This window comes from Helianthus annuus, chromosome 13 (assembly GCF_002127325.2).
Source record: "Helianthus annuus cultivar XRQ/B chromosome 13, HanXRQr2.0-SUNRISE, whole genome shotgun sequence".
In the NCBI taxonomy this organism is placed as follows: domain Eukaryota; kingdom Viridiplantae; phylum Streptophyta; class Magnoliopsida; order Asterales; family Asteraceae; genus Helianthus; species Helianthus annuus.
This window is the reverse complement of record NC_035445.2, coordinates 168,523,312-168,595,400: the sequence shown is the minus strand read 5'-3', so window position 1 is coordinate 168,595,400 and position 72,089 is coordinate 168,523,312. Positions and strand designations below refer to the sequence as shown.

The 72,089-nt window shown below is 37.3% G+C and overlaps 4 protein-coding genes and 1 pseudogene across 10 annotated transcripts; 2 read left to right on the top strand and 3 right to left on the bottom strand.

Annotated features, from left to right (window-relative positions):
- Positions 1–23,433: 23,433 nt before the first annotated feature.
- On the bottom strand, positions 23,434–27,460 carry LOC110913241 (putative disease resistance RPP13-like protein 1). Its single transcript, XM_022158087.2, has 2 exons — positions 24,163–27,460; positions 23,434–24,096 (listed from the first exon to the last, which is right to left on the bottom strand). The coding sequence occupies exons 1-2, from the start codon at positions 27,440–27,442 to the stop codon at positions 23,441–23,443; spliced, it is 3,936 nt and encodes a 1,311-aa protein (XP_022013779.2). The 5' UTR covers positions 27,443–27,460; the 3' UTR covers positions 23,434–23,440.
- An 11,517-nt stretch (positions 27,461–38,977) lies between these two features.
- LOC110910489 lies at positions 38,978–46,929 on the top strand (annotated as a pseudogene).
- Positions 46,930–50,235: 3,306 nt separating this feature from the next.
- Positions 50,236–51,978, bottom strand: LOC110913239 (putative disease resistance protein At3g14460). Its single transcript, XM_022158086.1, has one exon. It carries the CDS (start codon positions 51,976–51,978, stop codon positions 50,236–50,238), a length of 1,743 nt encoding a protein of 580 aa, XP_022013778.1.
- A 410-nt stretch (positions 51,979–52,388) lies between these two features.
- On the bottom strand, positions 52,389–54,385 carry LOC110913238 (putative disease resistance RPP13-like protein 1). The gene has a single exon (XM_022158085.2). The coding sequence runs from the start codon at positions 54,301–54,303 to the stop codon at positions 52,390–52,392; it is 1,914 nt and encodes a 637-aa protein (XP_022013777.2). The 5' UTR covers positions 54,304–54,385; the 3' UTR covers position 52,389.
- Positions 54,386–59,556: 5,171 nt separating this feature from the next.
- Positions 59,557–63,331, top strand: LOC110910486. Of its 7 annotated transcripts, XR_004876589.1 has the most exons (7): positions 59,557–59,925; positions 60,204–60,315; positions 61,560–61,659; positions 61,804–61,832; positions 61,907–61,969; positions 62,745–62,880; positions 62,960–63,331. XR_004876589.1 is itself a non-coding variant. In XM_035981747.1 (5 exons), exons 1-4 carry the CDS (start codon positions 59,718–59,720, stop codon positions 62,784–62,786), a joined length of 342 nt encoding a protein of 113 aa, XP_035837640.1. In that variant the 5' UTR covers positions 59,557–59,717; the 3' UTR covers positions 62,787–62,880; positions 62,960–63,331. The 7 variants fall into 7 exon arrangements, 1 of the variants encoding a protein (XP_035837640.1); XR_002576204.2 differs by having other exon boundaries at positions 60,233–60,315; positions 61,804–61,969; XR_004876590.1 differs by lacking the exon at positions 61,560–61,659.
- Positions 63,332–72,089: the final 8,758 nt, after the last annotated feature.

Genomic DNA, 72,089 nt, shown 5'->3' with positions numbered 1-72,089 from the left:
AAGTGCAAGAAAGACGATAAGGGTGTCGTTGTCAGAAACAAAGCACGGTTGGTTGTTCAAGGCTTCAATCAGGAAGAAGGGATTGATTATACTGAAGTTTATGCACCAGTGGCAAGACTGGAAGCTATTCGTTTGTTTCTAGCCTTTGCTGCACACATGCGTATCAAAGTCTATCAGTTGGATGTGAAAAGCGCCTTCCTTTACGGGAAATTGCATGAAACTGTGTATGTGTCCCAACCGCCGGGTTTCGAAGCTCCAGGGTTAGACAACAAGGTCTATTTGTTGGACAAGGCTCTCTATGGTCTCCATCAGGCCCCTCGAGCTTGGTACGAGACGTTGTCAAAGCATCTTTTGGAGCATGGGTTCTCGCGTGGTGCAATCGACTCCACACTGTTCATTTTGAAGAAAGGGGGAGATTTTCTGATCGTGCAAATTTACGTTGATGACATAATCTTTGGTTCTTCAAATGAAGAGTTGTGTCGTGAGTTTGAGAAGGTGATGAAGTCAAAGTTTGAAATGAGTGCGATGGGCGAGTTATCATTCTTTCTAGGTCTTCAAGTGAGTCAAGAAAAAACCGGGACGTACGTGCATCAGACAAAGTATGTCCACGAGATTCTCAAGAGATTTGGATTGGAAGATAGCTTACCCTATGACACGCCTCTACCCACAAATCTCAAGCTTTCACCCGATGATGAGAAAGATCCTGAAGTGGATACGACTCTATATCGAGCAATGATAGGTTCATTGATGTATCTTACTGCCTCACGACCAGATATTATGTTCTCTGTTTGTTTGTGTGCTAGGTACCAATCAACTCCGAAGGAGTCGCACTTGAAAGCTGTCAAGCGTATTTTCAGATATCTGAAAGGAACGCCTAAGCTTGGATTGTGGTATCCAGCTGAAGGTGGTCTGGATTTGATGGCGTATGCTGACGCAGATTTCGGAGGGTGCCGGATGAACAGAAAGTCAACCTCTGGTGGCGCACAACTTCTTGGAAACCGTCTTGTCTCTTGGCAATGCAAAAAGCAAGTTGCCGTTTCTCTATCCACGTGCGAGGCCGAGTACATTGCTGCTTCAAGCTGTTGTGCTCAGGTTTTGTGGATTCAGCAGCAAATGAGGGACTACGGTTTGAATTTTACTCGAACTCCTATCCTTGTTGATAATAACTCTGCCATTTCCATAACAAACAATCCGGTAAATCACTCACGCACTAAGCACATAGATGTTAGGCATCACTTTATCCGCGACTGTGCTGAGAAGGGGTTGATAGAAGTGGTTAGGGTAGACACCTTGGATAATCTTGCCGACCTGTTTACGAAAACATTCGATCGGGCTAGATTTGAAAATCTGGTCCGAATGATTGGCATGATCAACCCAGAGTAAAATGCTTTCAAAACTCGCATAGAAACTTTATTTTATCTTTTCTGTATAGTTCTTACCGCTTTCGAAAAATTGAAAAACTCCAAAATATTTTACTTAGTTGTAGGATAAATTTCAGAAAAATACAAAAACATTTGAAAAATCTAAAATGAAGTCGTTTTGAGATATAAGGGAAATGATAGTACATCGGTTAGTCGTATCTGGTGCAGGACTATGGCTATATACATATGAGATTAACTGTTAAATGTGACAGCTTCATTATACGTTGCATCGGTAGGTTTTACGCGTAAATAAGAACCTGTTTTTGGTATATAAACATAATGAACTGCGTAACTCGTGTGGCGCATCTCTCGGATATATGGTCTTGGTACCGTAATTTCGTTTGATAGATTGCCGAGGTTCTGAGATACGTGGTCTTTATGCTGTTTATCATCTGGGTATCATGGTTGCTTCTTTTACCGGAAAATAACGGGGACGCAAGTCTAGATCTTCCATGATACCATACATACGTGTAAATATCTTCAAAACATGATGCATCCGACCCAAATAAGTGATAAACAATCACATGTCCCTCAAAATCTTGCGGGGGTCAAGTCTATCCTCAATAAGTGATTCTATCACAAATGACTTGCTCCTGTGCCCTTTGCATCTGAAATTCAAATAAGTGAGTATCTCACATTAGCTTATACGTCAAAAACAGATGATAAATGGTATACTCACCAGTAAGATGATCTCTCGCGCATACCTTGATACGGGAGTATATTCTGAGGTGGGTAAACACAGTTAATGTCAGCTTAATACACTTAATTCCATATCTCGAAAACAGTGTTCGAAATCGTGCTAAAACTTAAGTGGACCACAATACCGTTGAACGTCTTGAACTGTTAACATCATTCTAAAACATTAAAGTTAAATGCCATGGTTTTGTGTTGGATACTGACAGTAAAACCGATATGATTCCTTTGCTCCCATTTCGCAAAAAGATAATTAGTGTACGTATGTTCGTAGGTTTAATTTCCATTTCAGTCAAAAATTGAAAAACCTCAAAAAGATTTTGCTTTCTTGTTTCTATGTGCGAGTTATCATTCTGAAAAATACTCTAGGGTTGTGAAAATTGTTTAAATAAGTTATTACATGTTGGTTGTTTAATATTTCAATTGTTTATTCTGGGGTATTGGAATTTATTTTTGGGATCCAGGTTTGGGCCGATGTCTCCGGGGTCAAGTTTCTTAATCCTGGGTTAAGTGTTTCAGGTCTGGATCGTTCATCTCAAGATGGAAGATTTGGAGAAGCTGTGTGCATCTGGATCGTTCATCTCAAGATGGAAGATTTGGAGAAGCTGTGTGCGTCTGGATCGTGCATCTCAAGACTGGGGAAACAGTGATTTCTGAAAAGAAAGTGGCGGTTGAGATTGCTAAAGTGCTGGATCTGATTTGGCTTGCCAACTTATGGGAAGCACATCTGAAGCAGCTTCGGCGCCTGCCTCTAAAATACATTGAAAAAGATCGTGTTCTAGCTGACCATTTCATCAAGGTGGTTCAGTTCTGTGTGAAGAACAAGGTCTGGGCAGGAAGCAGTTCTCGAAGAAAGGATGAAGATCTCAAGCCCAATGAAGACCATGCACTCTTCAAGGGGGAGTTTGTTAATTCACCTTAGGTGATAAGTGCATGACTCCCATGTTACCAATGAAAATTTGAAGATCTCAAGTTCAATGAAGACCATGCACTGTTCAAGGGGGAGTTTGTTAATTCACCTTAGGTGATAAGTGCATGACTCCCATGTTACCAATGAAAATTTGAAGATCTCAAGTTCAATGAAGACCATGCACTGATCAAGGGGGAGTTTGTTAATGCACTTTTGGGTGATAAGTGCAAGGCTTCCAACATTTAGGGTCTTTATTGAACAATGTCCAAACTTAGTCCCTAAGAAGTTCCTAGGGAGAGTTTGTCCCTAAGAAGTTCCTAGGGACAACTTGTCCAAGGTTTGGAAGAGTTTTTGTTAGTCAGAGTTTTGTATAGTTTAGACTTTGTCTGAGTTTTGTGGCAAAAACTCTGTGTTTGCTTTGTGCTCTATGTTTTGTCCGGGCATTCTAGTTAGTCTTGAAAGTCCGGGTTTCACCTTGTATATATACTTTAATATGGAATAGACAAGGTAACGATTTCTGTGTGAATTTCTGTGCCCTAATCATTGTGCTTTTTGTCTGGCGGCGCTTTGTGTGAGTGACGTCATTCATCTTCATCAAGAATACTCTGTGTATTCTTGATTTCTCTCTCAAATCCTTGCATTCTTGTGTTTCATCTACAGTGGTTGATCATCAGGTGGATTCCGCACACCTTTTGGTTGCTTTGGCTGAGTGAGATCTTGGATTAGGAGGCCTTACAATATATATTATGTGATCATATCGGGCAAAAGTATTGTAAGCTAGAATGCACTAGTAGATGTAGAGATGCACAAAATAATCAGTAAAATGAGTTAAAGTATTGTAAACTAGAAAGCAGTATTGTAAGCTAGAAAGCACCGGTAGAAGTGCACAAAATAAAGGTAAAATAACTGAAACCGTTCATTAACTGAAATTGTAATTGGTTAATAACTGATTAGTGTTTTTTAGCCATAGGTTCGTAACCGATTTGAGAATTTTTAAAAGAAACCGGTCTTAATTGATTTACCAATTAACCAAAAAAATAAGAAAAAACTGGCCAAAGGAATAACCAAAAAAATGTGAAAAAAAAAAACGGTTAAAGAAAAAAATGAGATAAGCCTGCTTGTTCGATTAACCGAACCGACTAGAGAAAAAACCATTTTAACCGAACCAGCTAGAGAAGAAACCATTTTGTGCACCTTTGCACCTCTAGACACTAGGCTTGCGGCGATTTATTGGGCATCCTCCCGGCCCATTGAGGGATGAAACACACCCTTTATAAATCTTAAAGTAAATATTGATACAAATTCTTTTCTTTATCAAAAAACACATTAATTACTTCACTTAATTAATATAAAATTTTTATTATAATTTACTTTTTTTTTCTTTTAGATGTATTTTGTTTTTGTCGATTTACTTAAATTACCATTATTTATTTTCGTTACGTAATTCATCAATTCAATTTATCAATGAGTAAATTGTCAAAATCGTACCTAAGGTTTAGGTACGTTTGTCAGTTTCATCCAAAACAACTTTTCTGTACTATATTGTCCTTCACTTTTGAGACTTTTTGTCATTTTCATCCAAACATTTAATTTGCTTTGTTTGAAAATGGCAAAAAATCCCAAAACACAAGGACGATTTTGGCAAAAAAAAGTTAGACGTTTGGATGAAAATGGCAAAAAGTCTCAAAAGTGAAGGGCAATATGGTCCAAAAAAGTTGTTTTGGATGAATCTGACAAAAATGCCCAAACCTCATAGACGATTTTGGCAATTTGTATGATTAAATTAGATGGGAATCATTGTTGTACAGAAGATCCCGTTTGTACGAAGTGTATAAGGTTTTCAAAGACAAGGGCATTATAGATTTGTAAATCCACTTTCAAACAGATATAACTTTTTTCATATGATAATAACTTTAAAAAAAATTACACCATATTAACAAGCATTTCATTATTTTTAATTTGAATAGATTATAATAGTGTATAAACTATAACTCATGTAGGTAATTTTACCATTTCATATACACTAGGTTGTTGCAATAGGCCGTGCGTTGTGGTGGCAACTCCTTAGTTGTTAATAGTTGGCAGCACGTTATGTGATGTGTTAACAATATGAAAACAAATGTTTCAACGTATCCAATCTAATTGGGTGTAACATATATGAGCATTGTGGTTACATTGTACGATGATGACATTAGTTTGTGGTACCCGCACGCGACATTACACGTTGTATACTTTTTACACACGTTATGTGCGTAACATTAACATCATTAACACAAAAAAGAGTGTGTGTCGGTCATTGCGGGGTAAAGTCATAAAAATATTTTAGACAGGGATAAAAGAAAGTATAGTCATGTGTTATCAAGGAGAGGGTTAAAGTTGTTAATTATCAAAAGCTAAAAGCAAGGTTGGAGAACTCGCTAGTCGCTAGTCGGCCGGTGAGGTGGGGACTAGCGATTACTCGGGATTATTCGGGATTAATCGGATCGAAAATTTATATTTAAATTTTATTATTTTTATAAAGATGTATATATATACTCACACATCCATATCAATATAATACTTAAAAAGGTAAAAGTAGTTCAAAATACAAACTAAACTTACATATAAGTCATAACATAGCAAGTCTCCATACTTAAAATTCAAACATTAACAAATAGCTCAAAAGTAATCGTCATCCCGGTAGTGTTCAATGATTTCGACACCATCCGACCCGTATTCACTCTCCTCGTCTACTTCATCCTCTTTCCCCGACTCAAATTCTTGGTCAAATTAGGGTAAAGGATAAGGAAAATGGGCTAAAGTTGTAATCTTGGGCCTGTTTTGTAATGATTTCAAATGGGCCGACTTGGGCCGACTAGGGCGGCTTGGACCGGCTTTGACCGACTAGCGATTTTTTGACTGATTAGTGAAAAATTACTCAGTAGAATGCCGACTAGCGACTAGTCGGCGATTAATCGCCGAGTAATCGCTATTTTTGCAACACTGGCTAAAAGTGAATATGTAACTTGCTTAAAGACGACGAGACGAGAGAGTGAAGTAAAAGTTTGGTGGTATTAATTTATTGTGAAAGTTTGGGGGAGTTTTGTTTATATGTTAAAAAATGTTTGAAGGTGTTTATGTCCTATGTCAAAAGTTAGGGGGGGTGTCTTGGTCGGTGACCTACCGTCTTCTTTTCCCTTCCCTGTTCCATTCCAGGTGAGTTTAGTACTAATTAGTATAGATGAGAAAAACCCTGCTGGAATGGAGGAGAGATTCAGTTGATTCGTCCTTCTAATCTGCTGCAAATGTTCTTCACATTAGGTGCATGCGTGCGTTCGAACCAACACTTTTCCCCATAATCACGCTCCCAAAAAGTAAACTATACCTCTGTTCTAGTTCTAGTTCTAGTTGCTGTTTTAATTTCAATCGTTGCCCCCTTTGTGGGTTTGCTTTTGATCGTAAATTTCTGCTATTTCTTGTTCGTGTTTTTTTTTTCGATTGATTTATGAACTAGAGGGTGTTTTGTGTTCAGTTCGTAGGGTTTTTTTTCCGCATATGTGAAATTGGGGACGTTTGTTGCGCTGTTGTACATTTATTAGTTTTGTTTTCGCTTGTTTTGGAAGAGATTTTTAGCTATTGAGTTACATGCACACCAGGTGTTTGGTTTAATGCCTCAATGAAAGATGTGTCTTTTTTCATTCATGTGTATTCCCTAGCTTCTTTTAGGGTTCTTGAACCTAAAAGACGAGGTTTTTGATTTAATTGATTCAAAGAAAAAAAAGTTTGTAAATAACAGGTTATATGGATGTTAATATATACCTAGACTCATATTTATATATGGATAAATTTCACATACCCTTGAACGAGTGACCCACTGACCCGTTTCTTTTTCAGGAAAGTTTATGAGCTTTTATCAACTAATTATGTTATTTGTTCATAAAAGTAGAACTTTAGTTTGATGGTTGTGTATAGAATTGTATGTTGCATCATATCTACTATGCAGATTGCTTTTGGAAATGGTCACTTAATCTGTTAATTGGACTATATCTATGTGATTCATTTGGATCTTTTAGGCTGCTAATGTTCACTTTGAAAGTAGATTGTTTTATTAATATACAACACCTTAATTATTTTTGTGTCCTAGGTTACCTTTCTAATACTGCTATCTTTTACATGACCACTCACTCTCTGTTCGATTAGGTTAAACTGAGAGTTGTGTGTGTGTATAGGGATACCGATGGGAGTAACGGTCAAGTCATCAGTCAACATCGGATTGAAAACAGGGTACTCTGTTTTGGTCACCGTAGCAGCCGGTTACGTCGGAATCCACATCAGCGCCGCCTTGAGATGCCGTGGTGACTACGTTTTAGGGTTAGACAATTTTAACAGTTATTACGATCCTACCCTCAAAAGGGCTCATCAACATGTATGGAAAAAAGTGGGCTTTTCATTGTGGAATGTGTAGGTCCCTCTCGGAGGATGAGGTTCAACCTTAACCTTGTTATACTAACCCACTAGCAAGTGCGGAATCCAAGCTAGTGAGCAAACCGGAATGAAACAAGCACAAACACAAACACACAAAGATTCACCGATTAACACCACTTGTATTAATGCGTATGAAAGGTTTCGGTTACAAGCACAATGTTTACAAATCAGTTTTGCAAACTCTCAAAGTGTGTGTGTTCTTATCTTGACAGAATGCTCTCTAAGTCTCTCTATCTCTCGGTGTGCATCTATCTGTCTAACACACTGCATGGGTATATATATACCCAGCCCAACAGATCTGGTCGAAGGATCATGCAGATTGACCGAAAGATCATCTGTCGATCACTAAGCCATCGAAGGATCCACATATACTTCGAAGGATTGCATATCCTTCGAAGTCCAACAGTATCCTTCGTGGCCTATCTTTCGAGGTCATCGAAGGATGAAAGCTATCCTTCGATTGTCCAACCTTCAACACAGAACATTAACAACCATAATACAACTGTTTGTCCAAGTCAAACATGGAGGACGGTTGACTTGGTCAAACTTTCATGACTAACAAGGACACCGTTTACATCGTGACTGAATACAGACAAAGTACAGACACAAGTGCACCAACAAACTCCCCCTTGGCTGTAGCTTTGTCTCGATCTTCGATGGGTGCAGATTTGTCTTGATCTTGATCATCATTGATCTTCATGTCTTCAAGACTCTGATGTCCTTTCAAGTCTTCAATGTCGGAGGATCTTCAAAGTCTTCACGTCTTGAAAGCAGAGAGTGTATCAACAAACTACCCGTATCATGTAGGAAGTGTGTTGACAAACTTCCCCTTAACATAAGCTCCCCCTTGAGTTATGCTCGTGAAATACTTGATCTTTATGAAGTGAGATCCTTGTGGTGTTGATGATGGTCAGCGGCAACTCGAACATCTTCATCATCTGAGTGCCTTCACGTCATGTTTTTATTCCAAAGCTTTGTCATCGACCATGTTCTCCTAGCCTTTAGAATCTGCACATGCAAGAAATCTAAACGCGTAATGAGAACAACAGCTTGGAATATAGTTAGCATAAACAAATGACACACGAATGACCATGTCACAATCAAACACCGTCCGACAGTTTGAAAGTTTAATAAATTTGTCAATTTTAAATTCTAACTTTCAAAATTTGCAAATTTCGACCGTTTATGAAGATTTAGTCAATTCGGTTTTCGTTCAGGTATCAGGTAACGAAGACTAGAGTTCCAACATCGTACGATCGAAAATAAAGTAGAAATAAAATCTTTTTGGTATTTTTGAATTTTTTAAATGTAAAGACTGAAAGCAGTAAATAAATATATACAGACATTCTTTTTGCGAGTTTCGAGGGTAAGAGAATCATATCAGTGTACGGTCAAGACAAAACACTCTTGGTGTTCAATTAGTTAACATTAAGATAAGCATCCTATAACAATTATCGGTATTGTTGTCCACTTAAGCTCAACTTATCAGATGTAATCATGGCGAGGGGATACGTTAAGGTATGATTTATACTTACCGACCGGTGTTCATCCACATCACGACACATTCCCGTATCAAGGTATGCACGAGGGTTCATCTTACCGGTGAGTATACCGATTATCATCTGTTTGACCGTATATGATGTGAGATTCTCACTTATTTTGATTTGAAAACAAGCCCTATGTGATATAATCACTTATTGATGAGGAACTTGATTTTCATATGCATGAGGGCACAGGAGCAAGTCCGTGAACAGGTCAGTACTTCCGTACAGCAGAGAGACGAACTTGACTCCCGGATAAATGTGATATTTTATCACTTATTTGATTTGGACATGTGATTGTTTATCACTTATTGAGGTCGAATGCAGTATGTAATATGTACACGTATGTATAGTATCATGGAAGATCTAGACTTGCGTCCCCGTTATTTTTCGGTAAAAGATACAACCATGATACCCAGATGATAAGCAGCATAAAGACCGAATATCTCAGAACCTCGGCAATCTATCAAACGAAATTTCGGTACTAAGACCATATGCCAATGAATGGTTCCCGCCTGGTCTTCAGTCGATTTAAGATTTATATCACCCTGCACACTTTAAAATGATTGTGAGCCTACCGATACATCTTATATAGAGCTGCTTATCGTTTTTCATTTAAGGTTTAAAGAGGTTTGGATAGACCACTGATTATCATTTTCTCTTTTGCTCGCCAGGAAACTCATTTTTGTTTTTCTATTGTTTTTGTGTTTTTGAAATTTTTCGATGTTTTTGGATTTTCAGATTTTGGATTTACTCCCCCTAAAATCAATAAACTAAGATAAATTTAAAACACAAAGATATTTACAAAAATGATTTTCCGATGTTGGTTTTACTCTTGCTTGACCTTAATGCCGTTTACCAATAATAAAAAGTCAAATCTTGATTTGTCAAATGCTTTGGTAAATAAGTCGGCACGTTGGTCATCGGTGTGGACCTTAACAACATCGATTAGCCTTTTCTCAAAGCAATCACGTATGAAGTGATATTTGATTTCGATGTGTTTGGTCTTTGAGTGCTGCACAGGATTTCTAGTGATATCTAAAGCAGCAGAATTATCAACGTAAATAGGAGTAGTTAGGAATTCAAAACCATAGTCCCGCAATTGTTGTTGGATCCAAAGAACTTGGGAGCAACAACTTGAGGCAGCAATGTATTCAGCTTCGCATGTTGATGTAGCGACGCATGTCTGCTTCTTGCACTGCCATGTGACTAGGCGATTTCCTAAAAACTGACATCCAGCTGTTGTGGATTTGCCGTCGATTTTGCATCCGCCAAAATCAGAATCACTGAAAGCGACCAATTCAAAGTTATTATCCCTAGGGTACCACAGACCGGTGTCAGGGTAAGCCTTCAAATAACGAAAAATCCTTTTAACAGCTGCAAGATGTGAGGCCTTTGGATTGACTTGATATCTGGCAAGCAGGCACGTTGGGTACATTATGTCTGGCCTTGATGCTGTGAGGTACATAAGAGATCCGATCATTGCGCGATAGTTTGAGGGGCTAACAGCTTCACCCTTCAGGTCTGGAGTAATTCCGTGATTAGTTGGCAATGGGGTACCAATGGGCGTTGCATCAGACATCTGGAACCGGCTCAAGATGTCGCCAACATATTTAGTCTGATGGATGAATATCCCAGACTCAGTTTGTTTCACTTGAAGGCCCAAGAAGAAGGTCATTTCCCCCATAGCACTCATCTCGAATTTATCCTGCATTATGCGCTCGAAATTCCTACACAAGACATCATTAGTAGAACCAAAAATAATATCATCAACGTATACCTGTACCAGAAGAAGATCTCCATCTTGTTCTTTGATGAAAAGAGTACAGTCGATAAGACCTCTTCGAAAACCGTTCTCCAGCAGATAGTGAGATAAGGTTGCATACCAAGCTCGCGGTGCCTGATGTAGACCATAGAGAGCTTTGTTGAGCAACCAAACCCGATCGGGATGGATAGGATCTTCAAAACCTGGAGGCTGTTCGACGTATACCTCTTCTTCAACCACACCATGTAAAAATGCACTTTTGACGTCCATCTGGTAAACTTTGAATCCTTTGAATGAGGCATAAGCCAGAAAGATTCGAATAGCTTCCAGACGTGCAACAGGTGCATAGACTTCGTTGTAGTCGATCCCTTCAATCTGACGAAAACCTTGAACGACTAAACGAGCTTTGTTCCGGATAACAACTCCGCGGTCATCCTTTTTGCATTTGAAAACCCAACAGGTACCAATCTTCTTGTATCCAGCAGGTTTCTCTACGAGTTTCTAGACACCCAGCTTCTGGAATTGTTGCAGTTCTTCCTGCATTGCTTCAACCCAAGAATTATCTTTCAAGGCTTCTTTCCAAGTTCTTGGCTCTTCCTGTGAAACATAACACGCGAAGGACCAATCGTTTTGTTGCCCGGATTCTCGAATAGCCGCATACAAGCCTGCATTGTTGTTGTTTCGCAACATGTTTCTTGTTTGAATGCCACTTTGCATATTTCCTATGATGTTTTGTTGAGGATGGGTATTATGAATCCTTGTTTCAGGATTTTCTCGAACTGGAATATTTATACCCAGGTTGTTAAGATTAAGATCAACAACCAAATCAAGGCCCGGAATTGACGAAGAGGATGATGCAGTAGCCTCAGCTGTTCTATGGGCATCCACTGGAGGAGTACCCTCTGAAGTGCCATGAACTGCTGTTGTTGGGGCTTCTTGATCTGCATCTAGAAATTCATCATCCTCTGAAGATTCGTTCAATTCGTTTGCATCATGAAAATCCTCATTGTTGAGAGTATTATTGTTCACCGAAGAAGATGGTTCTTGATTAACAAGAATTGGACGAACCACCGGTGAAACTGTTGCATTGTCACTCTCGAAAAACATCCTAGCCGCAGCACTTTCTTCAACGGCTTCAACATTGATCGAATTGAAGAAGTCATCGTACTCAAACATCCAAGGTTGACCCGGACATTTGACTGGCAAGGTGTGCCTTTGTACTCTGACCTCAGACCATTCCTCGACCCTTTTAGTCTCTAGATTCCAGACTCGTAAGTTAGGGGTGGCATACCCAAGAAAGTAGCCGTCAATTGCTTTTGCCCCAAACTTTCCATTAGGATCGATGATTGTACAAGGAGCTCCAAACGGTTCAAGATAAGACAAATCTGGTTTCCGTTTTTGAAGAAGCTCAAAGCAGGTCTTGTTGTGCCTTTTGACTGTAAGGACTCGGTTCAATGTGTAACATGCAGAGGCCACAGCTTCAGTCCAGAATGGAATGGGCAACTGCGACTCTACCAACATTGTCCTAGCAGCCTCGATCAATGTGCGGTTCTTACGTTCAGCGACGCCATTTTGTTGAGGAGTATAAGCTGCACTAAACTCATGAAGAATACCCTTTGAAGTGCAAAACTCCGTCATGGCATGATTTTTAAATTCAGTACCATTGTCGCTACGTATCCGCCTAACCTTCAATTTATACAAATTCTCAATCTGAATGATCAAGTTTTTGATAATACCAAAGGTTTCACTCTTGTGTGCCATGAACGCCACCCAAGAAAATATTGAATAATCATCAGTTATCACGAGGCAGTATTGATCACCCCGAATACTCTTGTGCTTGACAGGACCGAACAAATCCATGTGCAAACGTTCAAGAGGAACTGCCACCATGTTGATCTTCTTTGTTGGGTGCTTCTTCTTAGTTTGTTTTCCTTTCTGGCACGAAACACAGACGTCTTGAAGATGGAAATTTTTGAGGGGAACACCATTCACCAATTCATTTGAAACCAAATGATTCATTTTGCATAAGTGAATGTGACCCATTCGTCTGTGCCAAGAGATAGTGTCTTTTTCTGTGGCTTTGGAAACGAAACAAGTTGCTTGTGCAGACGTAGTAATAGCTTGGCTCATATCAAGGACGTACAAATCATTTATCCTTGGAGCTGACAAGAGAATCCATTCTTTTGGAATTTTGAAGCCGGGTTTCAGCACATAACATCCATTAGCATCAAAGTGTACTGAGAATTGCTTGTCACAAATTTGAGAAACACTAAGAAGATTGTGATCAAGTTGTTGCACAAAGTTGATCTTGTCAAAGCTGACAATCCCGTTGGATATCATTCCTTCACCCGTGATATAACCACCTTTATCTCCAGCAAAAGCAACATAACCTCCTCTAATAGATTTGACGTCGTAGAGAAGCTTCATGTCGCCTGTCATGTGCCTGGATGCCCCACTATCAACAATCCAATGACTACTGATAGTTCCTCCTGGAACACCCTGCACATGAACTCAATTGATTAGTTGGAGATGGGGACCCAAGCCATTGTGGTCTTGGGTCTTCCATTTTCATCAATGACAATAACTTCTTGTCTTTGATGGTTGGTGAATTGTGATGTTCCCCCTGATTCAGTAACCGTTTTACGTTTCCATATCTGTTTTGTTTTACCAGTGTCTTTCTTTAAAATTTTAACTTCATGGTTGTCTGAAGTTTTTAAATTCTCTGGTTTGACAGAAACAGATGATTTGTTAACCACATCGGTTTTAATTGCCTTTTCAATTTTCTTGACCTGTTGGCGTTTTTGTTTCTTTTCCCTTTCTTTTACAAGGCGGGGATCTTGCATTACAGAAACAGATTGCTTACGGCCAGTTTGGTCACGGGGAGCATCAACCTTTTCTTTTTGCTTATGGAGATATGGACAATTTCTAATTATATGTCCAATTGTTCCACACTCAAAACATGATCTTCGTTCAACAAACCCCGAAGTATCATGTGATTGTTTAGCCGATGATGTTGAACTTTGTGAACCCGAGGTACTAGGCTTTGAACTGTTTTGTTCATTTCTTTTCAAAACAGTAGCTTTCTTGACAAAATCTAAGTTAGATTTATTTTCAAACGTTTCAATTTTGTCCGTTCCCGTCGATTTCACAAAGTTTACATTCTTGTTTTTCTTCTGATTCGGCTTCTTTTGAGTTTGAGCCGGTGATTTTGCTTTTGGCTTGGTGTGATTTTGCTGTTTCTGCCCTACTGGTAATTTCTTGTTGCCAAATTGTTTTCGAATTTCGGCCTTTGGAATAGGAGGACACTGTGTAACTGTAACACGTGGTCCTGACTTTCCCAAAAACTTACTAGTCGAATTCTCAAAGACTTTGCTGATTAAGGATTGATTAACATTCTTAATAGGAAAATCTTTGTCTGAATAAATCTTATCATCACCAACAAGAGTGTACAGCAAGTTCACACTCTCCGACTCTGTTGCAGATGAGGACTTGATTGCAACAGTCTTAGCAGGTTTTGCAGGAGGATCACATATATGATTCTCAAGAGGTATGTCCTCATTTTTAACTACCGCATCAGACTTTGCTGAATCAGTATCATCAGATTCATCATCAGAAGAATCAGCATCCTCAATCACAACTGGAGGATCCTGATTCTGTTCAGCAGTTACAAATGTATTTGCTGACACATCTGAATCTGAGGATACTTCTTTCTGGTATCCGAGTCCTGCTGCAAACTCTTTCACATCTAGAGGCACAGATGGTTCAAAGAACACTCTGTCCTCCTCACCCGGCATGGCATCATAATTATGTCTCACTGGTGGTGGACAATTCTTATAGCCTATGCACGTGACGTCCCTTTTCTCCTTTTGGACATCAATGATGTGATCCAACACATAGCTAGAACTCAAATAACTATCTAACTTGAGTTGGATTGCCTCACTTTCCGTTTTTACACACGCCATTTCTTTTTGCATTGTCTCAAGACGAGATATATACAAATTAATGTCCGTTTGTTTTCTGGAAACCATTTTAGTTAGTTCGGTTTTATCTTTCTTTAATTTTTCGATTACCGACTTAAATTCCTTTTCATGGTTTTCGTAAAACATGTTGGCTTCCGTGCATTTGGAAAGGTCCACAGTCAATTTCTGATTGTGGATAAAAGTCACATCATACTTTTCTTGCAAAGCTTCATGCTGACTTTGCAAGTCACTCAAATTCTCATTCAATGTAGTATGTTTGTCTTGCAAGTCAAACAAGCTAGCTTGTAAAGCATCATGTTTGCCTTGCAACTCAGACATACTTTTCTCTAAATCAGCACATCTAGCATGCAATCTATCACATTCATCACAAGTAATAGCAGTGGGTTCATCGACACATACCTGACTTGATGAACCGTCGACATTAGCCATAAAGGCTGAATGGAGAGAAGACGAAGTAAAAGCAGCTTGATCCACCAGAATAGATCTTCTTTGAGTTTCTGCTGTAGCTTCCTCCAAAAGTTCATCAATATCTGCATCGATTGCTGCATTTGATGTCTCACCCACATGATCATCACCAGAACTGGATGATTCTTCATCAACGCTCCTGCTGTACCCAGAAGAGTCTTCATCTTCAGAAGATTCACCACCACTGGCAGAAGATTCTCCACCACTGGTGTGAACTAACTCCTTCACAACTTGAGCAAAACATGCTGTTCCATCAGGAGCATCACCACCCAACTGGATTGACCAGTCACAACCTTCATCCACTTGAACCGCAAGTGCCCGGTTGGTTTGGTTGTTGACAGGCACCAAAGTACGCTCATTGTTTCTGTTCTGGTTCTGCTGGTTGCCTTGGTTTCTGAAGGGGTTTTGGTTCCCGTGCTGTGCTGGCTTTGTACATTCCCTTTTAAAGTGACCCCGTTCACCACAGTTGAAGCACTTTACAGCTTGTTTATCGAACCCATACTTGGTGTCTCTCTTACTCTCCAAGTTGGTTCTGCCAGTACTTTCCATCCAATCCTTTGCCCTTCTCACAGCACTAGCAAAGGCCCACTTGATATCCATCAAGTCCATCTCTTCTTTATCAATCTGCCGATAGTCTTCCTGTGTCAGATTAATGTTGCCAATCTGACCTTCTATTAACCCACAGTACGCGCTCACTACAGTGTTAAGCAGCTCCATGTGTTCCTTAGCTACTTCTACACTGACTTTAGAGAAGCTTGAAGTGTCGAGCTGTACTGTACTTGGCTTTGATTGCTGACCAGCAGATGATGTTCCTCCATAACACGCACGTTGTTGTTGAGCAGGAGGAGGAGGAGGTGGTTGTATTGGATTTCCATACATGTCTGTGGTGGGAGGTGGCTTAACAGGAACTTGCACCGGATTGCCATACATATCCGTGCTTGTGACAAACGCCGTTTGTAGTGGAGCATGTGGACCGGTTCTTGCAGACGAAGTACTTGAAGTTCCATAATACATTTCTGGATTTTGTGGCAATGGAACTCTCTTCGCCTTTAATGTTTCCTCCTGATCCTTGTTTTCCAAAAGCTGCACGAAGTCGTTGATATTTGTAGTTCTCAACACTCCGTTATACTTCAGGATTTCCAAGAAACTACTCCATTGGAGAGGCAAAGCATCAACAAATTTCTTCACCACTTCTGCTTGAGTTGTTGCTACACCAAAATTATTCAACTCAGTAAGCAAATGATAAAACCGGCTTATCATGTCTCCCAAAGAATCCTTATCCATGCACGTGAAATAGTCGAATTCTTTCTTGAGAAGATCATGACGCAATTGACGTGTTGCTTCATTCCCTACTCCTCTGGTTTTTAACCCGTCCCACAACTTCTTAGTTGTCTTGAAACTGACAAACTGGTGGTAGATATCCTTGCTCAACGCCTGAGTGAGAATGGCGTATGCCTTCTTTTCCAGATCATACGTTTTCTTTTGATCTTCAGGAAGATCGGCAAACGTAGCAGTGTCTGAAGCAGCAACCTCTATAGCTTGATCGAAATATGTGGTGAAACGTATCCACAGTTCGGTATTTTGCCCAAGTACGTATGTACGAAATCTGTCAACCCAGCCCGGATATTCATTTAAATGCATCAACTTCGGAGGTCGATTCAAACTTCCGGTTTCACTTTCGCTCAATAAGATACTTTGGATGCTCGGAGTTTGATTCGATACTAATGCCCATTGACTTGATGATATGGCATTTGCTTGTGAAGATGTTGATACCGGAGACTCGGCCCATGAAGGTGATAGGCTTGTACATGTGTACTTTCCACTATCGGGAGCCGGTGTACCCCACCATGAGGGAGTGGAACCTGAACTTGTATATTTTCCACTGTCTGGAGCCGGATTCCACCAATTCGGATTCATGATTGACAAGAAAAATAAATTCTATATCAATGTCTCGAAAGATGATGGCCACCCGAAAGATCACACACAGCCGAAGGATCCTGGTTCGAAAGATCTGAAAAACAGAAACTTGTTAACTATAAACAGATTACAAACGAAAGATCAACACTTGTTCGAATGATCAACAGTGTTCGAAAGATCACTGTTGACTTTCGAGCAATGGTTTCGAAAGATTCAAAATTTCGAAAGATTCACACTTGAAAGATCCTTATCTTTCGAGATAAATCCTTATCTTTCGAAATAAATCCTTATCTTTCGAACAACTATCTTTCAAATAGATTCCAGAAACGAAAGATAATGCTTAGACTTCGAAAGACTACTCGAAAGATGCTTATCTATCGAGCTGTCTTTGATCGAAAGATGGTCTTTCGAGGTCGAAGGATATCTTTCGAATGCTCACTGACACACTGACACTGATGTGAAAGGTTGGTGAAAAGGTGATGGGTTGGTGAAGGTCAACTTTCGGCAAAAGGTATGGTCAGACTGTACCTTCTTACAAACTCAGAATTTTCAAACAAAAATTACCCAAAAAGGAAATCCTTATCCAGAACCAGTCACCGGAATTATGACCGGAGTTTGGCCGGAAATCACCAAACACTTAAAAGCAAGTTTTTAAGTTACCCAACCCGCTTATGAACACTCCCGGTTAGTTTAGAACACATTTTTCAGTTTAAAAATGCAGGAAAACCACCAAAAACGGGTGCTAAACCAAGTGTCCAAACACACCAAGAACTTGAACAAACCCGGTTTTAAACAAGGTAAAGAGCCACGGCTCTGATACTACTTGTAGGTCCCTCTCGGAGGATGAGGTTCAACCTTAACCTTGTTATACTAACCCACTAGCAAGTGCGGAATCCAAGCTAGTGAGAAAACCGGAATGAAACAAGCACAAACACAAACACACAAAGATTCACCGATTAACACCACTTGTATTAATGCGTATGAAAGGTTTCGGTTACAAGCACAATGTTTACAAATCAGTTTTGCAAACTCTCAAAGTGTGTGTGTTCTTATCTTGACAGAATGCTCTCTAAGTCTCTCTATCTCTCGGTGTGCATCTATCTGTCTAACACACTGCATGGGTATATATATACCCAGCCCAGCAGATCTGGTCGAAGGATCATGCAGATTGACCGAAAGATCATCTGTCGATCACTAAGCCATCGAAGGATCCACATATACTTCGAAGGATTGCATATCCTTCGAAGTCCAACAGTATCCTTCGTGGCCTATCTTTCGAGGTCATCGAAGGATGAAAGCTATCCTTCGATTGTCCAACCTTCAACACAGAACATTAACAACCATAATACAACTGTTTGTCCAAGTCAAACCAGGAGGACGGTTGACTTGGTCAAACTTTCATGACTAACAAGGACATCGTTTACATCGTGACTGAATACATACAAAGTACAGACACAAGTGCACCAACAGAATGGGACATAAAGGACACCGGTTTGCTGAACAAACTCTTTGAGGTAGTTCATTTTACTCATGTTATTTATTTAGCTGCTCAAGCTGGTGTTAGATATGCAATGAAGAAACCCAAAATCTTATACTCATAGTAATATTGCTGGTTTTATTATTGTTCTTGAAGTATGCAAAAATGCAAATCCACAGCCTGCAATTGTTTGGGTATCTTCTAGTTCGGTTTATGGGTTGAATACAGAAGTACCTTTTTCGGAAAAAGATTTCAGAAAAAGATCGAACTGATCCTATACGCTGCAACGAATAAAGCGGGTGAAGAAATCACTCATACGTATAATCATATTTATGGGTTGTCTTTGACGGGTTTGAGGTTCTTTACGTTTTATGGACCATGGGGTAGACCCGATATGGCTTATTTTTTCTTTAGTAAAGAGAAGTATTATGGTTCAGGAAAAAGAGTGATCATTGAGGCGCAATACAACACATTGATGCAAAAAGTTGTAAGCTTGTTCTTGAATTCTTGTTTCTTTTGATATATTCGCATGATTGATTTATTACTCCTGCACTTTCCGAAAACAAGTAAGGAGGAAAGAGGGATCTCACACGATGAACAAGTTTTTGTGGTCCACGGTGTCTTCTTATGAGAACTTTGTGTTCTTGTTAACTCGCGCGAATGTAATTTATTGTATTAGTATTATTGTAGGATTCATGGCTAATAGAGCAAATTTTATTTGGTTGGATTTGTATCATTTTATGGTATTCAAAAATATAGAACACATTAGTTTAAGTGTTGTGATGTTTCTTGTTTTGTTTCTTGATTGAAGGTTGACTTGCTGTGTGTATGTGTTTTTTTCTTTTCTTTTTATTATAAATTTCTTGATATGAGTTTGGTTTTTGTGATCTCATGATACATTTTTACATTCAGCATGACTTTATGATTTCCTTTGTTTCGTTACCTCTTTACTAATCTTTCATTTTATTGTAATTTGTCAACTGAAGTTGCTAGTATAGGGTTATCAAACAATCGTGTCGTAATAGTAGCTGTGCATTCTTTCCATCTAACTCGCATTCACCAGTTGTTACATAAATCTATTAACAACCTAGGGCAATAGTTGTGTAAACTTTACAGGTCATGTCTACTTTGTTTATCCATTATTTATAAGATATTGGAACTACATGAATACTTTCCAGAGTTACTACCAAGAGAATTAGATCTTTCTAGGACACAATGTTGATGGGAGATTAAATTTGTGTGCATCGCAATCAAGCTAAAACTTAGCTAATACCCTACATTCATTGTTAGTTAGTTTGCAATGGGATATTAGTAAATCAATGTGTCAGGTATCACTGTTTCATCGTCAACTGATTCACCATATGCGCAAAACAATAAACAAGAGTAGAAGAACAATTGCTATAAGCACAACGCATTCATCAAAATCAATTGTTTCAATACATCATGTAAAACTAGTTATAAATTAAAATTGAATTTACAGATGGTTTTCTAGCTAACGCTCTAGCTATGAAGAGGGTGACATGCAAATTTTCTCTGAATTTGCACAACATTAAACTATGGGGTCAAGTGATAATAATATCAATGCAGACTCGTGTATCTATATTCTTGTTGAGACGTATGGAATTGACAAGTGACAATTATGTATAACATCCTCTCAACAGATTGTCATCGTCAAATGATAGGCTAACACGTGGCATCTCTTCTTCATTAGCGAGACTTCATCAATCTTCACTAGAGGTAACTCGCTTCAGTGGTAAGTTCCCTTAATCTTCATCAGATGGTAACTGGACAATCGACATCATAGGCTAGTTCCATAATCCTCATTAGTGGTAACTTGCCGTCAGAGGTAATCTCCATTGATTCTTCATCAATTATAAGTTCCTTGAAATTAACAGCCTAAAAAACAACGAATAAATATCTAGTTAAAAAAATCCAGCCGTTTTTTACAACCAAGTGAAATTAATTAAAAATGCTTAATTGGGGAAAACATTGACTTCAAAATCGGAGCTCTAGATGACGAAATTGGGTCCCTGAGAGTTGGGAAAACTCACCTATAGCATTTGTCCACGCGTGTGGCTTGTTGAGACATTTGTCCATTACTTATCCTCGTATAACTTCAAATTGTCTAGTTGCACCAAATACGAGTCTGCAGTCTGCTAGATCATGGATTAGCTCCGTATCCCTATCACTTAATAATAATAATCATTATTATTTTTATATAAATTTAGACAAAAAGTTCTTTGTGTTGATCCAATCCGATCCATTTTGAACGACTCCAACAACTACTAGTAACCATGTTGATTAGTCAAAGTTTTGGTTAAGTTAAAGAATGAGAAATTGCTGAATATTTGAGTTGCATACCACTGAGATGCAGGATAGAGTCGCGAGAGTTTTGTTCCAAGTTACATGAAGCTACTTATCATTTGTAGGTTTTCTTCGCTCGCACTGTTTGCAAAATCTTAAATTTGTTTCTCATGTTTGTTGCTTCTTTGATTTCTTATTGAACCTTATCTTGAATCTCAGGATGATTGCAGAGCATGTAAATGAACCAAATTATGGCAATAGATGTAGCTAGCCTCCTTTCCACCAATTATGAAGTATTTTGGATGTGTGTTGTTGATTTGCAGAATATCTTCTTTCTTCAACTGCAATTAAAAAACTTCAAGGGTCAAACAATACACTTTGATATTAATGGCCAAACCCATTGCTTTTCAAATTCAATATACCAAGAATGTTACAGAAACAACTTTTTCCATTGAAGATAATGTGGATCTTGTTGCATTTCTGTACCAGCTAAAAAAACTATTCTCAAAACATCATAGTAATCAATTTTGAAGTCAATTTTAATTTGTTTGACCTCAAGAGTCAAATTGTACTTCATTTAACGGTTGATATGGTTATGTCTGGTGGAAATATAATGGTTGTACCTCAAGAGTCAAATTTTAATTTGTTTGACCTCAAGGTCCCATGATTTTTAGGGAGCAAATTTATACAGCAATACTATCAATATTATATTATGGAAAAAATATACTAAATATATTGTTTAGGTAAAGGATCATATACAACACATAAGATTTGTACGAAGTGTACGCGACCAAGGGAGGAGGACAAGTGTCCTTGCCTTGAAGGGTAATTTAGTCATTTCTCATTTAAACAACTTCCCCCTTTGATTTTCAAATGGATATAACTCTTTTATACGTTAATATTTTTTAAAAAATTACACCGTATTAACGAGATTACAGGATTTTGATTACCCGTTAGTTCATTACGTGATTTTGAATACCCATCACATGACTACATGATTTTGAATACTTATTACGTGATTACACATTCAACATAAACTATTACGTGATTACACATTCAGTATAAATCCACTACGTGATTACACGCTCAATATGATTAAAAAAATATTAACCTATGAAAAAGTTATAGCCATTTGAAAATCAAGGGGGAAGGAGTTCAAGTGGGAAAGGACCAGAATACCCTTTTGCTATTTGTTTCTTCAATTGTTTGAATCTCATATTTATGAAAATGCCACTGGATTACTTTGAGCCATTGATCTTAAAAGATAAATGGCTTAAATACTCACGTATTCTTGTATAGAAGCCAACCTATATTTATTTTATATTCAATTCAATTATATATAACAAATAAGCTATGGGCTCAACCAAATAATATGTGTGTAATATAATTCTGTGATATTTTGATGGCCTCAACCAAATAATGTGTGGGTAATATAAATAATATGTGTGGGTAATATAATTCTGTGATCTTTTAGGCAAAAAAATATATAGTAGGAGGGGGGAACCTTATTTACATTTTACCCCAAAACTTACAAAAGAATAGGAACAACCATACATGTGGTTCTAAAGTTATTAAAACATAATAAAAAAACATGTTACTTTTTAAACACTCCTTTAGGAAAAGTTTAGACGACTATTCTAAATAGTATATATTTTTTGTAATCATAGTTAAAACATTAATTGGCCATAAGGTCAAAAGAAAATTAAAATGTTTGTATCAGAGTCCGACACTCCAACCCGTCTCAGTTCAACCCTACTAAAAAGTCAACAATATTATTAATCCGAACCTGTTTTAACTCGTTATCCAACCCACCCATAATTTTTATGGGAAAAAAGTATAAGCTTACCAGAAATGATCTTGTCCATCATCAAGCACTTTGACCCTTTCCTTTAACTTAGCCTCTGGTCCGATATTTGACAATTTCTTAAGACCTTCACTTTGAATATTGAATCCAACTGATTTTCATGAATAAATCCTGTGTTATATCATGAATATTAATAATCAAAACCAGTTTGTTATATTATGGGGTAGTCAAATGTTGTTGTCTTAAAAGGAACCTGCACTTATGTCATTGACACTTTGTCTGTTATTAGCTGATTCAGTAACTATACGCGCGAGTTTTACAACATTATGAAATAGTTTATGTTGGGCTAAATAACATTCCTTAATTGTAAACCAGTTGGGCTTCCAACATTAAAACAGGCCCAAACTAGAAAGAAACCAGTCTTTGAAAAAAAATAATTAGAGGTTTGACGATGTTAATTGTTACCTGACGGAAAAATTACAGCCGTCGACGAAGTCATCGGCTGTGATGGCTTTATAAATCCGATATGATGTTAATTGGTATGATGTCGTTTTACCTCCGGTGATTTGGTATTCACGACAGGAAATCTGTTTTCAGTGACTACATATGATGTTAATTGGTACGATGGCTTTATTTATTTAAAACAAAGTTTAACAATAATTAACTGATATTTAATTAACAACTACCTTTATTAGTCTCTTATCTTATGTTGATGCAGGGGATATGAGAGATTTGGGGCCAGTAGTGGGAGCCTCTTCCTTCACACCTTTCTTTCAATTTTGGGCATTCATATATTTTCAAACTCAAAAGTGAAGGTAACAGCGTCTCTGGTAAATCCTTCACCTTTGGGCAGATGGAAATGTACAAATGTTGAAGGGATGTGAGGTCTTGGAGTCCCGTTGAAATGGATTCCAGATTATCAAATTGGACTATTCCCAGAAATGTAAGAGAAGAAGGGAAAAGGTGGGACAATTGACTAAAATTCCTCACATGAGGTTCATTAACTAAGCATAGGTGAACAAGGGAAGGTGGGAAATTCTGATTGCCCCATTCTGAGATGGGCTTTTTCAATCCCCCTACTTCAAGGGAACGCAAATTGGAAGGCCAAAGCCCACGAGGAAAGGAAGCATCAATCATTGGACAGTTTTTGATAGTCATATCTTTTAACATGGTGAGATTGGATAGCTGAAGGTCAGGAAATGACTCCAGATTTTCACAATCTTCTATACTCCAACTGATTAGATTTGGTAGCTGCAGGTCACCAAGTGCCTTCATGTTTTTGCAACGTCCTATCTTCAGTTCTGTGAGATATGGCAGATGGAGGTTAGGAAATGACTCTATGCTTTCACAACCTTCTATTTCCAACCTGGTGAGGTTTGATAGCTGAAGATCAGAAAATGATTCCATGTTCTGACAGTCACGTATGGACAAAGAGGTGAGATTTGATAGCTGATGAAGATTAGAAAATAACTCCATGTTTTGACAATACATTATTGACAAAGAGGTGAGGTGAGTGGAGTTACTCAGTTGATTTATTGATTTTAGATTCCCACAACCCCATATATCTACAGTAAGTGACTTGAGATTCTGCCCTCCTCCACCTGTTGTTGTTGCTCTTGGGAAGGAGACATCTCTAACTGAAGTACACCAACTGATGTCTAAACTCTCAATGCTATTTGGACAACACAAACGCTCCATACTAACACATAACAGTATCTTTAACTTCCTTAGAGATGATAGGAGGTTGCTCCCAATGTTATCCTCATCCTCCTCTTTCTCTCCTAAACTCACCAAATTCATACAATACTTTACCTCCAATTCCTTTAAATTTACAAGAACTTTACTTGCCTCTGCATCTGATTCCCATAGGTATCTTATCTCATCACAATTTTGTATGCATAGCTCTTCAACCGCCCCAAAATTCACTATGACACCTCTCCACACCTCATCCGTAAGCCCTAAAATCGATCTAATTTCCAATTTAGTGGTTGATGAAGCTGCTTGAACCAGACTTCTCAGCACACTTTCACCACATCCCTCTATCCTCAAAACTCTTAGTGAAGGTAATGCTTCAAGTGAGACATCAATCAAATTGGGACATCTTTTTATTTGTAGCTCTCGAAGGCATGGAAACATTGCATCGCTATTGGTTGACCATACCTCCCAACTCGACATATCTTCAAGCCTTAGAATTTCAAGTGAAGGTAGTCGCCCAAGTGGCGGTAGAGATGTACATTTTCTACAACCCCGTAGGGACACATGAACCAATTGATGAAAAGACGGATCCCCAACCCAATTCGGTAACTCGATTCCCTTATAATGCTTAACCTCAAGCATTTTCAACTTATCACTACATGGCATTAACTCACTGAGAACCTCCTTCTCAATTGTTTCCCTTCCAGAACCATCATTCCATTTCAACTTTAACTTATTAATCCCTTTTAAAGATAAGTTCGCCTCTCGTGCATGCATTGAGCATTGCACTTTGTTCAACCCCTTGATGGAAATTTCCCCGTGCAGATCCTTTAATCCCTTAAGCTCGATTAGTGCAAAGCCATCGTGTCCTTCAATGATAATTTTAGTGAGAGTTTGTAGGCTTTTTAACTCACCAATCCCCAAGGGCAACTTTTTCAGCTGTGGAGTATCTCTCATGTCAAAATGCCTCAACTTTTTTAGCTTTGAAAAGCTTTTAGGCAACTGGGTCAAACTCTTACATCCAAAAACTATCAATGTTTCCAAATTATAAAGATTACCAACATTGTCCGGCAACTCTTTGATATCAGTTTTAGATAGATTAAGATACCTTAGGTGCTTCAAACTACCAATGGAATTCGGTACCTCACTTATCCTAAAACGACTCAAAGTAAGAACCCTTAATAACGGTAACTCAGGAAGTAAGTCAACCAAAATCTTGCTGGATAAGTAGAACTCGTCCCAACTTTGATCGACCCCAACATATACCGCTAACAATGTTCTCAAACCTTTAGCTCTCTTGAAGGCCTCAAACTTGTGGTAAGCTACATATTCATCATGGATAAATGACATGTGACGGTACTTCGACAAATCTTCCATCCGATTGTCATCCCTTGAAAAGAACTCTCCGGCAACAAATGTAGCCAAGTCATTCATCAGGTCATGCATCACAAATAATGTTTCCTTATTAGGAGCATTTTGAAAAAATGACCTTGATAACAACTCTTCAAAATATTCATTGCCAAGGCGTTCTGGTGACATGGTTGCATTTGATTTGTTCAAAAACCCTTCTCCCAGCCACAATAGGACTAACTCTTCCCTGTCAAACAAATAATCCTTGGGGAACAATGAGCAATATGCAAACAACCGCTTCAAATTTGCAGAAAGATCATGGTAACTTAGCCTAAGGGCGGGAACAATTGCCATCCAATCTGCAGAAAGGTCACCATCACAATTTGAATCCCATATCTTACTATTCAACACATCATCCCATTTTTCTTCATCTGTTTTAGCTCTCAGCAGCCTTCCAATTGCCTTTAACGCCAAAGGCAAACGACCACACTTTTCCACAATACGCTCACCCTTTGGTCTGAGTGTTGGGTGCGAATCAAAGTTGTCTACACCCAATGCATGTAAAGCAAATAAAGACAAAGCATCTTCACTCGACAAAGTCTTAAGATGGTCTAGATTATCAAAACCTAGCATCTTAAGCAATTGCTCCTTGCGAGATGTCATGATTACCTTACTTCCACGAGCCCCTGAATGAAATGGGAGCACTAGGTTTTCCCAATCGTTGAAGTTTTCACTCCACACATCATCTAGTACTAGTAGAAATCGTTTGTCCTTAAGTTTCTCTTTAAGAGCCACTTGAAGCTGATTTAGATCCGCAAATTCCTTGTTTTCGTCGGACACAGCTTGAAAGATGGTTTTGGTTATCTTAGAGATATCAAAATCATCAGAGACACAAACCCATGCGTGGAGTTCAAACCGACCCTTCACTTGTGTATCATTATACAGAAGTTTAGCTAGAGTGGTCTTACCAACCCCACCCATACCGACTATGGGTAAGACGCTGAAGTTTTCCTTACATGGCTCATCCTGCAACAGCTTGTTGAGCAATTTTTCTTTCTCAATTTCTCGTCCAATGACATCAGATTCTAGCAAGGAGGTTTCGTTTCCTCTATTGTTATTTTTTGGCTTTTCACCTTTCACAATCAAACCAGGATTTTGTTTTTGTAGATTTTGTAACTTGGTGGTAATACTGTCTAACTTGGGACTCAGCCTATGACTTAGTGAGAAGTTTGTGCAGCAAGTTGGGATGAGCTTTCTTACCATGCTGGTGCTCGCTTCTGATTCCGGGGTCAGCTCACGATGCATAGCTTCAGTAGCCACTTCGTCAAGTACGTCATCGATATCGTAAGCCAGATGTTGGAGACTATTGAGCCACAGTCTGACAGATTCATCAGTTATTTCCTTGTGAGAGGCATCATTAAGCAGAGCTTGGATCTGGGACAACGTGCTCCCCAATTGCTTGAGCTCTGAGTGGATATTCTGAGAGCGAGCATATTTCTTGAAGGCTTCATCGGCTAGCTTCTCAAAAATGACTTTGACGAGGGCAGCAGCAGCAGCTTCAGCCATTGTTAACAGTGAAAACGTAAACTGGAAATTGGAATGAGAGTAGTTTTTGGTTTGTATGGTATGAATGTATGTAGGTAAATAAGATAACATGAATGGAGATAATTTGGGAGTGGTTTATTTGAGACAAGATAGGAATGGAGACAAGAAAGAAGTCTTTTTAACCAATTATTTTATAATTCCTATTCATAATGGAGAATCAATTATTATTATCAAATGAACGTATATTATTTTATATTAAGGTGCCAGCACTAATTTTTAATAATTGTGTTTCTCTCAGAAAACAGTTTACTATTTTTCAATATGAGTTCTTTTATTTAATTTAAAAATTTGGTTACTTTCATTTGTCAATATCCTGTACTTGCATATGCTTATATATTGTACTCATTTATAGATAACTTCAAGTATATCAACCTTTGATGTCTCAGTAACCATCATAAACCCCCTAAACATCACTCTTAATTTTACAATAATCACAGCAACCTTTGATGAGCAAATATGAGTTTTCTAAAAATGAAACACTGCACCAAAAACAAATTAAGGGCAAATATCAAAGAAAGTGACATAAAAACAGCACTTCTTAGTGATGGAAACCAAAGACTTTCTATTACACCAATAATAAGATTAAAAGTTAGTTTTAGTAAATTAAAAAGGGGTCTACATATTTACACACCTTATTGCCTATTTGGACACCCTTCAAGACGCCTCGTATAGACCTATACGAGGCGTATAGCCTTTTTCAATTTCCAAGAGAATCTCTGATTATGTCATATTTTGTCTTATTTGCCTCGTATACGCCTATACTGGGCGTCTAGGGGAAAAAGACCATTTAGCCCCTGATTTAGGCCTATACTGAGGGTAAATTGGTCTTTTTTGCCTCTCTTATATGCCTAGTATAGGCCTATACTAGGCATATATAAGGGTTTTTTTTTTTTAACAAACATTTTAACAATATTAATCGTTTTAGCAAAACTTTTATACAAAAACAAGTTTTTTTATTTTAAATAATTAATATTAGGACCCCTCGTTGGTTTTTTTTTTTTTTTTTGAGTTGAAAAATGGATGTTTTGGTATGGTAATTTGATTGTTTTTGAAGGGTGATGTTTTTTGAGTAAAAAAATGGGTGTTTTGGTGGGGTAATTTGAGTTGTTTTTTTTTTTAAATTTTATTGTTTTTGTATAAAAGTTTGCTAAAACGATTAATATTGTATAAAATGTTTGTTAAAAAAAAAAAAAAAAAAAAAAACCCTTCAAGACGCCCAGTTGAGTAAAAAAATGGGTGTTTTGGTGGGGTAATTTGAGTTGTGTTTTTTAAAAAAATTTTATTGTTTTTGTATAAAAGTTTGCTAAAACGATTAATATTGTATAAAATGTTTGTTAAAAAAAAAATCCCCTTCAAGACGCCCAGTATAGGCCTATACGAGGCATATAAGGGGCAAAGGGTCACATATGAGGCCTATACGAAGGGTCCTATACGCCCAGTATAGGCCTATACGAGGCGTCTTGAAGGGGTCAAACCAGAAGTGACATGAGTCAGGCACTGATTTTGATGTAACACTATACGCCTCGTATAGGCCTATACGAGGCCTATACGAGGCAAAGGGTGTCTAAATAGGCAGATAAGGTGTCCAAATAGATTGACCCTTAAAAAGACCGTTATCGGTTTTAAGTGTTAAATAACTGTTCATCCAGTTTACCTCTGTTAGTACATTTGTTGACATGACATTCTAATTTTTGTTGATGTGGAATTCCACATCATCAACCAATTGGTCAGTGGTCAATGATGGTCCACATCACCATCCATGTGATTTTTTTTCTTTTTTTTTTTTTTTTCTGATGTGAAATCCTGTGATAAGCACCTTAACATATATTTTTCTAGGTTATAAAAGTTAAAGCAATGGCTGCTATGAATTGGAATGAGAGTAGTTGGTCTGTATGCTATGAATGTATGTAAATAAGATATATGAGTGGAGTGGTTAATTAGGTACAAGATATGAGTGGAGACAAGAAAGCAGTGGACAAAACAAGGATGCTTACATTTCAACAAATTCTTTAAATATTCTTGTGCATATTGCACAATTATTTGATATTCTATGTTGTCAAGTTGCAGACGTTAAATTTACTAAATACCACTTGTGTTGCACTTAATGTACATTTTACTATTTTTTAATCTGAATTTTGTTTTAAGAGTAAGGTTTTTGTATCTCTTCACAGCAGCAGTAAGAAAATTGGGTTGCTTAATGTGTCAAAACTCTTGACTTAAATCCCTGTATCGAGTTGACAATTGTCGGACAATAGTGGTTGTCATATGGTTCTAACATCCAGAGATTTGTCGATTTCAATTAACAATACTAGTTGTTACATGGTTCCGCGTTAAACAGCATTCGCAGATCCCGTTGAATATGGTGTGCTTATTGTAAAGGCATATTTCTTGATCCCGTATGTAGAAATTTATGGTATCAAACACAAACAAGAACAAGAACAAAGCAATAGCGACAAAACGGTGACCAAAATCTTATTATTTCACCCAAACCAGAAAACACCCCCCAATACCCAACGATCTTACCAACAGTAAGATCTGTATGAACAGATGTTCAGATCAACTGATTTAATCAGTTGATCTACAAGAATACAATGAAAGAAATAAGAACAAAACAGAAAGATACAACCTGATCTACAGCAGCTGATCTCACAGACGAGATAGCACCAACACACAAGCAGATCGGAACAAATACAACAACAACAAGTAATACAAAAGTGAAAGTGATCGGAGCAAATGGAGAAGATGAATCTGGAACAATGAGAGAGAAACTCTCATTATATACCACAAATATCTGATGTTACACCCAGCACCCTTGAACTATCTCCCAATATACACCGACACAAGGAAAGTTGCAATAAGGCCCTTCAACTATGACAATCTGTTACAACAACTTTATCAATCGGTTAGAGTTAATAAAATGGAATATTTGAATGAATACTATATAAAAAACGATATATGCTATCATTCTTTCAACATCCCCTCTTCATTCAAATATGAAAACCAATTAACCATCCCTAACTTTTCACAAAACACCTTATGCTGCTCAACACTCAACCCTTTTGTAAAACCATCTGCAGGTTGACTCTCAGAGTCAACCTTAACTGTTTCAATAATTCCTGAACCAACCTTTTCTCTCAGAAAATGAAGGTCAACCTCAAAATGCTTGGTTTTTTCATGGAAGACAGGATTGGCTGCTATAGATATAGCAGCCTTACTGTCACAGTATAATTTAACTGGCAATTCACAGTTAACACCAACTTCTCTCAATAAGTTCAGCAACCACATAATCTCACAAGTTGCCGAACACATGGCTCGATATTCTGCCTCACCTGTAGACCTAGAAACAGTACTCTGTTTCTTGCTTTTCCAAGAAACTAATGAACCACCAAGATATACACAATAACCAGTCACAGACTTTCTTGTAGATAGACACTTAGCCCAGTCTGAGTCTACAAAACCAACTAAGTCCAACTTATCATCCTTTTTAAACAACAAACCACAACCTGGACCTGACTTAAGATACCTTAACAATCTTAAGGCAATCTGCAAGTGCATTTCAGTTGGGCTGTGCATAAACTGACTCAGAAACTGCACAGCATAACTGATATCCGGCCGTGTCAAAGAAAGATAGATCAACTTACCAACCAGCTTTTGAAAACCAGTAATATTTTTCAAAACACTTTGGTTTTTAGAAATCTTGGCAGTTATTAGATAACTTTGTTCAATGGGTGTCTTAATAGGTTTACAAGCTAAATACCCAAACTCACTTAGAAGTTCTAAGCAGTATTTTCTTTGATTCAAACACACACCAGACTTGTTATACAAAACCTCAATACCCAAGAAATATTTCAACTTACCTAAATCTTTGATTTGAAAATTCGAATTCAAAACAGCCTTAATTTTATCAACTTCATCGATATTATTCCCAGTAACAACAATATCATCCACATACACAAGAAGCACAATAAACACACCATTTCTAGACAACACATACATAGAATGGTCACATTTACTTTGCACAAAACCATAATCAACAAGAACACTGCTCAACTTTTCATTCCACTTTCTAGGGGCCTGTTTCAGCCCATACAACGATTTCACTAACTTACACACTCTAGACTCATCAGGAGAGTAATAACCCTGAGGTAAACGCATATAAACATCCTCATTAATAGTGCCATACAAGAAGGCATTATTAATGTCAAGCTGAAACAATGGCCAACTATTCTGAACAGCAAGAGCAATAACACATCTCACAGTTACCATTTTCACTACAGGTGAAAATGTCTCCCCAAAATCCAACCCTTCCCTTTGATTGAACCCCTTGGCCACAAGTCTAGCTTTGAATCTTTCGATTTCTCCACTAGACTTGTACTTAACCTTATAAACCCATTTGCAGCCAATGGGTTTTCTTCCTGGGGGTAAATCAACCAAAGTCCAGGTATTATTTCTGAATAAGGCCTCCATTTCCTTATTCATTGCCTCAACCCACCTAGGGTCCTTATCAGCCTCATTATAACTAGAAGGTTCAAGGGTTTTATTCAACAAACTTACAAAACTAAAGATGTCTTTTGACAAACAAGCATAACTCACAGTTTTATCTATACTATACTTAGCATTACCACTTAACACATAATCCTCAAACCTTTTGGGAACAACTGAAGTTCTAGTGGACTTCCTAAGACTTGGACCAGTACCCTCAGATAGGTTGGTCTCATCACTTGGTATTCCACTGTCCTCTGCCTCGCCATATAACCCAGGCTCACTACTTCCTTCACAACCAATTGTCACTTGCTGAGATTGGTCAGCAGTACTGGTTATGGTAGATGTGGAGGGTCCTAATGGCTGCTGATCATCACTGGAAATACCATGAGAGCCATTATTACCCTCTTCATCATTGGGCATTTGCGAAACTTCAGGTGTTTTTGTATCATAGCAATCAAAAAAAGTTATGTGATTTAAGGTTTTATCAACAAAACCAGAATTACCAATATGTTTATTCTTAAAAGGATAAACATCCTCATAAAACTTAACATCTCTAGAAAATAAGACCTTCTTATTATCTAGACTCCACAATTTATAACCCTTCTTAACATTGGAATAGCCAATCAACACACACTTATCAGCATGATAAGTAAACTTGTCAGATTCATTTAACACAGTGCTAAAACACAAACACCCGAAGTTTCTAAGATGAGTTAAAGAGGGTTTAAAACCAAAAACTATCTCATACGGACTTTTACCTAACAACACAGAAGAGGGTAACCTGTTAATCAGGTAAACAGCAGTCAGAATACAATCAGACCAAAAACTCAGAGGTAGATCACCTTGAAACATCAAAGCTCTAGCCATATTCAATAGGTGCCTATGTTTACGCTCAACCACACCATTTTGCTGTGGTGTGTAAGCACAAGTGGTTTGATGCAAAACACCTTTCCCTTTTAAAAAAACACTCATTTGATTATTTACAAACTCGGTTCCATTATCACTTCTAAAAACCTTAACTCTTTTTTTAAACTGAGTTAAAAGAAGTTCATAAAAACCTGTTACATTTTCAAAAACTTCCATTTTATTTTTTAGTAAATAACACCATACAGTTCTTGAATAATCATCTACCACAGTTAGAAAATATTTAAAACCTTCATTACTAGACACTCTGTATGGACCCCATACATCTAAGTGAACTAAATCACCTATCTCTTTTGTTTTGTGGTCACTTAAAGGAAATGGAACCCTTACTTGTTTTGCCTTATGGCAAATTTCACATGGACCATGATCTAAAGTTTTAATATCTAGACACCCTTTTAAAACGGCTAGAACCTGATCAGATGGGTGGCCTAGCCTACTATGCCACAAATTTGACTTAAACACACTATTCAAACAGACATTAACAGAATTACCATTTTTCCCAACAAAGTATAAACCATTGTCCTGATTACCAGTCACCAGAACCTTCTTGGATCTCAAATCCTGAAGCAAACAATGATTTTCATTAAACAAAACTCCTATCTTATTGTCTTTAGCTAATCTAAAGACAGACAACAAGTTCACACTATAACCAGGAACATAAAACACATCTTCAAGCACAACATCATCAACAAGTTTTATTTTACCAATTTTATACACTTTAACATCAGTTCCATTTGGATGACTAACTTTTAGATTATAGTCAGACACATCAACCCAATCAAACATACCTTTATCAGACTTAACCATGTGTTGATTAGCACCAGAATCAACAATCCAATTATACTCAAACTCAAACATACTAGTACTAGAACAACTAACAAAACCAGTAGCAAAACTACAAGTGACAGAAGACTCACCTCCCATGTTGGATTTACCCTGTTCACCACCAGAGTTTTCTCCAACAAGACTCAAAAGCTTAGAAATCTGCTCAGAAGTGAAAGGCATAGCAGTACCAACAGAATTTGAAGACCCAACAGTAGTATTGTTTTTATTATTATTACTAGACACATTAGACCTAGGAATCTGTCCACCTGATCTTTTCCTAAAACCAGGTGGATATCCAATAATCTCATAGCACCGGTCAACCGTATGACCAAGCATATTACAATGAGAACATTTTAGGTTAGGGTTAGGACCTCTAGTATTCTTCTTCCTAGAATCAAATGACTGATTAGACCTAGTAACAAATGACACATTTTGACCTTTAGATCCATTTGAAACCAACCTATGAGATTCCTCTCTGGACACAATAGAAAATGCAACTTTAACAGAAGGGAATGGTTCTCTTGTTAACAAGTTAGTTCTTACAGGCTGATAAACATCATCAAGCCCCATAAGAAACTGCATTAGTTTAATGAGAGTAGTAAAATCATTATAATCTTTAGCAGCCTGACAAGAGCATGAAGGAAGCTGCACCATTGCATCAAACTGCTTCCACCTGGTTGTCAGTCTGTTATAGTATTCAGCAACAGTGCTTCCATTTTGAGAAATACCATTTATCTTTTTATACAAATCATACACAACAGAACCATCCACTTTATCAAAAGACTCTCTTAAATCAGTCCAGACTTCTGAGGCAAGTTTAGAAAAAACTTGCCCCAGAAATAACTCCTCAGAAATGGAGTTTAACAACCAAGTAATCACAACTGAATTACATCTCTCCCATTGATTTGCTAAGACCTGATCATCTTTTGGTTTTATACATTTACCATCAATAAATCCATATTTATTTTTTGCTTCTAAAGCAAGTCTCATAGCATTAGACCAGACAGGATAATTTTCAGTTCCTTTTAGCTTTATACTAACAATGGTCAAGGTACTAGAGTCACTAGGGTGAAGGTACAAAGGGTCTCCAATATCAAGCTTACTAATCATGGTAGCAGAAGTACTAGTATCCCCCATGATCAAAAACAACACACAACAGCAGGCAACCAATAACAAATAAGACACAAACAATTAACCAAAAAAGGCTAACTGTGACAGAGGCCAGATTCCAGGTTCGTCACTCAAAAGGTGCCTGGACAAGCGTATCACAGGAGCACAAACACAAAAGAAAAATAGACAAGCAAACAACAAACAAGGTGCCGGTCCTCACTACCCCGACTTCAACTAATCAACCATCAAAGCAGTAAACTAATCTACAGAAAGGGAAAGATCTCACAGTGGGTGCAAAGCCTTTACACAAGATGAAGACTGTAACCTTCTAGGGTTACAAGTCTATCACCAATAGCAATGAACAAACACTGGTTGGTTTGCTCTGAATCCTTCTAGGGTTTCAGAGACCAACGCAGTCTTCTCACAGATTCCAAGAACAGAACCAAGCAAACCCAAGCAAATCCTCCGATTAGGGTTTCACAAACCCTAACTCAATATCACGCCCAAGATCAACCAACTAGGGTTTCTCAAGATCAGAAACCCTAAAAACAACCTACAAGAACACAATAAGAGATATGAAACAGCGGAAGATCAATCGATCAAGAGCTTATTTAGCTCTGATACCATGTAGAAATTTATGGTATCAAACACAAACAAGAACAAGAACAAAGCAATAGCGACAAAACGGTGACCAAAATCTTATTATTTCACCCAAACCAGAAAACACCCCCCAATACCCAACGATCTTACCAACAGTAAGATCTGTATGAACAGATGTTCAGATCAACTGATTTAATCAGTTGATCTACAAGAATACAATGAAAGAAATAAGAACAAAACAGAAAGATACAACCTGATCTACAGCAGCTGATCTCACAGACGAGATAGCACCAACACACAAGCAGATCGGAACAAATACAACAACAACAAGTAATACAAAAGTGAAAGTGATCGGAGCAAATGGAGAAGATGAATCTGGAACAATGAGAGAGAAACTCTCATTATATACCACAAATATCTGATGTTACACCCAGCACCCTTGAACTATCTCCCAATATACACCGACACAAGGAAAGTTGCAATAAGGCCCTTCAACTATGACAATCTGTTACAACAACTTTATCAATCGGTTAGAGTTAATAAAATGGAATATTTGAATGAATACTATATAAAAAACGATATATGCTATCATTCTTTCAACACCGTATCGTCATTTTACTCTGCTTTTGTTTTAATTTCTCTGACTTATACATGAGTTCCAGCAGCAAAACATGTACTAGTGTTTATGATTTAACATAAAAAGGAGAAAAAGAGATGTCATAAAATCTGTTTTTGATTGTAGTTAAAATTTTCAAAATGAATTGCTTTAATTTTTTTTTTCATCAAAATCCTGAACACTTAGTTTCAAGTGAAAGAATAATGTGACATTTACATGACCACAATAACTAACAAACATAATAATAAGTTTTGTAATGATTATAATATGCTGTTTTCTCTATCTTGATTTTAATATATTTTTTTTGAGTTAATTACTGTTTTCGTCCCTGAGGTTTGTCAAAAATAACGGTTTCAGTCCATTAGTTTAAAAATTGCGATTTCAGTCCATTAGTTTCATTTTCGTAACCATTTCAGTCCACTAACTTAACTCCATCCATTTATTTTGTTAACTTTGAGTTAACTAACTAATTCAGGGACGGTTTGCGTCAGTTTTAGAAACACATGGACTTAAGTGTAAACTCTAAAACATTAAAACAAAAAAAATAGTAAATTCCAAAAAATAAAAAAAAATCCAAAAAAACCAAACAAATTCCAAAAAAATCTAAAAAATAATAAAAATTCTAAAAAATCATAAAAATTCTAAAAAATACAAAAAATTCGTTTCGGCGCGAACTGTTTCGAACCCGAATCGTTTCGAGCTTAACCGTTTCGACGCGAACCGTTTCGAGCTTAACCGTTTCGACGCGAACCGTTTCGACCCGAACCGTTTCGAGCTGAACCGTCCGTACCCTTTCGACCGGAACCGTTTTGAGCTAAACCGTTTCGACGCGAACCGTTTCGACCCGTACCGTTTCGACCCGTACCATTTCGAAGCCGAAACGTTTCGAGCTGAACCGTTTCGAACCGAACCGTTTCGACCCGTACCGTTTCGAAGCCGAACATTTTCAAGTCGTACCGTTTCGAACCGAACCGTGCCGTTTCGAACTGAACCATTTCGAGCTGAACCGTTTCGAACCGAACCGTGCCGTATCGAACCGAACCGAACCGTTTCGACGCAAACCGTGCCGTATCGAACCGTGTTGTATCGAACCGAAACGGTTCGGCTTCGAAACGGTACGGCTTCGAAACGGTTCGGGTCGAAACGGTACGGTTCGACACGGTTCAGCTCGAAACGGTTCGGTTCGATACGGCACGGTTCGGTTCGAAACGGTTCAGCTCGAAACGGTTCGGTCCGAAACGGCACGGTTCGGTTCGAAACGGTACGGCTTGAAACGGTTCGGCTTCGAAACGGTACGGGTCGAAACGGTTCGGCTCGAAACGGTACGGGTCGAAACGGTTCGCATCGAAACGGTTCAGCTCGAAACGGTTCGGGTCGAAACGGTACGAACGGTTCAGCTCGAAACGGTTCGGGTTCGAAACAGTTTGCGCCAAAACGGATTTTTTTGATTTTTTAGAATTTTTTAGAATTTTTATGATTTTTTATAATTTTTATTATTTTTTAGAATTTTTTGGAATTTGTTTGGTTTTTTGGAATTCTTTTGATTTTTTGGAATTTACTATTTTTTTTGTTTTAATGTTTTGGAGTTTACACTTAAGTCCCTGTGTTTCTAAAACTGACGCAAACCGTCCCTGAATTAGTTAGTTAACTCAAAGTTAACAAAATAAATAGATGAAGTTAAGTTAGTGGACTGAAATGGTCCCGAAAATGAAACTAATGGACTGAAATCGCAATTTTTATACTAATGGACTGAAAACGTTATTTTTGACAAACCTTAGGGACGAAAACAGTAATTAACTCTTTTAATAAGCTTATAATTAAGAAGTTATGGTAATAATAGTGATTTATTATTTTATTATAATAATTTGCAAAAGAACATCGCAAATATGAGATTTTGCAATTGAATTTTCTAAAAACTGGCAATAGATGCAAATCCACTAATACTACAGGGTCTTGTTTAATTCAGGTTGCCTCTCTCTCGTTCCTAGTTGTTATGCATATATGTATGTCTCTATATATGTTCTAAATTCCTTCCTGATTTACACCCTTATTTTTTGTAAAATTGCCCAAACTAATGTAAACTGGTAACTTATATACTAATTGCTGCATACGCGTTTAGGTAATTATTATTGCAGTATTTAGTATGTGTAATACTCATAGAATAATAGGTATGTAGACATAAATGAAATTCACATTTGTTTATAGTGATTTTATCGATGTTCTTGTCCTCTTGGTCAACATAAATTAACAATTCTTTTGTTTGGGAGTAGGTAAAGTGTAGGTATATATAGTTGTCAGCTAGCTACATAACAATGAATTGGCCGGTTTGTACATTTTTATAAAATAATTATATTATAATTAATGTCAAGTTGTCAATTGTTAAAGAAATCGCTTTTTGTTTCTTCTTTTTGAACGGCAACTTTCATTAAAACAAACCAAATTAAGAGGCCAACCACAGTTAACAAGAAACTAACACGGAGATGCTACAAAACCCAGAAAGAAATCGTTTTATTGTTGTGTCACACCCATGGTCCGATAAAAGAAATTGTTTATTGAGCTTGAATGAAAATAAACTAATATGAAGTTTGTATGACTAGAAAACTTGACCATTCATTTTATTGAAGTTTGTAAACGAACACAATAGTATACTTATACCACCCCCTTGATACATATTACAAAAGTAACCAATTTGAAATGCCAACGCCCACTAGGAAACAAAGCATGCAATGCTTGAACAATGTGTGATTTACGGATGTTTTAACAATGTGAGATATGACAGCTTCCTATCTTTCCTAGCTAAAATACCTCACCCTTTTATTTAAACATCCTATATAAAAGTCCATTGTTAGTCCTCCTATACCTGATACAATTTGGGCCTACATGGGCTGAAAACAGGAAATTAAGTGGCCATTTGCCTATGATAGATAGTTGTTGTTGGGCTCAAACTAGCAGCCCAAATGAAGTACATATTTTTAAAAACAATCACAGTGGGCCAGTTGCAATTGTTCTTCACATCAGCTGCGTGCGTTCGAACCACCACTTTTCCCCATAATCACGCTCCCAAAAAGTAATTTATGCCTCCGTTTTAGTTGCTGTTTTGATTTCAATCGTTGCCCCCTTTGTGGGTTTGTTTTTTATTGTAAATTTCTGCTATTTGTGACTAGTGTTTTCTTGTTCGTATTTTTTTGCGGTTGATTTATGAACTAGAGAGTTTTTTGTGTTCGGTCCATTGGGTTTTTTACGCAGATGTGAAATTGGGAATGTATGTTGCGCTCTTGTATGTTTGTTGGTTTTGTTTTTCCTTGTTTTGGAAGGGATTTTAGCTATTGAGTTTGCATGCACACCAGGTGTTTGGTTTAATGCCTCAATGAAAGATGCCTCTTTGTTACAGTTTTTTAAATGACTTTGTTTTCAGTGTGTAACTATGTGGCGTTTTGGAGCGGATCTCAGGTGGGTATTTTGTTCTATTCGTATCTAAATCATAGATGTAATTGAACACTTGGTAAAATGAAATAGTTAAGCTGGCTTCTTATTTGAGAACCCATATAAAGAAATTAGCAATTACTCGATAACAAATAGGCTTACATGTATATCTGAATAAATTACAATATTTCTTGGTCAAAACATTACCCCTTTGACCCGTTTTAACCAACCCGTTTCTGGCCTCCATTGGTGTATAGCCACTTTTTGTTTGTTTAACAAGTGTAATTCAGAAAAATTTTCAGTTATCTAAAGATGATTTTATATATATATATAAATTCAGTTGTGGGGTGTGGAGAACATGCATGCTTGCCATTTCACTCTGTCTAAGCTCTTATAAGTTAATTTTTTTTTAGTTTATAATTTATGCATCATTTTGATAGACAATACATTCTTGCTGAACTGAGGGAGCATACTGACTTTGACTTTTTTTCAACTTGTTTTACTGCTTTCATGCTATTGGTTCAATCGACTTCAATGTGTATGTAGTGTAGATTTTTAATAAAATCAGAAAATTGATCATGTGTATTCCTTAGCTTCTTTTGTAAACTAGATCGACATTCATGTCGTAGTATCCAGTAGATCATTTTTCATGTCCAAATTGGGGATGAGTGCTAAATTAGGGTTCTCGAACCTAACAGTCTAGGTTTTCGATTTAATTGATTCAAAGAAAAAAAAGTTTGTAAATAACAGGTTATATGGATGTTGATATATACCAAGACTCATATTTATATATGGATAAATTTCACATACACTTGAACGAGTGACCCACTGACCCGTTTCTTTTTCAGGAAAGTTTATGAGCTTTTAATATTAACTAATTATGTTATTTGTTCATAAAAATAGAACTTTAGTTTGATAGCTGTGTGTAGATTTGTATGTTGCATCATACGTACCATGCATGCAGATTGCTTTTGGAAATGGTCACTTAATCTGTTAATTGGACTATATCTATGTGATTCATTTGGATATTTTAGGCTGCTAATGTTCACTTTGAAAGTAGTTTAAAAAGTAGGTATGTTCTGATTTTTTTATTTTCTACATCAGTTAGTTGTTAGCTGTTATTCATACAAACCCTATAGGTTCTTTTATATCCATATTTCATTTTATTAGATTAGATTACTTTTTACTATTTGTTTTATTAATATACAACACCTTAATTATGTTTGTGTCCTAGGTTACCTTTCTAATACTGCTATCTTTTACATGACCACTCACTCTCTGTTCGATTAGGTTAAACTGAGAGTTGTGTGTGTATAGGGATACCGATGGGAGTAACGGTCAAGTCATCAGTCAACATCGGATTGAAAACAGGGTACTCTGTTTTGGTCACCGTAGCAGCCGGTTTCGTCGGAATCCACATCAGCGCCGCCTTGAGATGCCGTGGTGACTACCTTTTAGGGTTAGACAATTTTAACAGTTATTACGATCCTACCCTCAAAAGGGCTCATCAACATGTATGGAAAAAAGTGGGCTTTTCATTGTGGAAGGGGACATAAACAACACCGGTTTGCTGAACGAACTCTTTGAGATAGTTCATTTTACTCATGTTATTTATTTAGCTGCTCAAGCTGGTGTTAGATATGCAATGAAGAAACCCAAAATCTTATACTCATAGTAATATTGCTGGTTTTATTATTGTTCTTGAAGTATGCAAAAATGCAAATCCACAGCCTGCAATTGTTTGGGTATCTTCTAGTTTTGTTTATGGGTTGAATACAGAAGTACCCTTTTCGGAAAAAAGATTTCGGAAAAAGATCGAACTGATCCTATACGCTGCAACGAAGAAAGCGGCTGAAGAATTCGCTCAGACATATAATCATATTTATGGGTTGTCTTTGACGGGTTTGAGGTTCTTTATGGTTTATGGACCATGGGGTAGACCCAATATGGCTTATTTTTTCTTTAGTAAAGAGAAGTATTATGGTTCAGGAAAAAGAGTGATCACTGAGGCGCAATACAACGCACTGATGCAAAAAGTTGTAAGCTTGTTCTTGAATTCTTGTTTCTTTTGATATATTCGCATGATTGATTTATTACTCCTGCACTTTCTGAAAACAAATTATCTTATTTTCAACTGTTGGTATATGATTATGCATCAAGTAAGGAGGAAAGAGGGATCTCACACGATGAACAAGTTTTTGTGGTCCACGCGAATGTAATTTATTGTCTCAGTATTATTGTAGGATTCATGGCTAATAGAGCAAATTTTATTTGGTTGGATTTGTATCATTTTTTGGTATTCAAAAATATAGAACACATTAGTTTAAGTGTTGTGATGTTTCTTGTTTAGTTTCTTGATTGAAGGTTGACTTGCTGTGTGTATGTGTTTTTTTCTTTTCTTTTTATTATTAATTTCTTGATATGAGTTTGGTTTTTGTGATCTCATGATACATTTTTACATTCAGCATGACTTTATGATTTCCTTTGTTTTGTTACCTCTTTACTAATCTTTCTTTTTATTGTAATTTGTCAACTGAAGTTGCTAGTATAGGGTTATCAAACAATCGTGTCGTAATAGTAGCTGTGCATTCTTCCCATCTAAATCGCAATCATCAGTTGTTACAAAAGTCTATTAACAACCTAGGGCAATAGTTGTGTAAACTTTACAGGTCATGTCTACTTTGTTTATCCATTATTTATGACATATTGCAACTGCATGAATACCTTCCGAGTTACTACCAAGAGAATTAGATCTTTCAAGGATACAATGTTGTCGGGAGATTAAATTTTTGTGCATCGCAATCAAGCTAAAACTTAGCTAATACCCTACGTTCACTGTGAGTTAGTTTGCAGCGGGATATTAGTTAATCAATGTGTTAGGTATCACTGTTTCATCGTCAACTGATACACAATATGCGCAAAACAATAAACAAGAGTAGAAGAACAATTGCTATAAGCACAAGGTATTAATCAAAATTGATTGTTTCAATACATCATGTAAAACTAGCTATAAATTAAAATTGAATTTACATATGGTTTTCTAGCTAACGCTCTAGCTATGAAGAGGGTGACATGCAAATTTTCTCTGAATTTGCACAACATTAAACTATGGGGTCAAGTGATAATAATATCAATGCGGACTCGTGTATCTATATTCTTGTTGAGACGTATGGAATTGACAAGTGACAATTATGTATAACATCCTCTCAACAGATTGTCTTCGTCAAATGATAGGCATACACGTGGCATCTCTTTTTCATTAGCGAGACTTCATCAATCTTCACTAGAGGTAACTCGCTTCAGTGGTAAGTTACCTTAATCTTCATCAGATGGTAACTGGTAACTTGACAATTGACATCATAGGCTAGTTCCATAATCCTCATTAGTGGTAACTTGCCGTCAGAGGTAATCTCCATTAATTCTTCATCAATTATAAGTTCCAATCAGAGTTACGTAACTTAGCCCAAGGATTCCTTGAATTAACAGCCTAAAAAACAACGAATAAATGTCTAGTTAAAAAAATCCATCTGTTTTTTTACAAACAAGCGAAATTAATTAAAAATGCTTAATTGGGGAAAACATTGACTTCGAAATTGGGTCCCTGAGAGTTGGGAATACCCACCTATAGCATTTGTCCATGCGTGTGACTTGTTGAGACATTTATGTCCATTACTTATCCTCGTATAACTTCAAACGTAATGAAAGTTATTCCCTTTTTAGCTTGAATCATTTTCCAGTCCACTTCTCTGTGTCTAGTTGCACCAAATACGAGTCTGCAGTCTGCTAGATCATGGATTAGCTCCGTATCCCTATCACTTAATAATAATAATAATAATAATAATAATAATAATAATAATAATAATAATAATAATAATAATAATAATAATAATAATAATAATAATAATTTTTATATAAATTTAGACAAAAAGTTCTTTGGATTGATCAAATCCGATCCATTTTGAACGACTCCAACAACTACTAGTAACCATGTTGATTAGTCAAAGTTTTGGTTAAGTTAAAGAAAGAGAAATTGCTGAATATTTGAGTTGCATACCACTGAGATGCATGATAGACTCGCGAGAGTTTTGTTCCAAGTTACATGAAGCTTATCTTGAATTTGTTTCTCATGTTTGTTGCTTCTTTGATTTCTTATTCAACCATATCTTGAATCTCAGGATGTTTCAAGAGCATGTAAATGAACCAAATTATGGAAATAGATGTAGCCTCCTTTCCACCAATCATGAAGTATTTTGGATGTGTGTTGTTGATTTGCATAATATCTTCTTTCTCAACTGCAATTAAAAAACTTCAAGGGTCAAACATTACACTTTGATATTGATGGCCTAACCCATTAACGGATATAACTCTTTTATACGTTAATATTTTTTTTTTTTTAAATTACACCATATTAACGAGCATTTCATTCTCTTTAATTCGAGCACCCCGTTGCTATAGTTTCCTTAAAACAATTACAGGATTTTGAATACCCGTTAGTTCATTACGTGATTTTGAATACCCAGCACATGACTACGTGATTTTGAATACTTATTACGTGATTACACATTCAGTATAAATCCACTACGTGATTACACGTTCAATATGATTAAAAAAATATTAACGTATGAAAAAGTTATAGCCATTTGAAAATCAAGGGGGGAGGAGTTCAAGTGGGAAAGGACCAGAATACCCTTTTGCTATTTGTTTCTTCAATTGTTTGAATCTCATATTTATGAAAATGCCACTGGATTACTTTGAGCCATTGATCTTAAAAGATCAATGGCTTACATACTCACGTATGCTTCGTACAAGACTCGTCTTGTATAGAAGCCAACCTCTATTTATTTTATATTCAATTCAATTATATACAACAAATAAGCTATGGTCTCAACCAAATAATATGTGTGTGTAATATAATTCTGTGATATTTTGATGGGCTCAACCAAAAAATGTGTGTGTAATATAAATAATATATGTGTAATATAATTCTGTGATCTTTTAGGCAAAAAATATATATTAGGTGGGGGGAACCTTATTTACATTTTACCCCAAAACTTGCAAAAGAATAGAAACAACCATACAAGTGGTTCTAAAGTTATTAAAACATAATCAAAACACATGTTACTTTTTAAACACTCCTTTAGGAAAAGTTTAGACGACTATTCTAAATAGTATATTTTCTGTAATCATAGTTAAAACATGAATTGGCCATAAGGTCAAAAGAAAATCAAAATGTTTGTACCATAGTCCAACACTCCAACCCGCCTCAGTTCAACCCTACTAAAAAGTCAACAATATTATTAACCTGAACCTGTCTTGACTCGTTATCCAACCCACCCATAATTTTTAGAGGAAAAAAAGTACAAGCTTACCAGAAATGATCTTGTCCATCATCAAGCACTTTGACCCTTTCCTTTAACTTAGCCTCTGGTCTGATATTTGACAATTTCTTAACACCTTCACATTGAATATTGAATCCAATTGATTTTCATGAATAAATCCTGTGTTATATCATGAATACTAATAATCAAAACCAGTTTGTTATATTATGGGGTAGTCAAATGTTGTTGACTTAAAAGGAACTTACACTTATGTCATCGACACTTTGTCTGTTATTAGCTGATTCCGTAATTATATGCGCGAGTTTTATGGCGTTTACTCGAGATACTTTCCCTGAAAATTCACACCTTGAGACTTTTCTCTGTTCTTGAATTTGACCTGGTCAACTGTGAATGTTCCATCACCCAGAAGATCCTTTAGGATATGTGACTGCAAAAGTTTAGTTGTAATATATAAGTTCTTCACAGACTTCATATCAAATTAGCTATGTTTTTTTATCATAACTCCGCAGTAGACAAAATGCAGATCTAAACTCTGATTTGTATCTTCAACTTGTGAATCAGATTCAACTTTGTAATGGAGACTCGAAGTAACTTCAATCAAATTTCATTATCTATTCCTATAACACTTCAATAATTCCACAAACCACACCAAAACCCTAACTAAAGTCAACTCACATCCATTGGATAAACTGGCAACCAAAAAAACAAAATTAACCGTACAATCACACAAATCAACTGATTAACACCTTAAAATCGCACCCTATCAACCTACAAAAGCAAGATCAACAAAACTCACAAACAAAACAATAACAATAATAATAATAATAATAATAATAATAATAATAATAATAATAATAATAATAATAATAATAATAATAATAATAATAATAATAATAATAATAATAATAATAATAATAATAATAATAATAATAATAATAATAATAATAATAATTAATTGGCATGTTTAACTCACGAAAATCAAAATTAGTACACATTGTGAAATCAGTTCCAACGTATAAATTAAATACACCACTAATCATTCATTTACTAGTAATCGGGTCGAATTTGCCACCTCTGCCTATAACTGAGTTTCAATTGCTGAGTTGTTGTCACATATGGTTTTATAGATGGTTATTGTATTGCATGCTGATTTTTGATGGTGAACTATGAAGATTACTTTTCTTTTGGTAATGTTACACTACAAGAAGAATTCACACCTCGATCTGAAAATATTGAAACTATGCACCTCTTTTTGGATGCATTTCGACATGCTTATGTTAGAAGTTGTAAAATTTAGATACTAAATGTTAGGCAAGCGCTGTTTATTTATGAAATTAATAGGTAAAATGACCATAACTCACATTTAACATTTTGGGAATAAATAAGGTTTTGTGAAATGAGGGCACTTGATCATATATTTGATTTTAGTTTCATTCTGACTCAATCCAGTCGAAACCTTTTGAACCATTTGCATCGTGCGGGTTCCTTCTAGTGTATTATTATACAACGCCTTAATAATTTGTTTGTCCTAGGTTACATTTCTAATATCGCTATTTTTTACATGACCACTCACTCTCTGTTTGATTAGGTTAAACCAGGAGCTGTTTGTGTGTATACGGATGCAGATGGAAAAAACGGTTAAGTCATCAGTCAACATCCGATCAAAAACAGGGTACTCTGTTTTGGTCATCCGTATAATCATATTTACAGGTTGTCGCTAACGGGTTTAAGGTTCTTTACATGGTCCGTGGGGTAGACCGGACATGGCTTACTTTTTCTTCACTAAAGATATCTTGAAAGGAAAACCAATTCCCATTTTTGAGTCCAGTAATCATGGGATCGTTGCGCGTGATTTTACGTATATTGATGATATTGTAAAGGGTTGTTAAGGTGCGTTACACACTGCTGAAAAGAGTACAGGAAGTGGTGGGAAGAAAAAAGGGGCTGCACAGTTTAGAATTTTTTATTTAGGGAATACTATGCCTGTGCATGTTTCGGATCTTGCAAGTATTTTGGAGAAGTTGTTGAAAGTGAAAGCGAAATGGTGATGTCCCGTTTACTTGTGCGAATATTAGTTTGGCGGAAAGGGAGTTTGGGTATAAACCAACGACGGATCTTCAAATGGGGTTGAAGAAGTTTGTTAGATGGTATGAGAAGTATTATGGTTCGGGGAATAAAGGTGATCATTGAGGCAAAAAGTGGTAAACTTGTTCTTGAGTTCTTATTCGTTTCGATATACTCAACATGATTCTTTTGTTAATTTTGTACTTTTTGAAAACAACTTATATTGTTTTCAACTGTTGGTATATGATGTTGCATCAAATTAGGAGGAAAGAGGGATCTCAAACTCGTGCAAATGTAATTTTTATGTAGCATTATTATTGTAGGATTGTTGACTAACAAAGAAAGTTTATGTGGTTGGACTTGTATGGTTTCTAAGAAAGAGGTATTAATTAAAAAATGTTTTTCGTTTTCAGCTTCTAATTTCCATTTATTTTGAAATTTTACTTGTCAATAAAAAATTATATCAAGATAGAAGGTAAACGGGCAACAAGCTACACGACTATCCCTTTTTGAATACAAAAACTAAGTCTTTTAAAAACTACATCCATAGATCTCGGGGTCATAACATTACTAAATCGAATGTTTCAATACATAATGTAAAGCTAGTCACAAATCACAATTGAAATTCAAGACGATATCCTAGCTATGCAAGGTTCTACGACTTGCAAATTTCCTCTGAAGTTTGCACACATAAGTTCATGCACCGAATTCACTCTCAACTACTTGACACAATAAGCTATGGGGTCGAGTGATAATAAATTCAATGCGGACTCATGTTTTAGTTATCTTGTTGAGATGTACGAAATTGACAAGTGACAGTTACGTATAACATCCTCTCAACCGATTGTCTTCGTCAAATGATAGGCTAACACGTGATATCTCTTCTTCATTAGCGAGACTTCATCGATCTTCACTAGAGGTAACTTCTTTCAGTGGTAAGTTCCTTTAATCTTCATCAGATGGTAACTTGACATCATAGTGACATTAGAGGCAAAATTCCATTAATTCTTCATCGGTTATAAGTTCCAATAAGAGGTATGTAACTTAGACCATGAACGACAAGTGCCATCAGACGCAACTTGTAACCGCTTCAAGGGTTGCTTGAAATTAACAGCCTAAAAAACAACAAATAAATATCTAGTTAAAAATCAAGCCCTTTTTTTTACAAACAGTCGAAATTAGTTAAAAATGCTAAAATTGGGGAAAACCTTGAGTTCAAAAGTGGAGCTCTAGATGTCGAAATTGGGTGCCGAGAGTCAGAAAACCCGCCTATAGCATCTGTCCATTCATGTGGCTCGTTGAGGCGTTTGTGTCCATTATTTATCCCCGTATAACTTCAAACGTAATGAAAGTTATGCCCTTTTTAGCTTGAACCATTTTCCAGTCCACTTCCGTGTGTCTAGTCGCACCAAATACGAGTGTGCTAGATCATGGATCAACTCTGTATCACCATCAACGTGAAGATTAAGCATCAATCTGTACTTTGCACTTTTGTTTTCATTCACCTTGAAAATGAAACAATTTAACTAACTAGAAGAAAATATCATCTGCACATACGCAGATTCTTGAGCCAAATAAATTCTTTGTCCCGCTTGTGTTTCTGCATCAAAACGGTAATCATGTCAAAACCGTAAACATACGATATACATCTTATGATGATCTAGATACTTTTGCTTTGGTCATACGACATAACTTGAAGGTTGACTGTTAAACAAGACCACATAAAATTTTACAAATCAATGGTTCAGTTACATGATCTGAACGAAAAAGGAATGATGAATATGGGTTGTATTTTTACTAACCTGCAAAGCTGTAAACTTAAAGATGCTTTGTGGATGAAAGCAACAATGTGATGAAACCATCTTTCAGGGTTCGAATGCATCAAACTTGACCCTTACTTCACCTCATAACCAACAGACAACATCAAAGCATATAAATCAGCATCTGAGGCTTTTTCACTCACACCGTTTGCAAATTCTACCACATTTGTGACATTGTTCTCATTTTTGTTGTTTCTTTGCTTTCTGTTGCAGACTTATTCTGAAGCATGTAACTGAACCAAGTTAACACAGTAGATGTAGTGCCCTTTCCAGCAATTATGATGTATCTTGGATCTGTTTTGTTGATTTGAAGAAACCTTGATAGATTTTCTTCTTTCTATAACTGCAAATTTTAAATATTCAAGGGTCAAACAACACTCTTTGATGTTAGTGTCCAAACCCATTGCTTTTAAAATTAAATATAACAAGGATGTTTAAAAAACAACTTTTTTCCATAAAAGATGATGTGGAACCTGTTGCATTTATATCCCAGTTATAAAACTCTTGTCAGAACAATGAAGAAGAGTAGTAATCAATTTTGAAATAAATATAATTTGTATGACATCAAGAGTCAAACTGTACTTCATATTTTGTGGATGCGATAACTTTAACTCATTTATATATAATACAAGGGTTCATGTGGTTATCTCAAATGGATCAAATAGTATTTTGAAAAAGTATACTTAAAATGTGTTATTTGTATACTTATAAAGTATACACATGCTGTCAAAATCAATTCCAAAAGCATCTTTGAATAGTGAATCCAACCTGCTATCATTAATTAATCCTCTGTTATATCATGAATACGAATAACCAAAACCAGGTTGTTATGTTGTAGACTGAAAGGAACTTACGCCTATGCCATTGACAGTTTGATTATTATTTGCTGATCCAGTCATTATATGCCCGAGATTTACACCATTTTCCTCAAGATTACACTGCCAAAATCTCTCATTCACCCAGAATATCCTTTACAATTATGTCATGGCTAGAGGATCCTGCAAAATATAGTTGTATTATATAAGATATTTTATTCGATTATTCCACTAAATTGAAACTTGTGATCTAAGATAATGAGAAAGATGCTTGATCTATGTGTTTTAAAAAATCAAATGGATTGAAATTGAAAGGGCATGTTTTTAATGGAATTACTAAAAGTGAATCATTGAACAAACTCAATTCAAGCAATTGCAAAAAGGATAATGAAACAGGCTAAGGAAAAAAAGAAGCACATATCCATTCAGCCCCCTCTGATTGAACAGATTCTTGAATATATCAAACCGAAAGTCAAGGTGATATAAATAATAACTGCATGTCTAATTGAAATAAATTTGAATTAAGAAAAGAAAACATCAGAGTAAGACATGATTTCAATCAAAATGTTGTAAAAAAATAGATATTCAGTTGTGTAAACATCCACTTAACCCTTTGAGAGATATTAAACATGTTAAGATATTAATTTAAACACATGAACAGTGATTTCAACGTATAAATTATTGTTATCATTAAAATTTAATTTTAGGTACTGAGCAACAAATTCCTAGTCCAAAACAAAAAACAAACACGCACAAGACTGAGAATACCAGTTTATCTTATGGAAATCAGAGGGTATTTAATAAACATGTACCTTTATTAGTCTTATATGTTGATTTCGGGGATATGAGAGATGAGTGGCCAGTAGTGGGAGCCTCTTCCTTCACACCTTTCTTTCAATTTTGGGCAATCACCATATATACTCAAACTCAGAAGGGAAGGCAACAGCGTCTCTGGTAGATCTTTCACCTTTGGGCAATACCCAATGTACAGATGTTGAAGAGATGTGAGGTGTTGGAGTCCCGTTGATAGTGATTCCAGATTATCAAATTCGGATATTACCAAAGATGTAAGAGAAGAAGGGAAAAGGGAAGTTGGAAAATTCCTTACATGGGGTTCACCCAGTAACATTAGGTCAACAAGGGAAGTTGGAAAATTCAGATCCCCCCACTCTGATATGGGCTTCTTCTTCAACCCTTCTAGTGTAAGTGAGCACAATTTGGGAGGCCAACGCCCACCATGAATGGAAACATCAATACCTGGACACCTTCTGATTTTCAGATCTTTTAACAAGGCGAGATTCTTTAGCTCAGGTAATGACACTAGACGTTCGCAATTACTAATTGACAAAAAGGTGAGGTTTGATAGCTCAGGTAATGACACCAGACTTTCACATTCAGAAATTTCAAAATGGGTGAGGTTTGATAGCTCAGGTAATGACTCCAGACTTTTACAATCACTAACTGACAAACTGGTGAGATTCGATAGCTCAGGTAATGACACCAGACTTTCACATTCAGAAATTGACAAACGGGTGAGGTTTGATAGCTGAAGCTCTGGAAGTGACACGATATGTGGGCATCGCATTATATCCAGGCTGGTGAGGTGAGTGGAGTTACTCAATTCACTGATTGATCTTAGATTTTCCCAAGCAATAATAGTTAGGGTTTCAAGCATTGGCATGCTTGTTTTGTTGATTTTTCCCTCAAGTTTATAACAACCCCATATTCTAACTGATTTGAGCTTATTCCCTCCTTCTTTTGGGAGGTAGACATCTGTAATAACTGAACAATAACGAATATCCAAACTCTCAATGCTATTTGGACAGCATAAACGCTTTATGCTACTACAAGAATTTACAGACAAAGTTCTAAGAGATAACAGGCCGGTGCTGCTCCCAAAATTGTCATCCTCCTCTTTCTCTTCTAAACTTACCAAACCTGAACATCCCCGTAAACTCAATTCCTTTAATCTCACAAGAAGCTTACTTGCCTCTGTTTCTGATTCCCACAAGTATTCTATTTCATTACATTCTTCAATACTTAAATCTTCAACTTCCTTAAGATACCGCATAACTCCTCTCCACACCTCATGTGTAAGCCCTAAGATATCAATTATTCTCAACTCAGTGACTGATGAAGCTACCTGAACCAGACTTCTCAACACACCATCACCACATCTGTCAATTTCAAGAACCTTGAGTGAAGGCAGTGCTTGAAGTGAGACATTAATCAATTGTGGACATTTCTTTACATAAAGCTCTTTAAGGCATGGAAACACTGCTGCTGAACCCTCATTTTTAGCTGACCACCTTTCCCATCCAGACATATCTTCAAATGTTAGCACTTCAAGTGAACGGAAGGCGTTAACATCATTTCCGGTTAACTCCAGACCTATGAGTTTAACCTCATCCATGCCTTGAATATGCAACCTCTTAAGTGATGGGAGCAACCCAAATGGGGGTAGAGATGTGCATTTTTTACAACCACGTATTGACACATCAACCAACTCATGAAAAGAGCGATCACCAACCCAATTTGAAATTTGTGTTCCCCCGTATGACACCATTGAAAGCGTTTTCAACGTATCACTATTAGGTTTCAGCTCATTGAGAACTTCCTCTTCAAGTGTATCCGTTCGTGAGCCATCAAACACATCAACCCATTGCAGCTCTAATCCAGTAATCTTTTTCAGAGATAAGTTCGCCTCCCGTGCATGCTTTGCGCTTTGCACTTTGTGCAATCCCTCAATGGAAACTTTCCCATGGAGATTTGTTAATCCCTTGAGCTCATTTATTGCAAAGCCATCATCTCCTTCAATGATGATCTTGGAGAGAGTCTGTAGGCTTTCCAACTCACCAATCCCCAATGGCAGCTTCTCCAACGGAGTATGTCTTATGTCCAAATGTCGTAACCTTTTAAGATTTAAGAAGCTTTTAGGCAGGTTTGTTAACCCCCAACACTCAGAAACGATCAATGTCTATAGATTATAAAGGTTTCCAACATTCTCTGGTAACTCTTCTATATTTGTTCGAGATAAGTTAAGATACCGCAAGTGTTTCAAAGTACCAATGAACTCCGGTACCTCACTTATCTGAAAACGACTCAAAGAAAGGACCCTTAACAATGTTAACTCTGGAAGTAAGTCATCCAAAATCTTAGAAGATAAGTAACAATAGCCCCAACCTTTATCCACACCGGGAGATACTGCTAAAAATGTTCTCAAGCTTTTGGCTCCTTTGAATGCCTCAAACTTTTGGTAACCTACATACTCCTCGCGAGTAAATGACATATGGCGATACTTTACCAAAGCTTCTGGATTTGTCTCCATATGATTGTCAAACCTTAGAAAAAATTCCCCGGCAACAAAAGTGGCCAAGTCATTCATCAGATCATGCATGATAAACAATGATTCATCATTCGGTGCATGTTGGAAAAATGACCTTGATAATAAAATTTCAAAATATTCACGGCCCAAGCGTTCTGGTGACTTGGATGGGTTCAAAAACCCTTCTGCCATCCACAACGATACCAACTCCTCCTTGTCAAACAAAAAGTCTTTGGGGAACAAGGAACAGTATGCAAACAACTGCTTCAAATCTGCAGAAAGTTCATGGTAGCTTATCCTAAGTGCCGGAACAATCTTATCACTATTTTCCACATCTTTACCACTTTCAGTGGCATTACCAATTTCTACATCCCATATCTCGCTATTCAACACCTCATCCCAGTCTTCTCTATCTGTTTTCGTCCTTAAAAGCCTTCCAATTGCCTTTAAAGCCAAAGGCAAACAACCACACTTTTTCACAATACCTTCACCTTGCGGTTTAAGTGTCGTGTGTGAGTCGAAGTTATCTACCCCCAATGCATGTACTGCAAATAAACGCAATGCATCTTCACTCGACAAACTCTTGAGACGGTCTACATTATGAAAACCTATTTGTTTGAGCAATTGCTCCTTACGAGTTGTCATGATTATCCTACTTCCAGGAGCACATGATAGAAATGGGCGCACTAGGTTTTCCCAATCCCCATAGTTTTCACTCCACACATCATCAACTACTAGTAGAAATCGTTTGCCCTTAAATTGCTCTGCAATAGCTATTTGAAGCTTATCTAAATCTTCAAATTTCTCGTTTTTGGTAGTAGTCACAGACTGAAAGATGGTATTGCTTATCTTAAAAATATCAAAATCATCTGAAACACAAACCCATGCCTTGGGTTCAAAGTGATCCTGCACCTTTGTATCATTGTACAAAAGTCTAGCGAGAGTGGTTTTTCCAACCCCACCCATACCAACTATAGGTAAGACGCTAAAGTTATCCTGAGATGACCCATCATCATCCCCCAACAACTTTTTAAGCAATTGCTCTTTCTCAACTTCTCTTCCGACAACATCGCGCTCTGGCAAAGAGGTTTCGCTTCTTCTACTAGTATTTCTTGGCTTCTCATCTATCTTAAGCAAACCTAGATCTGTTTTTCGTTTTTCTAGATTTTCTAAGTCTCTGTTGATACTATCTAACTTGGGAGACAGCCTATGAGTTAGTGAGAAATTTGTGCAGCATGATGGGATGAGCTTTCTTACCTTGCTGCAGATGATTGCTCTTGATTCCAGGGTCGGCTCACGATGCATGTCTTCGGTAGCCAAATCGTCGAGTACGTCATTGATATCGTAAGCCAGATGTTGGAGAGCATTCAGCCATGATTTGACAGATTTATGAGTCACCTCCTTCTGGGAAGCATCGTTAAGCAGATCTTGGATCCTGGACAGTGTGCTCTTCAACTCCTTCAGCTCGTTGTGAATTCCCTGAGCGCGAGCAATTCGCTTGAAGGCTTCATCAGACAGCTTCTGGAAAAGGACTTTGACGAGTTCAGTAGCAATAGCTTCAGCCATTGTTTACTGCAATTACAAAAACTGGAACTATGGATCTAAATGATCAATGAGGAGTGCATTGAAATAACAGTTGTAACACATGTTTATAGTACAAAAATAAACCGTATCCTTAGAGAATAACTTGTTGGATAGTAGCAAGTTATTCTATTCGTGTGATTATTGTGGAAAAATTTTCTTCTTAAATATTCTTGTGCATGTTCTGGCTGGCAGACTTTATCGTCAAAATAAAGCAAAGAATTTGCTTTTTTGTCAAAGATAATCATGTGGATGTAATTGTAGGAGCATCTAGTAATGGGTTTTCCGAAATTAAAAAAAATAGTTCCTTAGTTTTACTTTTAAAAAAAGGAATAATTGATTTTAATAATCCTAACTATTAGCCATTGGCCGGCAACGGTTCCAACTTCAAAAATAACCAGTGGTGGTCTCACCTTTTCATATATTGTAAACCAATTGACCTTTACTAAACCGAAAACGATAAGAGGACAAAAAGAAATTAAGGTTATGTTAGTAAGGGTCCATTAGTTTACAATATGTGAAAAGTGGGATCACCACTGGTTATTTTTTAAGTTGGGACCGTTGTCGGCCAACGACTAAGAGTTTGGATTATTAAAATCCATTATTCCCTTAAAAAATTAAATTTGTTTGGACGAGAGATGCTATTCACGTTACCCAACCCACCCACTTTACAACATCTACTATTAACACTTGAGGAGTATATATAAAGTTTAAACCTCATTTATTTATTGGCCAAAATGGATATATCAACTTTTCACCAATGGTGGCAAAACGTGTGGGTCCTGCAACGTGTCAAAACAGGTTATTTTGAAAAATGGATCAGATAGTCATCTATAGAGGATTTCACAATGAATCCGGTCTCATCCAAAAAAATCATATTATAGTAATCCATTTAAAAATATGAGGCTACACAAAAGTTTAAGCATTTAAAAGAAATAAAAAATAGATAGACCGCATGACCGCATGTAAAAGACTGAAAAGTTGTTTTCGTGCTCACATTTTTTGAGGAGAAAGAAAAGAAAACGTGATACACTTTTATGTACATTAAATGTAAAATCTTTTTAGTTTAAAATTTGTAATAATGTGATGTAATATAACACTTTGTGTCGGAGGAGAAAGAAAAAAAAAACGCGACACTTTTATGTATGTGGATATCCTTTAAATGGTAAAAAAAAAAACAAGCATTTTTTCTTGTTTGCCAGGTGTTAACATTTTCTGAAATTATACAGAAAATGTAACGTTATTTTGGGTAATTTTTTTTTTGTAAAATGTTACATATAATGTAATACTTATTGCTCATTTTTTTGTTTACTGGGTGTTTACATTTTTTGAAATTGTACAGAAAATGTGTGTTTACACGTGGTGTAACTTCATATATATGTACAATATATGTAACATCTTTCTTTGTAGTGTACATACCAACATGTAACATCTTTTTGTAGGAAGACGACTTTTGTAACAATGTGATGTAATATATAACACTTTGTGTTGGAGGAGAAAGAAAAGAAAAAGCGTTACACTTTTATGTATGTGGATATCCTTTAAATGGTAAAAAAAACAAGCAATTTTTCTTGTTTATTGGGTGTTTACATTTTTTTGAAATTATACAGAAATGCAACGTTATTTTTTGTACTTTTTTTGTAAAATGTTACATATAATGTAATACTTATTGCTCATTTTATAGAATGTAACCTTAATAAGATGGTACATATAAAGTAACATTTTTTCCTCATTGGTTACATTTTTTTTTTTTGTAAAATGTTACATAATATTTATTGCTCATTTGTAGAATGTAACCTTAATAAGATGGTACATATAAAGTCACATATAATGTAACCTTATTCAACGTGTATATCTAATTTCACCTAATGCTTTTAAATTTATTTTTTATATACAACACCGGTGGCCCAAACACCGATAAATTAAAAAAGTATCGTAAAACAACTTTATGAACAAAATACTTAAGTTACAAAATTTTGCCCCCACAAACGTTAAGGTGCAACATTATTATATAACCTAACAACGCAAACAACACACTTGTTCTCTAAAAAACAAAATACTTAAGTTACAAAAATACTTTTTTCTTTTCTTCCAATTCCGTTTTGCTCCCTGTGGTTTGGTAGTTTTAACGGTTTTGCTCCAATTCAACTGTTAAAAATAGCCATTTTACTCCCTGATCTATAAAGTTTATCTCTATTTCACTCCCCGCCCCTAACGCCATCCAATTCAACTGTTAAATCCTGGTCACATGCCCCTCACATGAGGGGCATTTTAGTCTTTTACCATTCAAACTTATTAATTTCCCTTTTTAATTTTCACACATTTTCTCTCTCACAACCCCACCCACACCATCAGACACCTCTTCTTCTACCCCCAAACCACCACCACCCAGCCTGGTCAAGACCCACCTCTCTTCACCGGCGAGCTACACAAGACTGCCATCAACCCACGAACATCTTGTTTCCCTATTGTTTTTCCAACCGACCTGCAAACCATTTCCACCCCGTCATCACAATCACCACCAGGAAAAACCGTAGTTCAAACTCAATGGAACATTGTTCTTGCAATGGTAACTACAAAATCAATAATGTGAGCAAAAGACATTAAAAAATACATAGAAGAAAAAGCATTGCCCTCACCACCACAATTTGATACCGTCGCACCACATTCACCATGCAAACACAACCGCGTCACTGTTCGCCGTCACACCGTCACCAACCTACAACCAGTAGATTAATTTTCTCGGTGTCCTCTGGTCTCCGGTGTGCCTCCGAAGGGGTGAAGCAGTAGAGGTTGTGGAGGGGTTATCGTTTTTCCCGGCGTCCTCCGGTCTCCGTTACAGTAGCCGCCACTGTCGTATTCCGCCCAGTCCCACCACCCTTTGGAATCAAGCTATGAATCCCATCCCATTCAATCCGAATTCCAACTTTTTTCGTCCTCAAAGTTTCAATTTTGACTCTAACTTCAGTATCCAACAGTAATTTCAACGGCAGCCCAAATTTCTACTTCAGATCTGATCTTATTTTGGTGACAGTTTCTGTGTCAAGAAGCAAGGAGGTGGTGTATAATTGTGAGTGAATAATGGTGATGTTATTGGGTTTGATGGTTAAAGAATTAGAGAAAGATCCGTTTGCGAGTTGGGTTTAGTGGTGGTGGTTTGGGCGTAGAAGAAGAGGTGATGGTGTGGGTGGGGTTGTGAGAGAGAAAGTGTGTGAAAATTAAAAAGGGAAATTAATAAGTTTGAATGGTAAAAGACTAAAATGCCCCTCATGTGAGGGGCATGTGACCAGGATTTAACAGTTGAATTGGACAGCGTTACGGGCGGGGAGTGAAATAGAGATAAGCTTTTTATAGATCATGGAGTAAAATGGTTATTTTTAAAAGATTGGAGCAAAACCGTTAAAACGACCAAACCACAAGGAGCAAAACGGAAGTTTACTCTAAAGTTTAACTCTTGTGCGTATACATCTTGACAGTTCTGTTTCTAGTCTATTAACCTGTAAGGTAGGAAATCTATTCAAGATTCACCGTTTAAATGATTGTTCTGAACTTATAAATATTATAGATAATCCAAACTCAACTAAATAAATTGTCGTAGCGACTAGGTAGTTCATAATATATATTATGATCTCTATGAGCTTATACAATCCTAACCGAGCCAGATCGAAGTGGTCAGTTGTGTGCAATTTATATGTTGCGAGAATAAACAAATATGTGACTGTGCGAGAATGCAACTTTTCCAAATTTCAAAGAAAAAGAAGTGTGATTTCTTCGACACGGATAAACATCTAATGTGGTTACAAGAAAACTAGACAAGTTCATTAAACTTCATAATTATACCATAGATTACTAAACTTTGGTAGTTTGGCATATAATAACCAGTTAACCACAACAAAACTACATCACACACATAAATATAATTCAATTCAATGTAGCAGTGTAGCTATCTAAAAGTTAACAAAATCCTGCTATTTTCATTTCAAAACATACTTTTCAAAAATGTCAACTTGGAGTAAAAAAAAAAATATGACTTAAAAAAAAGCAACATAAAAGTAAGTACCTCAGCATGAGGTTGACCAGCTTTGGGATTTAAAAAAAAAAGCAACATAAAAGTAAGTACCTCAGCATGAGGTTGACCAGCTTTGGGATGAAACCCTTCACCAACAATTACCCCATCCTTAACAATGACACAACCCACCATAGAATTAGGGCTAGTACACCCAATAGCCTTTTTAGCAAGCTCCACACACCTTCGTATATAAAACCCATCATCTTTCTTTTCATCATCTTTCCCCTGTAACCCTTCCATTCCAATCCCAGCTGATACCAAATGTTTCGTTGAATTGTTGGGTGATTCAGATACCCTTTTGGTTGAATTGCAAAACCCTTGTTTGAATTTGAAAACGGAATGAAATATAGTAAAATGGATTGGAGGTAGGTTAGGGTTTAGAGAGTGAAAGTAAGATGAGGGTTTTGTAGGGTTGATATTATAATTTGAAATTGGAAGTGTTTGTGCATACATTGTTTGTAAATATGAATGAAATCTTAATAGAAGTTTTGAAACAATGAACAGTTTGTTGAAGAAGACGTTGAATTCAACCCAAGTTTTGGTGGCAGGAAGAAGGGGTTTTGAAGAGTGAAAATGTGAGTTCTGCTTCAACAATAATTATATTTTCTGTATATATTAATTAATTAATTTATTTATTTATATTTTGTTTTGTTTTTTTTTTTTTGGGGTTTTTTTCATATTAAACTTTGTATTTTGAGTAAACTTCTGTTTTGCTTTCTGTAGTTTGGTCACTTTAATTGTTTTGCCCCAAACCTTTAAAAATAGCTAGTTTACTCCCTGATCTATGAAGCTTTTCATGATTTCACTCCCTGCCTCTAACTCCATCTAAATTGTTTATTAACTGAAAATATATTTTGGTAATTTTAAATATAAAACTGAGGGTATTTTAGGAAAACTATAAATAAAAGATTATATTATATATAATAATAAAAAAATAACAAAATCATCATCTCTCCCTACACTCTCTTTTATGCATCCCCAAAAACCCTCATCTATATGTAGAACCTTAAAATCTACACCTTAAACCTTTTCCCTCATAACAAATTAACAACACCCCTAAATTATATGAACAAAAAGGTTTAGACATCAAGAAACAATATCAACTTTGCGATTATCTTTAACAACACCCCCCCAAATTATCTATTAAGCCGCTGCCACCCCAGCACTACAAGAAAGGTGGCCTTTTAGCGACGACCCCTTTAGCGGCGACAACAAATAAGTCGTCGCTAAAAGCCCAATCCGTGTCCAGGCTTTAAAACCAATCCCTGATCGTTGATCTTGGGTACATCTGACGGTCCAGGTTTTATTTAACTTTAGGAGTACAAAACCTATGGCGGGCAAACCATTCACTCATTCCCCCCCAAATCGATCCACTGGCACTCCCCCCAAATCGATCCATGAGCCCTCCCCCAAATCCCACGGTGCTGCCAGATTGCTTCAACCCGGCGACAGCCGTCGCTCGCCGCCACGACCTGCAGCCTTCGGAGTCAACTTACCTCCTCAGTCGCTCGCGCGCCGCACCTCGTCCGCTGCACCAGGTACCTTCCTTTTCTTCTGTTTTATTGTTTTGGTTTTCCTATTTTTTGTGGTAATTGAACACATTAGGGTTTCGTTGGTTTTATGGATTAAGTATATGGCAAAAATATGGAGTGATATTGGATTCTGTACCTTTTTTTTTTTGTTCTTTGTTTTGATGTACACTTGGGACCTAGGGTGTAAGTAATGTTGTCTGCAAGTTTTGAAAGGATTCTTTAAGTTGTTTTTGAACGGATTCTACAAGTTTTGATGTACAGTTTTTTTTTGATATATTGAACAGATTTTAAAGTCAAATAATGTTGGGTGCAGCGTTGAGAGGGGGGATGTTGAGATAATGAGAGGGCATGGCTGAAATTGTGTGCTTGGTATAAGGTAGCATCGTCAAAGATTTGGTGAGCCCTTCTTATCTATGGCTTCTTATCCTAATAAGAATTAAGAAACTCTCTAAAGGTTATTGCCTTTTCATCTTTTTTGTTTTTTGAAATATTTGGTGTATATTTTTAAAGATACCTTTTTTTGGTGAATTTTAGGTTAAAGGTGTTTGCTTTTGATTGATACATGCTCTTTTGGTGTGTAAGTTATGTGGTTTCTAGGATGGATAAGATTAGGGGTGAATTGTTTTGAGCTACTAGTTGGTTCCTGTTATGGTTTTTATTTGAATAGAAGGGTGTTAAATTGGTCAATTGCTTGGGCACTTTACTAGAAAATTAGAAAAGAAAGTAATACAGAGGAGACCGATTTGGGTTAGGTGTAGCACTAGTACTGAAGCAGAAGTTAAAAGTTTTATTTATGTAACGTTTTTGGGCTAATAAATGGACACTCACATACCCTTCTGCTTAGTTGTTTAGATGCTCGCTGAACGTTTTGAGGTTTATTATTGACTTTGGTTAATTGTTCTTAAAAACTAATTGGCAAAAAAGAGCACAAATAGGATCTCTATGTGTGAAATGAAGCTCCCTTTTATGACTTTGGTTAACTGTTCTTGAAATGAAGCTTCCCTTTATGATGTTTTTTGGGATAAAAACCATATTTACTTTTGAATTCAATAGTATGTTTTCTAGGGATAACTGAGCTATGCCCAACGATATCTTGTTACTTTTAGTGGCAACGGTGGTCTATGTTGTCAAAGACGCAAGGCGCACGCGAGGCGCATCGGCCTTGCCCGGAGCCTAGGCGCAAGGCGCAAAAAAGTGTGGGCTTTTTAAAGAAAAGCGTACATAGAGCAAAATATAAAAAATGTGTTTCTTAGCTGGAATTTGGTTGAACTCGTGCGTGCCCACACGTCCTGCGGACACGAATGCAGCTCCAAAAACACGGGCCAGCGTGAGGCAGTTTTTGCACGCACTCGGTTTCGTTTTTTTTTTTCAGTTTTTCTGCTTATCCACTGCGCCTCAACACCGTTTTTGCGCCTAGGCGCGCGCCTTTTTGCGCCGCAGCAGCGTTTTTTTTCAAAAAAAACCGTTTTTGCGCCTAGGCTACCACCAGGCCCTATAGGTGCGCCTCGCTGCGCCCGGGCGCCTAGGCACACGCTTTTTGCGCTTTTGACAACATAGACGGTTGTTAGTGCATATCACATTTTAGCAATTACTCTCTTTATTAGGGTTCAGAAACATATAATAGTATCAAGTTTCTCTAGGAAAGAAAGTGCTTTCGGATGCATGGACTTTGGATACCGCTCAAAAACTGTATGAATGGCTGAGGCTGAATACAGAAGGAGATAAACCTTCAGCTAGAATGTAAGGATGTATTTAAATTGCGAGTACAGTATTGGAACTTGTCAAGTGGCTCTGTATGAAGAGTTTATAATGATGTTTTTATACATTGTAGCTTTACTTGTGCATTATATGCATGTTAATCTGTTTGTATTTTACTCTTCTCAGGTATGCTACAGCTGGTGCTCGCTCGGATGGTATGTTTTTGCTTTGTGGTGGAAGAGACACTTCAGGCGTGGTAGGACTTAGCGTTTATGTGTATGTTTTATAGCGTTTATGTGTATGGACTCTTGCACCTGGAGTTTCACCGTCATCAAGGTACCAACATGCTGCGGTAAGTAAAGCCTTTATTAGTTTTGAGTTTGAACTCACAGAAAGCAAGCTCGCAATGTATAACGAGCTGAGTTCGAGCTTATAAAAAACTTGAATCAATTTCTTGTCGAGATTTTTTAGCCTTGTTACTTTCGGGGTATCCTGATGCTATGCTTGTTCTTTTTTTTTTTCAAATTAAGAAGCTTTATTATTATTATTATTATCAAGGTTTAAAAGAACGGAAACGAGTTTCGAGGCGTTTTCCCTTTGCCTCATGAGGCGTAAGCCTCGAGGCGAAACGAGGCGTAAGGCCGAGGCGGTATTAATAAATAAATATAAAAATTATATATATTATAAAAATAATAATACTAACTAATTTCATCATCAGATTCATCAAAATCATCAAAAACATGCATAAAAAGGCATGAAATGCTTGAAATTGACACAAAAAGTCAAAAACAGTAAAAACAACTATGAAAATCCCATGAGGCGCACCTGAGGCGCAGCCTTTCTTAGCGCCTCAGCCCCTCTGAGGCGCATGTGCAGTAAAAACCCCATGAGGCGCGCCTCCGACTCGTTTTTTAGCCGTTTTGCCTCGAGGCGCGCCTTGAGGCGCATGCCTCAAGCGTTTTTTAAAACCATGATTATTATTTATTTATTTATTGTCTTAACTTGTTCTGTTTGGGTCAAAGATGGTAACATATTGGGGATGGTAATATTACCGGAACTCAATATGACCCACTGGTCACCCATTCTGTGATCTTTGATATACCATAATGAATTGTAACTACTTGCAGCCTGACAGGGTTACAGACATCTGTAATAGAAACAAACTTTAGTTGATTATAAGAGCACACGAATGTGTAATGAATGGGTTCGAGCGATTTGTTCACGGACAGTTAATTACCCTTTTCTCTGCGACAAACTATTGTGGTATGTTTTGGTTTTTTTCTGGTTCAGTGCATTGGTTGTTTGTCTTAATGAATAGTTTAATTGTGCTAATTGGATTTAGGGACTGCTAATAATGCTGGACCTTTACTAGTGATCGGCAGAGGATTGGTGGTTGTTCCAAAACTGATTCACCCGTTGCCACCACCACTTGAACCAGAAACATCTCCAAAATCTGTTGAAGAGCGCCACTAGATGCAGGTAATGATTTTTGGCTTTTTGAAGAAAAGAGGGTCGATCCAAACAAAATCTATTTGATTTCTATCTTTCTATTTGTCAAACTACAAATGTTTGTCGTCCCCGCCACAACACGCGGGTTGAAAGCACTAGTTACTACCGTTTTAATATAGTGATATAAACAAACTGCTATGTAATTTTTGGTTGTTTGAATGTGAATTACTGTTTAATTCTTTGTATACTTATGAACGTTTTGGTCCATGTATGTGGGTAACAAATGTAAATAGCAGTAAATTATTTTTTTTTTTCCTTTTTTTTTACTTTTAGTGGCGACATATGTCGCCCCTAAAAGTCACAAATGTCGCCGCTAAAAGTCATTCACAATAGCGACGACAGACCCTTTTTAGCGACGACAGGTGACCAATAGCGGCCGATCTATAGCGGCGACCCTTTAGCGACGACATGTCGCCGCTAAAAGGCAATAGCGGCGACAAAAAGGACTTTTAGCGGCGACGCCTGTCGTCGCTAAAGGTGCCTGTTTCTTGTAGTGCAGGTTTGAGAAGAAAGGGCTGACATCAAGGCAAGAAAAAGGTGTTGAGGCTGGGAACGATGGTGAGGAACTACCGGAGGTCAGTCGCGAGTAAAGTGTGGCCAGAGGTGGCGACTGGTTGGAGCGCTCTCTCTCTCTCTCTCTCTCTCTCTCTCTCTCTCTCTCTCTATCTCTCTTTCTCTCTCGCATCCCTATCTCATTTATCTTTGAAGTGTTTGTTTCTCACAGCAAATGTTTAGCTTCTGGCGGCGGCGGCAAAGTGGTTGGGTAGTGGTGATGGAGGCGTTGGAGGGTAGAGGGTGGAGGGGTGGAGCCGTGGTTAACTGGTTATGACGGCAAGAGGGTATAGATGACGGTGACACAACTTGGGCTTCTGATTTCGATTCAGGTGGTGGTGAGGTGGTGGTGGTGAGGTGGTGGCGATTGGTGGTGATGGCGGTGGTTGTTGGTGATGAAGAGAGGGGTATAGAGAGAGAAGATAGGTGGTTGTTCTGATTTCAACTGGATCTAGGATTTCAAACCAAGGTTGAACCCTTGGTGGTAATGGTGATGGCGGTTTGGTGGTAATGGCAAGCAGTGGTGGTAGTCGATTAGCAGCAGAGGGAAGGGAGAGGTTGCAGGTGATGACTAGTGATGTCACGGCCCCGACCCGGTTTTACCCGTTTCAGGAGCCGCGGGACAGAAAATCTGTGGTATTGTTTATTTTGGCAGCGGAAATTTTTAACAGGATCTTTTTAATTGAAAATGCCCAATTTATTTTAGGCAAATTGGAAATTAGTAATCCCAACTCACTGTTATTGGCCAATAATAATCCCAACTCATTTAATCACCAATAATAATCCGAACTATTCACTTTTGTTTGTAAAATACTCCCACGTTAAAAAAACACTAACTAGGTTAAAATTTTGCTGATGTGGCTTAACATGTGTGGACTGACGTGGCTGGTTAACATCTTACCTGTGTATAAAATGATTATCAGCCTCATTTGCACACAAAATCGACTGAATTTGCCCAATTTGTAGAATTAGGGTTTTGAAGGAGAGTGCGATTGTGTGTGTAAATGAGGCTGATAATCATTTTATACATGGGAAAGATGTTAACCAGCCACGTCAGTCCACACATGTTAAGCCACATCAGTAATATTTTAACCTAGTTAGTGTTTTTTTAATGTGGGAGTATTTTACAAACAAAAGTGAATAGTTCGGATTATTATTGGTGATTAAATGAGTTGGGATTATTATTGGCCAATAACAGTGAGTTGGGATTATTTATTTCCAATTTACCTTTATTTTATTTCACAAATTGGGACAAACCCCATAATTTACAATAAAGGAAATTTCACTGGGAATTCTCTGTTTTACAAAAACATGTTTATTTATTTACTGAGCCACTTTCTTGAAGCTGGTAGTGCTACGCGGCACTTTTCCCTGATTCACAGTAAATCACTTGAAACATGTTTAAGTAAAATTTTATCAGCGGAGAAATACTGGCGAGTCATTCGAATTGCACAAAACGACACATTGTTATAATTTACAGTATTAAGGGTGATTATATTGTTTCTATCAACCAGATACCCCAAATCGGTACTTGTCACTCGACCGTATCTATGACTATGGTCAGATCACCCATTGGCTAACCCGTTGTCCGGAAGCTTCACAGGAGGATGCAACTTATAATAATGACAATTCAGCTGTTAGTCTCGCAAACCCGTTACTTGAATTCACAACTAACTCTCAAACTAAGGTGCAGACGACTTCTCAAAGCTCTAACTATTACACCAACCCAATGGTTGCGTATTATGGGAACAAGCACAGGAGCCAGGTCACTCCTCAGCTATCACAGAATTTTTCATCCACGTAATACCATATTACCTTATTGTTATCGCATAGTTTTGAATTTCTTATGTGTGCTAATTTGTTAGTGCTAGATTTATATTCTCAATTTCACTTCAGGAATGTTAAAGTTTACCTCTTTGCATGATTTTTTGGAGCTTAAACAGATAATTATTGAATTTGTGTTTAGTTAATTCACCTTTTAAGATGATTGGATTGGAGGCACATAACTTCTGATATTATCACAAAACAAGTATGAAAATTTTTAAATTGGTGCTCTGTTTCTAAGGTAGCAATATGAATATCAAATGGTTGATCATGTCGTGCGATCCTAAACGGGTCGGTTTTACCCACCATTTTAGTCATATTATATTATTGCAGTAATATTCTTAATTTTTGAGTGATTGATTTAGGAAGGTTTATGTATAACAATTACACTTTGGCCAACTCTCAGTTTTTTTTTACCCGTTCCCTTTTAGGTTCTAAGCAATTTAAAAGAATGTTATTTTACCCATATATAACTGGAATTGATCCATTCAAAATAAATGGGTTGAAATTTCCACTTCTTAGACATACAATAGTAGTTTGATACTTTGATTTTCTTATATTCATTTTTCTTATATTTTTGGCATGCGTTAAATTGCCTTTCTTATTAATTTACATAATTATTTTTTGGTTCAACAGGTTTGCAGACCAGCCAAACGTTCCCCTCACCTGCCCCTCAACCTCATATAAACCATTCGCCATATCCGCAAATGCAACAACCACAGGGATATTATGCAAGTTCTATATATGCTTATTCATCTAACCCACAAACCCACTTCGCCAGTGGTTCAGAACAATATGGTTCAGAAGAATATGACCTTGGGTTTAAGTTCCAGGAGAGGGAGAGGCCGTGGGCCAGGGCAGGGTGGAGGGCGAGGATGGGGCCATAATCATGTATTGGCAGAAGACCGGCCCGGTCATTTTTTCAACAAGTCATTGGTGGAAGACCCTTGGAAGTTTCTAGAACCTGTAATTTGGAAGACACTAAAAAAACAGTGGTTTCCACCTTCTCTTACTGCGAAAAAACTTCGAGTTTCCGAATCTCCAAGACAGTCTAGTTCACAACATATCCTTGCTGAAATCTTGGCTGCATCGTTTAATGAAGCTACAGACAATGAACCCAATGCAGAATGAATGGGTTGCTGGATATCCTTAGGCTTGATCGTTACTCTTTTAGCATGAATCAGGCACAGATTAGTGTCCTCAAATAGTCCAACAAGGTACGCTTCAGCAGGCTCCTGGAGAGCAGCTACATCAGAGCTCTGAAATCGTAGATCTGTTTTGAAATCCTGTGAGCCATTTCTCTCACGAGCCTCTGGAACGGAAGTTTCATGATCAAAAGGCCAGTACTCTTCTGATACTTCCTGATCTCTGAATCTGTGTGGCTTCTTTACTCCTTCGGTGTTCGGAGCAGACTTCTTTAATAGTCGTAGTGGTTGATATCACTTTTTTTCTCCACATTATATATGTGTGTACCTTCCCGTTGCATATTAAGTTTTAGATGAATCCTTCTAAACAACATATGCGTACAAAATTTGAACGTGTAAGGTAATTTGGGTTTATCTGAAAGAATAAGTGCACATGTTGATTTTCTTATTTTTCTTGTTCGTGATGAACACTGTGAAAAAATAGAAATATGTTAACTACCCATTCTACATGTCCCGTCAAACACGTAGTATGCTAACATCTTCACAGAGGGCTTTTCATCACCTTTCTTTAGCGAATTTCGTTCAAGTTTAAGTGTTCAACGGAACTCGCTTAAAGGTAGTATCACTTGGAAATCACGTTATTGAAGCAGAGGTGATATCTGGAAGTAACATTGGTGCTCGAACTTATATTCCTAGAATTGGTATAATTGTTGATGCAGATTTTGTGTCCGATGCTTGTCGAATAGATTAGTTTTATTTTACGCTGAATTTGTAATAGTTAATGAAACGGTCTATCGAACGTGTATAGACCCGCTCGTTTGAAGTGGTCAAACGAGAGGGTTATTCGGTTGACCGTGTGTGTTTGCAAGACAAGGGGTGTGACTATAAATAGAAAACCCTTGCCATTTCAAACACTGGGAGGTTTTAGGAGGTTTGAGACCTCACCAGGGAGAGATCACCACTTGGTCTCTCCCCGGATGTGTACTTCTTTGGTATGGTCCGGTTAGCTTGTTAATCGGGCCAACTTGCTTTGTTATGTTTCAAATCTATACAAGTTAGTACTTTTATCCGTCTCTAATCTCTCCCGTCTTGAACCTATCTCACAAGAATCACGGTTTCGGTCCCGAAACACGGTCCTACAATTGGTATCAGAGCCATGGTGCCCGATTTAGTAAATCTAACCGTTTACTAAGTCACATGTGCTCTAGATCTGTGATTTTTGTGCTTTTTGTTCAAGATGTAAAAACGGTGAAAATCAAGAAAAACCCAGATCTGACCCGAATGGATGGGTCTGACCTTACACGAAATGCATCAGAGGGTTATGTTTTATGTTTTACACCATGTCTTTCAAGTTTTCATCATCAAATGTGTGATTTTCGTCAAATCTGGAAAATTAACAGTGGCTGTGTTCTTGATGTTCTTGGCGGCTGTTAAAGAGAACTAGGGTTTCTTCATACCCACTCCCGACGAAACTGACCCCATGACGAAACACCACCTCCACTTTCGTCGACCAGGAAGCTGTTCTGTTTCGTCACACACAAAAGGATTCTTGTTTTGTTGATTTCAACATAAATCAGTTTCGTCGACATCCACATGTGTTTCGTCGCTTAACAAACACATATCTGTTTCGTCAAACTGAATTCTTTAACTAACCTGTTTCGTCGGACCTTTATCTTGGGTATCGCCGATGAGAGAGACAGAGATGGAGATGTTGGCGGTTAAAATTCCGATCTCTCTTCTTCTGATTCAGTGTCGGAAAGTTCCAAATCTTGGGATTCATGTATCGTAGAAGCTGCTTTTGATAGTGAAACAGATGATGAGTGACGGATTGGATTTTTATTTGGGGGTTTTGATTGTTTGGAGGGTGCATTGAATAAGAAAGGAGGATGTCTAATGTTTGTTGCTGGGTATCGAAGAAGATGAAGGCGGTTTGAAAGAAATTAGTAGGGTTTTGGATTTTTGAGGTGTGTATCGCAGGAGAGAGAAAGAGGTAGGTGTCTGCACAATTTTTTTTTGGGTTTTGTTTTGTATCGAAGAGACTAATTAGAAGAAAAAGATGAGGCAGATATTTAGTGGTGGGGAATGGGATTCTGAATGTGTAGAGTATTCTAATACAAGTGGGCTGGTGACATAATTAAAATATATGAGTGATAGTTGGGCCTCATTAATTTTTTTTATATTGTTGCCGATATCAGTTGTGACAATTGGATTTCTATGATGGGCCAATAGAGTGATGGGCTCATCTAAAAGTCAAGTTGTTATGGGTATTGGATTTTCATTAGTTTATTTGTTTGAGTAAACAAATTACTAGTGGGAGTCGGGTCGGGTGTTCGTGAAGATTATTTGAACCGGGCTTCCAAATCTCAACATCAAATTCGTACGAATTTGGGATCGCGCGGGATGATGCGGCATGATGAAAACAAGAGATGATGAAAACTTGATTTTTGAAAAATGTGGGGTAGTTCGGTTACCGATGCAAACGTCAAATTTGGTAACTTGACTTGTCACACCCCAACCGATGGCGGAATCATCGGGGCGCGGCACTGAGCGAAACAGATTGTTCAGAAGTTTCCACAACAACTATCATACAAATTCAGTTTAAATGATACGTCCCATACCGTATCCTAAATTAATAACAAGTCATTACGGAAAGCATCCAAACAAAAGTCACTGTTCCGACAACTCAGATTTAATTATTACAAACCAAATGAAATATTGTTTGATGTTTCTAGACCCCTATTCTGTTGACTCCTCTGGCTATAGTGCCAGTGGACAAGATCTACTGACAACTATGACCCAGGAGCTTGTTCAGGGCCGACAACCATTTGTTGGGGGCTTCTAGAAACTTATTTATGCCTCGCTTTCCTAGCAAGCTAAAACCTTAAACACCTGTCACATACGTTAAAATAAAGTCAATACAAATAATGTAAAGGTGAGTACACAAGTTTGATATAGCATATAGAGTTCGAATAGTTTACGCATAACCAGGCACGTACACAGAGGAAAACGATGCATGTAAATTATCAACATGGGACCATCGGTACCAACGACTGCGGGTTGACTGTCCGAGACAGTTCGCAATACATGATTACCACCGTAATCCATGCAAGTAATTGTCCTTAGCAACCCCCGTGTGAACGGGTGCTGAGTCTAAACTATAGTACTATGTTGCTAAAGCAGGTAGATAGCACTCCACGTGTAAACATAATAAACAGCAATCATTTAGTCAAGTAGCACATGCGGATAGGTTAGCGTTCGAATAGTTTGTGTTTGATTGTGATTTTGATAGGTAACGTATGTAACACCCAAAAGTGCTAAAAGCAAAAAGGGATCGAGTATACTCACAGTGGTTTGGTATGGATTGAAGGGAGCACTGAAGTAAGTTAGCCTGAATAGTTCGATGGTTTAACGATGAGTAACGCGGAAATGAAAACAGTGATACTGATTCGGTTGGGCTGGTCGATCGGACAGCTGGTTCGATCGGACGGGCTGTTCGTCCAGTTTGAAGGTCCGTTTGAACATTCCCATTCGATCGGCCGGCAGGCTCGATCGGCTGGTCCTTTCAAGTGGATTGTTTCTTCCTTTAGGAAAGGATGTGTTTGTGTATGATGGTTTGAACTTTTGAAGTTTTTGCAGCATTACCTTTCAAGTTGGTCGATCGAACGGTCCGTTCGATCGGTTAGTCCAACCGATCGGTTTGCAACTTTAGTGTTATAAATTGGCAATGTGCCACTCGATCGGGTGGCATGCTCGATCGGGTGACATTCCAATGTTTCGAAAAGAATGTTTAAGTGTTGAAGTATAGTATCTCATGATTCGAGCAGTAATGTTACAATCGAATAGCGTAGTCGATCGAACATCACTTCTTCAATACTACACTTTGTGAAATTGTGGGTCCATGTGTTAGCCGATCGGCTGGCCCGGTCGATCGGCTGGGTAGTCCGTCCGGTTGGGCTGTCCGATCGGACAGCCTAACCGTTCGGCCAGCATTTCTGACGTGGTTAGTCTATCTTCTAACACTTGGTTATTTTTGGTTATTTGATGTGATTTTGAGTTAGGTCGATAACGAGTTGAACCACAAAACACAAGCCCTTACTTGGTTCACTGTTACGGGCAGGAATCACCCAAGTCCGGTCAGTTAGCGGTTCAGAACCTTAGTTTAACGTTTAACCCGAAATCGATGAATCTCGTGGTAGAATCCGAATCTTGAACCATGTGTTTGTTTTAGAATGATTTGTAAGTCGGTTCAAGCTCCGTTTTCACCGGTTTGAGTGTAGAAGAGTTGAAAGATAGGTGAAAATCCGTCTTTCAATCCTTTTCCACTGTGGAATGTTAAGATCTTTGGTAGATTTTAGGTTATTTATGTGGAAATCGGTTAGATCTAAGCTAATCATGGTGGAATGACGTCAAAACTTGATGTTCTTGAAGAACACCATGATGACATCACCCAAGAACACTTATTTCACGGTTAGAATTCAAGTTTTGAAAGATAGAAAGGTGTAGAATCATTAAATGAACAAAATCGTAAAAGATTTAGAGTGAAAACTTACCGGATTGGCGAGAAATCTGAGAAATAGTGAAGAACAAGGGGCTGGTGGGTCAGAGCTTTCCAAAAGTAGAAAGAATGACAATGACAGCCCTATTTATAGGCTTCCAAAAGAGGAAAGGCCCAACCGATCGGCCAGGATTCCTGACCGAATGGGCTGCTCGATCGAACAGCATGTTCGATCGGCTAGCCTGTTCGATCGGAAGTCCTGTTCGATCAGGATGTTCCTTTTTGAGAGTTTCGTGATGATTTTTGGTATTTCGACTTCGATGATCGATGATTTGAGTATGATAGAGTTCCTAATCAAATTACCTTTAGTCCCAACTACTATATCTAACAAACAATCATCCTTACACTACAATTCGGGTTCGATTTCGATTGAGTTTGATTATCCTTCGAGTTTCGATTTGATTTGATTGATTCACCTCACATTTCAACGTAAAAATAACATGCACAAGTAACACGTAAGGCACACACACACGTATAAAGTACAAAAATTCCCGTGTTCGATTCGATGATTGATTCGATTAGCCTGATCATTGATTGATTAACTTTATCGCATTGTTACTTCCTATTATTCAAAGTCGGTTATCGGTTCGCGGTTAGATTATCGATCGATTAGTTTGATTATACAACACTTACTCCACATAATAAATAAAATAAAATTAAAAATAACTTTAATTCCAATAACAGTCAGTATTTGACTTTGACTTTGACATTAGTAAAATACGGGGTGTTACAGCCTCCCCTCCTTTAGGGAATTTCGTCCCGAAATTAGGCTGAGAGCAGTACATCGCCGTGATTTTACCAATTTGGTGCTTCAGATCTAACTGAACAACTGCGGGTACTTGGCCTTCATGTCGCTTTCGAGTTCCCAAGTGAACTCCGCGCCTCGT

Excerpts from the sequence above, each read along its gene's own strand:
- LOC110913241 (XM_022158087.2), bottom strand. The coding sequence starts at position 27,442 with ATGTTATCTTATTTACCTACATACATTCATACCATACAAACCAAAAAC. Across the intron at positions 24,097-24,162 it reads TCTCACCTCTTTGTCCATAC|AAGGTTGTGAAAGCATAGAG; the intron begins GTGACTGTCAGA and ends GGTTGGAAATAG.
- LOC110913239 (XM_022158086.1), bottom strand. The coding sequence starts at position 51,978 with ATGGTGTCATACGGGGGAACACAAATTTCAAATTGGGTTGGTGATCGC.
- LOC110913238 (XM_022158085.2), bottom strand. The coding sequence starts at position 54,303 with ATGGCTGAAGCTATTGCTACTGAACTCGTCAAAGTCCTTTTCCAGAAG.
- LOC110910486 (XM_035981747.1), top strand. The coding sequence starts at position 59,718 with ATGGCGGGCAAACCATTCACTCATTCCCCCCCAAATCGATCCACTGGC. Across the intron at positions 59,926-61,803 it reads CACCTCGTCCGCTGCACCAG|GTATGCTACAGCTGGTGCTC; the intron begins GTACCTTCCTTT and ends TACTCTTCTCAG. Across the intron at positions 61,970-62,744 it reads CAAGGTACCAACATGCTGCG|CCTGACAGGGTTACAGACAT; the intron begins GTAAGTAAAGCC and ends AACTACTTGCAG.